The 71,314-nt window shown below is 48.9% G+C and overlaps 2 protein-coding genes and 1 long non-coding RNA gene across 12 annotated transcripts in view; all 3 read right to left on the bottom strand.

The window, feature by feature from the left end:
* The window catches only part of LOC110508072 (syntaxin-1A), a 198,949-nt gene extending 188,359 nt beyond the window's left edge, over nt 1-10,590 (bottom strand). For both annotated transcript variants that reach the window (XM_090224092.1, XM_090224093.1), the window contains exon 1: nt 10,095-10,590. In XM_090224092.1, the coding sequence (XP_090080218.1) occupies nt 10,095-10,127 (33 nt within the window). In that variant the 5' untranslated portion in view covers nt 10,128-10,590. The remainder of the gene's footprint in view (nt 1-10,094) is intronic.
* Nucleotides 10,591-10,884: 294 nt separating this feature from the next.
* On the bottom strand, nt 10,885-21,514 carry LOC149971324 (uncharacterized). 6 transcript variants are annotated; one of them, XR_016492547.1, is made up of 7 exons: nt 20,935-21,514; nt 20,598-20,635; nt 19,860-20,235; nt 14,651-14,696; nt 14,508-14,569; nt 13,839-14,372; nt 10,885-13,527 (listed from the first exon to the last, which is right to left on the bottom strand). It is a non-coding gene; the product is annotated as an uncharacterized LOC149971324 (long non-coding RNA). The 6 variants fall into 6 exon arrangements; XR_016492546.1 differs by having other exon boundaries at nt 13,839-13,919; XR_016492548.1 differs by having other exon boundaries at nt 12,631-13,527; nt 13,793-13,919.
* Nucleotides 21,515-27,667: 6,153 nt separating this feature from the next.
* LOC110508074 (SH2B adapter protein 2) lies at nt 27,668-63,942 on the bottom strand. 4 transcript variants are annotated; one of them, XM_036965650.2, is made up of 9 exons: nt 63,657-63,942; nt 51,330-52,275; nt 43,777-43,884; nt 41,759-41,850; nt 41,433-41,533; nt 41,088-41,249; nt 38,157-38,362; nt 35,075-35,246; nt 27,668-31,110 (listed from the first exon to the last, which is right to left on the bottom strand). In XM_036965650.2, exons 2-9 carry the CDS (start codon nt 52,242-52,244, stop codon nt 30,749-30,751), a joined length of 2,118 nt encoding a protein of 705 aa, XP_036821545.1. In that variant the 5' UTR covers nt 52,245-52,275; nt 63,657-63,942; the 3' UTR covers nt 27,668-30,748. The 4 variants fall into 4 exon arrangements, with proteins under 4 accessions (XP_036821545.1, XP_090080215.1, XP_090080214.1 ...); XM_090224089.1 differs by having other exon boundaries at nt 27,668-31,074; XM_090224088.1 differs by having other exon boundaries at nt 43,783-43,884.
* Between the last annotated feature and the right edge of the window lie 7,372 nt (nt 63,943-71,314).

Raw genomic sequence — 71,314 nt, 5'->3', positions numbered from 1 at the left:
GCCGCCTGCTACAAGCCTCCTCTGCCGCCTGCTACAAGCCTCCCCTGCCGCCTGCTACAAGGCTCCCCTGCCGCCTGCTACAAGCCTCCCCTGCCGCCTGCTACAAGCCTCCCCTGCCGCCTGCTACAAGCCTCCTCTGCCGCCTGCTACAAGCCTCCTCTGCCGCCTGCTACAAGCCTCCCCTGCCGCCTGCTACAAGCCTCCCCTGCCGCCTGCTACAAGCCTCCCCTGCCGCCTGCTACAAGCCTCCCCTGCCGCCTGCTACAAGCCTCCTCTGCCGCCTGCTACAAGCCTCCTCTTCCGCCTGCTACAAGCCTCCTCTTCCGCCTGCTACAAGCCTCCTCTGCCGCCTGCTACAAGCCTCCTCTGCCGCCAGCTACAAGCCTCCTCTGCCGCCTGCTACAAGCCTCCTCTGCCGTCTGCTTACCAGCCTCCCCTTCCGTCTGCTTACAAGCCTCCCCTGCCGCCTGCTACAAGCCTCCCCTGCCGCCTGCTACAAGCCTCCTCTGCCGCCTGCTACAAGCCTCCTCTGCCGCCTGCTACAAGCCTCCCCTGCCGCCTGCTACAAGCCTCCCCTTCCGCCTGCTACAAGCCTCCTCTGCCGCCTGCTACAAGCCTCCCCTTCCGCCTGCTACAAGCCTCCTCTGCAGCCTCCCCTTCCGCCTCCCCTGCCGCCTGCTACAAGCCTCCTCTTCCGTCTCCCCTGCCGCCTGCTACAAGCCTCCTCTGCCGCCTGCTACAAGCCTCCCCTGCCGCCTGCTACAAGCCTCCTCTGCCGCCTGCTACAAGCCTCCTCTTCCGTCTCCCCTGCCGCCTGCTACAAGCCTCCTCTGCCGCCTGCTACAAGCCTCCTCTGCCGCCTGCTACAAGCCTCCCCTTCCGTCTGCTACAAGCCTCCTCTGCCGCCTGCTACAAGCCTCCTCTTCCGCCTGCTACAAGCCTCCCCTTCCGCCTGCTACAAGCCTCCCCTGCCGCCTGCTACAAGCCTCCCCTTCCGCCTGCTACAAGCCTCCCCTTCCGCCTGCTACAAGCCTCCCCTTCCGCCTGCTACAAGCCTCCCCTTCCGCCTGCTACAAGCCTCCCCTTCCGCCTGCTACAAGCCTCCCCTTCCGCCTGCTACAAGCCTCCCCTGCCGCCTGCTACAAGCCTCCTCTGCCGCCTGCTACAAGCCTCCCCTGCCGCCTGCTACAAGCCTCCCCTGCCGCCTGCTACAAGCCTCCCCTGCCGCCTGCTACAAGCCTCCCCTGCCGCCTGCTACAAGCCTCCCCTGCCGCCTGCTACAAGCCTCCCCTGCCGCCTGCTACAAGCCTCCTCTTCCGCCTGCTACAAGCCTCCTCTTCCGCCTGCTACAAGCCTCCTCTTCCGCCTGCTTACAAGCCTCCCCTGCCGCCTGCTACAAGCCTCCCCTGCCGCCTGCTACAAGCCTCCCCTTCCGTCTGCTACAATCCTCCCCTGCCGTCTGCTACAAGCCTCCCCTGCCGCCTGCTACAAGCCTCCCCTGCCGCCTGCTACAAGCCTCCCCTGCCGCCTGCTACAAGCCTCCCCTGCCGCCTGCTACAAGCCTCCTCTTCCGCCTGCTACAAGCCTCCTCTTCCGCCTGCTACAAGCCTCCTCTTCCGCCTGCTTACAAGCCTCCCCTGCCGCCTGCTACAAGCCTCCCCTGCCGCCTGCTACAAGCCTCCCCTTCCGCCTGCTACAAGCCTCCTCTGCCGCCTGCTACAAGCCTCCTCTGCCGCCTGCTACAAGCCTCCTCTGCCGCCTGCTTACCAGCCTCCTCTGCCGCCTGCTTACCAGCCTCCCCTTCCGTCTGCTTACCAGCCTCCCCTTCCGTCTGCTTACCAGCCTCCCCTTCCGCCTGCTTACCAGCCTCCCCTTCCGCCTGCTTACCAGCCTCCCCTGCCGCCTGCTTACAAGCCTCCCCTGCCGCCTGCTTACAAGCCTCCCCTGCCGCCTGCTACAAGCCTCCTCTGCCGCCTGCTTACCAGCCTCCTCTGCCGCCTGCTTACCAGCCTCCTCTGCCGCCTGCTTACCAGCCTCCCCTTCCGTCTGCTTACCAGCCTCCCCTTCCGCCTGCTTACCAGCCTCCCCTTCCGCCTGCTTACCAGCCTCCCCTGCCGCCTGCTTACAAGCCTCCCCTGCCGCCTGCTTACAAGCCTCCCCTGCCGCCTGCTACAAGCCTCCTCTGCCGCCTGCTACAAGCCTCCTCTGCCGCCTGGTACAAGCCTCCTCTGCCATCTGCTTACAAGCCTCCTCTTCCGCCTGCTACAAGCCTCCTCTGCCGCCTGCTACAAGCCTCCTCTGCCGTCTGCTTACAAGCCTCCTCTGCCGTCTGCTTACAAGCCTCCTCTGCCGCCTGCTACAAGCCTCCTCTGCCGCCTGCTTACCAGCCTCCTCTGCCGCCTGCTTACCAGCCTCCCCTTCCGCCTGCTTACCAGCCTCCCCTGCCGCCTGCTTACCAGCCTCCCCTTCCGTCTGCTTACCAGCCTCCCCTGCCGCCTGCTTACAAGCCTCCTCTGCCGCCTGCTACAAGCCTCCTCTGCCGCCTGCTACAAGCCTCCTCTGCCGCCTGCTACAAGCCTCCTCTGCCGCCTGCTACAAGCCTCCTCTGCCGCCTGCTACAAGCCTCCTCTGCCGCCTGCTACAAGCCTCCTCTGCCGCCTGCTACAAGCCTCCTCTGCCGCCTGCTACAAGCCTCCTCTGCCGCCTGCTACAAGCCTCCTCTGCCGCCTGCTACAAGCCTCCTCTGCCGCCTGCTACAAGCCTCCTCTGCCGCCTGCTACAAGCCTCCTCTGCCGCCTGCTACAAGCCTCCTCTGCCGCCTGCTACAAGCCTCCTCTGCCGCCTGCTACAAGCCTCCTCTGCCGCCTGCTACAAGCCTCCTCTGCCGCCTGCTACAAGCCTCCTCTGCCGCCTGCTACAAGCCTCCTCTGCCGCCTGCTACAAGCCTCCTCTGCCGCCTGCTACAAGCCTCCTCTGCCGCCTGCTACAAGCCTCCTCTGCCGCCTGCTACAAGCCTCCTCTGCCGCCTGCTACAAGCCTCCTCTGCCGCCTGCTACAAGCCTCCTCTGCCGCCTGCTACAAGCCTCCTCTGCCGCCTGCTACAAGCCTCCTCTGCCGCCTGCTACAAGCCTCCTCTGCCGCCTGCTACATCGCTACACGAACCCAAATCGGCCCTCGACTACACAAACACAATACAAAGCCACAGCCAATCAGCCATAGACAGAACCATCTGCCTGGTTCAAACATCCCCCTGTATGTCAACGACTAACCTCTGACCCCTCTTAGGCTGTGTTCAACACAAGCACATATCTCTAACCACTTATCTTTCCCCTGGCTGACACACAGCCAGTCTGTCATTACTGAGACTAGAAAACCATGGTCACTAGAGACACAACCTGTCATTACTGAGACTGTAAAACCATGGTCACTAGAGACACAACCTGTCATTACTGAGACTGTAAAACCATGGTCACTAGAGACACAACCTGTCATTACTGAGACTGTAAAACCATGGTCACTAGAGACACAACCTGTCATTACTGAGACTGTAAAACCATGGTCACTAGAGACACAACCTGTCACTACTGAGACTGTAAAACCATGTTACATAGAGACACAACCTGTCATTACTGAGACTGTAAAACCATGTTACATAGAGACACAACCTGTCATTACTGAGACTGTAAAACCATGTTACATAGACACAACCTGTCACTACTGAGACTGTAAAACCATGGTCACTAGAGACACAACCTGTCATTACTGAGACTGTAAAACCATGGTCACTAGAGACACAACCTGTCATTACTGAGACTGTAAAACCATGGTCACTAGAGACACAACCTGTCATTACTGAGACTGTAAAACCATGGTCACTAGAGACACAACCTGTCACTACTGAGACTGTAAAACCATGTTACATAGAGACACAACCTGTCATTACTGAGACTGTAAAACCATGTTACATAGAGACACAACCTGTCATTACTGAGACTGTAAAACCATGTTACATAGAGACACAACCTGTCATTACTGAGACTGTAAAACCATGTTACATAGAGACACAACCTGTCATTACTGAGACTGTAAAACCATGGTCACTAGAGACACAACCTGTCATTACTGAGACTAGAAAACCATGGTCACTAGAGACAACCTGTCATTACTGAGACTGGAAAACCATGGTCACTAGAGACACAACCTGTCATTACTGAGACTGTAAAACCATGGTCACTAGAGACACAACCTGTCATTACTGAGACTGTAAAACCATGTTACATAGAGACACAACCTGTCATTACTGAGACTGTAAAACCATGTTACATAGAGACACAACCTGTCACTACTGAGACTGTAAAACCATGGTCACTAGAGACACAACCTGTCATTACTGAGACTGTAAAACCATGGTCACTAGAGACACAACCTGTCACTACTGAGACTAGGAAACCATGGTCATGAGAAGCTCAGGAAAGGACATTGGGAACAGAGAGACAGACAAAATTCACAGAAATAATGAATGAAACCTCCAGAACAACATCAGGAGTCAAGGCTTTCCCCTCAAATTGAATCAATAGTTGTTTTTTTCAACTGGCACACAAACACACTTGGTCGCTAGGTCACTGTTCCACATCTATCCTATTAGTTAATGTGTCACTCTAACCCCACAGAGACATGTCACTGGCCCTGTCTGCTAGTAACACTGACTAACAGGGTTACACTATGAGGAGAGGAGAGGAGGCTCTTAATGATTCATCATGACTCACCAGTAGGGAAAAGCGTGAGAGCGAGAGAGAGAGAGATCAATCACGAAAGAGGGAAGGACATTCAAAGGAGGAGAGGAATAGGCTAAAGACTAGGCTATAAACTTAACTCTCGCTACCTCTAGGGTAGAGGTAGTGAGGTGGTTCAGATCCCCCTCTACCCTAGAGGTAGTGAGGTGGTTCAGATCCCCCTCTACCCTAGAGGTAGTGAGGTGGTTCAGATCCCCCTCTACCCTAGAGGTAGTGAGGTGGTTCAGATCCCCCTCTACCCTAGAGGTAGTTTTACCTACTGTAGACTTACATTCAGTCAGAAAGTATTCTGTGGAGATGGGAGAATGTTCCAGAAGGACAACCATCTCTGCAGCACTCCACCAATCAGGCCTTCATGGTAGAGTGGCTAGGCGGAAGCCACTCCTCAGTAAAAGACACATGACAGCCCGCTTGGAGTTTGCCAAAGGGCATCTAAGGACTCTCAGACCGTGAGAAACAAGATTCTCTGGTCTGAGGAAACCAAGATTGAACACTTTGGCCTGAATGCCAAGCGTCACGTCTGGAGGAAACCTGGCACCATGCCTACGGTGAAGCATGGTGGGGGCAGCATCATGCTGTGGGGATGTTTCTCAGCAACAGGGACAGGGAGATTAGTCAGGATCGAGGGAATGACAAACAGAGCAAAGTACAGAGAGATTCTTGATGAAAACCTGCTTCAGAGTGCTCAGGACCTCAGACTGGGGTGGAGGTTCACCTTCCAAAAGGACAATGACCCAAAGTCTCTGAATGTCCTTGAGTGGCCCAGCCAGAGCCCGGACTTGAACCCGATCGAACATCTCTGTAGAGACGTGAAAAAAGCTGCGCAGCGACGCTCCCCATGCAACCTGACAGAGCTTGAGAGGATCTGCAGAGAAGACTGGGAGAAACTCCCCAAATTACAGGTGTGCCAAGCTTGTAGTGTCATACCCAAGAAGACTCGAGGCTGTAATCACTGCCAAAAGGGTGCTTCAACAAAGTACTGAGTAAAGGGTCTGAATACTTATGTAAATGTGATATTTCAATTTTCTTATTTTTAGAAAATGTGCAAGCAAAAAAAACAAGGAGAGGAGAGGCAGTGTGTCTGGGGGGGAGGAGAGGCAGTGTGTCTGGGGGGGAGGAGAGGCAGTGTGTCTGGGGGGGGGGGGAGAGGCAGTGTGTCTGGGGGGGAGGAGAGGCAGTGTGTCTGGGGGGGGAGGAGAGGCAGTGTGTCTGGGGGGGGAGGAGAGGCAGTGTGTCTGGGGGGGGAGGAGAGGCAGTGTGTCTGGGGGGGGAGGAGAAGCAGTGTGTCTGGGGGGAGGCGAGGCAGTGTGTCTGGGGGGGAGGAGAGGCAGTGTGTCTGGGGGGGAGGAGAGGCAGTGTGTCTGGGGGGGGGGAGAGGCAGTGTGTCTGGGGGGGGGAGAGGCAGTGTGTCTGGGGGGAGGAGAGGCAGTGTGTCTGGGGGGAGGAGAGGCAGTGTGTCGGGGGGGGAGGAGAGGCAGTGTGTCTGGGGGGGGAGGAGAGGCAGTGTGTCTGGGGGGGGAGGAGAGGCAGTGTGTCTGGGGGGGAGGAGAGGCAGTATGTCGGGGGGGGAGGAGAGGCAGTGCGTCGGGGGGGAGGAGAGGCAGTGCGTCGGGGGGGAGGAGAGGCAGTGTGTCTGGGGGGGGAGGAGAGGCAGTGTGTCTGGGGGGGAGGGGGAGAGGCAGTGTGTCTGGGGGGGAGGGGGAGAGGCAGTGTGTCTGGGGGGGAGGGGGAGAGGCAGTGTGTCTGGGGGGGAGGGGGAGCGGCAGTGTGTCTGGGGGGGAGGGGGGAGGCAGTGTGTCTGGGGGGGGGGGAGGCAGTGTGTCTGGGGGGGGGGGGAGGCAGTGTGTCTGGGGGGGAGGGGGAGAGGCAGTGTGTCTGGGGGGGAGGGGGAGAGGCAGTGTGTCTGGGGGGGAGGGGGAGAGGCAGTGTGTCTGGGGGGGAGGGGGAGAGGCAGTGTGTCTGGGGGGGAGGGGGAGAGGCAGTGTGTCTGGGGGGAGAGGCAGTGTGTCTGGGGGGAGAGGCAGTGTGTCTGGGGGGGCGGGGAGAGGCAGTGTGTCTGGGGGGGAGGAGAGGCAGTGTGTCTGGGGGGGAGGAGAGGCAGTGTGTCTGGGGGGGGAGGAGAGGCAGTGTGTCTGGGGGGGGAGGAGAGGCAGTGTGTCTGGGGGGGAGGAGAGGCAGTGTGTCTGGGGGGGGGGAGAGGCAGTGTGTCTGGGGGGGGAGAGGCAGTGTGTCTGGGGGGGGATGAGGGGCAGTGTGTCTGGGGGGGAGGAGAGGCAGTGTGTCTGGGGGGGGGGAGGAGAGGCAGTGTGTCTGGGGGGGAGGAGAGGCAGTGTGTCGGGGGGGGAGGAGAGGCAGTGTGTCGGGGGGGGAGGAGAGGCAGTGTGTCGGGGGGGGAGGAGAGGCAGTGTGTCGGGGGGGGAGGAGAGGCAGTGTGTCGGGGGGGGAGGAGAGGCAGTGTGTCGGGGGGGGAGGGGGAGAGGCAGTGTGTCGGGGGGGGAGGGGGAGAGGCAGTGTGTCTGGGGGGGGAGAGGCAGTGTGTCTGGGGGGGGAGAGGCAGTGTGTCTGGGGGGGGAGAGGCAGTGTGTCTGGGGGGGGAGAGGCAGTGTGTCTGGGGGGGGAGAGGCAGTGTGTCTGGGGGGGAGAGGCAGTGTGTCGGGGGGGGAGGGGGAGAGGCAGTGTGTCGGGGGGGGAGGGGGAGAGGCAGTGTGTCTGGGGGGGAGGGGGAGAGGCAGTGTGTCTGGGGGGGGAGTGGGAGAGGCAGTGTGTCTGGGGGGGGAGGGGGAGAGGCAGTGTGTCTGGGGGGGAGGGGGAGAGGCAGTGTGTCTGGGGCGAGAGGCAGTGTGTCTGGGGGGAGAGGCAGTGTGTCTGGGGGGAGAGGCAGTGTGTCTGGGGGGAGAGGCAGTGTGTCTGGGGGGGCGGGGAGAGGCAGTGTGTCTGGGGGGGCGGGGAGAGGCAGTGTGTCTGGGGGGGGGGGGGGGGGGCAGTGTGTCTGGGGGGGGGCAGTGTGTCTGGGGGGGAGGGGGCAGTGTGTCTGGGGGGAGAGGCAGTGTCTCTGGGAGGGGGAGAGGCAGTGTGTCTGGGAGGGGGAGAGGCAGTGTCTCTGGGAGGGGGAGAGGCAGTGTCTCTGGGAGGGGGAGAGGCAGTGTCTCTGGGAGGGGGAGAGGCAGTGTCTCTGGGAGGGGGAGAGGCAGTGTCTCTGGGAGGGGGAGAGGCAGTGTCTCTGGGAGGGGGAGAGGCAGTGTCTCTGGGAGGGGGAGAGGCAGTGTCTCTGGGAGGGGGAGAGGCAGTGTCTCTGGGAGGGGGAGAGGCAGTGTCTCTGGGAGGGGGAGAGGCAGTGTCTCTGGGAGGGGGAGAGGCAGTGTCTCTGGGAGGGGGAGAGGCAGTGTCTCTGGGAGGGGGAGAGGCAGTGTCTCTGGGAGGGGAAGAGGCAGTGTCTCTGGGAGGGGGAGAGGCAGTGTCTCTGGGAGGGGGAGAGGCAGTGTCTCTGGGAGGGGGAGAGGCAGTGTCTCTGGGAGGGGGAGAGGCAGTGTCTCTGGGAGGGGGAGAGGCAGTGTCTCTGGGAGGGGGAGAGGCAGTGTCTCTGGGAGGGGGAGAGGCAGTGTGTCTGGGGGAAGCGAAGTGAATTCCCCTCTGGGGCCAATTCATACAGTGATCTCTGGTGAAACAGAGTCGTAAATTGTTTCCAGTGTTTTCTCCTCTCTCCTCCCCACTATTCTCCTCAGCTTAATTGGCACTTACACAGGTCTGACAATAGCCTCACTCTCGTGAGATCCAAGGCCCCTCAGACAGAGTCTGATGGTGCGTACACACACACACAAACACCCACCCACCCCACTCCTCTTCTCACATGAGATAACGAACACCGACAGCAAATCTGCTCCAACACCTTAAAGGAAAAAACACAATCAAAATGTAGGTGTGGTAAGGTTCTTCATTCATTCACCATTGGTCAGTTCCATCCTATCAACAGTCTCTCCTGCACCGCCACCCCTCCCTCCACCATCAGGGACAGCGGCTCAGTGATTAGCAGGTGTGCAGAAAGAGTGAGGTAGAGGTGATATTCAGACAGGGAAAGTCAACGACACCCCTAGCAGGCTATATAAATAACTAGAACCCCTCTCCTGGTTGCTGTTTTTACTTGGTGAAAAATAGTTTGTAAAAAACAACAGCCATTAAATCAAATGGGCTTGATTGATTATTTTACCGTCAAGGACCAATCTGGAAATTAGTGTTTTAATTAATACTTCTTAGTGTTATCATCCGGGAACACATTATTATTGTGTAGGTTTTTACCCAAATCAAATCAATTGTCATACACACACAGATGTATTAATCAGGGGACTGGGATTTTCTCAGTGCTTAACAACACAGAGTCTATACATGACACTGCAATGAAATGCCTCGTCTCTCTCTCGAACACCATCCCACAAATCCTTGGAGAACCCAGGACACACCATGGTCCTACCATGTGTCCTCTCTTTCGGGTCCCACCAAAAGTATCACCTACACCAGCTATTGGAGAGTGGCTTTACAATGGAATTTGGAATTTGTTACCAGGTCGTTACCAGGTTGAAATTCAACATCATTCTTTCGACGGAGATTCATATCAGAGAGAATCCTCATGGATAAGTCAACCGTCCTGTATACATTTGCGCGTAATAGCGTTACGCGCAGTGAGGTGTCCAGTGCCCACATGCCAGCTGCTCGCCCATATGGTGATGAAAGCGCAATGGAAATGTGCAATTCCAGGAAAAACAAATGTGGAGTCTGGAGTGGCCATCTCGAACCTCTCTTCGCGGTGGACTGTGAAAATATAGCCCAGTTTCTCTCATTCATTGTCTATTGACAAAAATGCAGGCAACGCCTCGATAATCGGCGCTGGAGCTGTTATTTATGATAACATGTCTGTAATATGGGATAACATGGTCACACTGTATATATGTACCACCCCAGACCCCACCTCAAAAACTCATTTATAGGACCTTTTTCATTATAACCAGAAGCAATTGTGTCACCATAGGTTAATAATACAGTAAATAAGTTGTCATATCCAAAGTAAGCTAGATTGTTTTAAAAAATATATACTTTTTCCTCATCTAGTCCAATTTGACAACTGTTGCTTGGCACAATGTTTCCCACTAAGACATTCCCGCTAATTTATAATGTCCAGTTATTCCATCAAACGTTTGAATAGTCTACAATAGCCTACAGTCAGATGCAATTGCCACTGTGACCATTCCTTCTTCGATAACTATAAACGGACTATTTATAGATCGACCAAAAAAATAAGTGTCAACTCGCCTGTCGAAGTTCTTGCGTGCGGTCTTTCATCATCACTTATGTTACACTTTGTCCGACTCTCTCCGTAACGCCCCTTTATGAATGTGGTGGTGGTGATGGTTTCCCCGCTTATTCTTGATATTTTCTCAAATCTTCAAAAGAGCGGTGGCAAAAGAGCAGAAGGGTGTCCAAACGTCGAGTGCGCGCTTCAATCGGCTGCTGGATGGCAAGCTAGTAGCGTGATTTCCTCGTCCGTGTTTTTGGAAGGTGGGACTCCCTCGGGGTTGACGCGCTTGAAAGGTGAGGCTAGGCCACCCGTTTTTTCACACATGAATCCCCAGTGTTCATCGCAACAGATTATATCCCCATATCAAAATACATTCTGATGCAACATCTTTTTTTTACCCCTCCACTCAATCATTCAAATTGGCCTAAAAGACCACAGGCGATAACAAGGAATGGACACGGTTTAACACGTCGCCTAGACGACGATAACGCCCAAGTGAGCCTTGATAGTGGGGATGTCATTTCTGGAGGAAGCTATTTGTTGTGCACGAGCGGCCTCTATCGGTATAAAAGACAGCAGGGTTGAAATTATTGTCGAGCTGTCGCCTACTTTATTAATCGATTCCTAATGATTGCTACCCGATTACGTACGAACTAATCTATACATGCATTATGCATGTATCTTGTGCGAAATTATAAAATACATTACGCCATTAATACATCGTTTGGACTCATTACCAATGTCATGTGTCTGTGCAGTAGTGATCTCGTTCAGACACTTCCAACAGCATGGAGAAGAGCTGAGTCACGTGTAGAGAACATGTTTATTATTACAGAGATAAGACACGTGTTGTTCAGTTAATAACTGCATTCAGATGAACGAGACTATCGACAATGTAATACGGCATATCTCAAAATAATTACATGTAGCCCACATGCCTGGGATGACTAGTGGCCTCTAAATTACATGACTATTGATCTCTAAATTACATGACTATTCACTGGGATGACTGTTGGCCTCTAAATTAACTGACTATTGATCTCTAAATTACATGACTATTGGCCTCTAAATTGCATGACTATTCACTGGGATGACTATTGGCCTCTAAATTGCATGACTATTGATCTCTAAATTACATGACTATTCACTGGGATGACTGTTGGCCTCTAAATTACATGACTATTGATCTCTAAATTACATGACTATTGGCCTCTAAATTGCATGACTATTCACTGGGATGACTATTGGCCTCTAAATTGCATGACTATTGATCTCTAAATTACATGACTATTCACTGGGATGACTAGTGGCCTCTAAATTATATAACTAACCACTGGGATGACTATTGGCCTCTAAATTACATGACTATTCACTGGGATGACTGTTGGCCTCTAAATTACATGACTATTGATCTCTAAATTACATGACTATTCACTGGGATGACTATTGACCTCTAAATTGCATGACTATTCACTGGGATGACTGTTGGCCTCTAAATTACATGAATATTCACTGGGATGACTACTGCTACTGATTACATGACTACTGGCCTCTAAATTACATGACTACTGGCCTCTAAATTACATGACTAACCACTTGGATTGATATGGGCCTATGAAACAAATCTATCAAATCAAGTTTTATTTGTCACATGCCCTGAAATGGCTTCCTCTCAAGGCCTTTACCAACAGGTGTTGGTTGACCTTACCGTGAAATGTCTTCCTCACAAGGCCTTTACCAACAGGTGTTGGTTGACCTTACCGTGAAATGGCTTCCTCACAAGGCCTTTACCAACAGGTGTTGGTTGACCTTACCGTGAAATGGCTTCCTCTCAAGGCCTTTACCAACAGGTGTTGGTTGACCTTACCGTGAAATGGCTTCCTCACAAGGCCTTTACCAACAGGTGTTGGTTGATCTTACCGTGAAATGGCTTCCTCTCAAGGCCTTTACCAACAGGTGCAGTTAAAGACATGTTAGAGAACATGTTTAATTCAAGCTTTCAAACAAAAGGTCCACATCAAACATTTAAAATAGAATATGCAGCTCGAGGGGAAATGATCTAGTCCAGAAGAATGGGTCAAAGATCAGAGAGGGGAAATGATCTAGTCCAGAAGAATGGTTCAAAGATCAGAGAGGGGAAATGATCTAGTCCAGAAGAATGGGTCAAAGATCAGAGAGGGGAAATGATCTAGTCCAGAAGAATGGGTCAAAGATCAGAGAGGGGAAATGATCTAGTCCAGAAGAATGGGTCAAAGATCAGAGAGGGGAAATGATCTAGTCCAGAAGAATGGGTCAAAGATCAGAGAGGGGAAATGATCTAGTCCAGAAGAATGGGTCAAAGATCAGAGAGGGGAAATTATCTAGTCCAGAAGAATGGGTCAAAGATCAGAGAGGGGAAATTATCTAGTCCAGAAGAATGGGTCAAAGATCAGAGAGGGGAAATGATCTAGTCCAGAAGAATGGGTCAAAGATCAGAGAGGGGAAATGATCTAGTCCAGAAGAATGGGTCAAAGATCAGAGAGGGGAAATGATCTAGTCCAGAAGAATGGGTCAAAGATCAGAGAGGGGAATTTATTTTCTTTGCTGTCCATTTGCTGTTGATGTCCATCATGTCCTAGAGAGGGGCAAGTTTATGTCCAGAGGATTGGGACCATGTCCTAGAGAGGGGTCAGTTTATGTCCAGAGGATTGGGACCATGTCCTAGTGAGGGGCAAGTTTATGTCCAGAGGATTGGGACCATGTCCTAGAGAGGGCCCAGTTTCTGTCCAGAGGATTGGGACCATGTCCAAGAGGGGCCAGTTTATGTCCAGAGGATTGGGACCATGTCCTAGAGAGGGCCCAGTTTCTGTCCAGAGGATTGGGACCATGTCCAAGAGGGGCAAGTTTCTGTCCAGAGGATTGGGACCATGTCCTAGAGAGGGCCCAGTTTCTGTCCAGAGGATTGGGACCATGTCCTAGAGAGGGGTCAGTTTATGTCCAGAGGATTGGGACCATGTCCTAGTGAGGGGCAAGTTTATGTCCAGAGGATTGGGACCATGTCCTAGAGAGGGCCCAGTTTCTGTCCAGAGGATTGGGACCATGTCCAAGAGGGGCCAGTTTATGTCCAGAGGATTGGGACCATGTCCTAGAGAGAGGCCAGTTTCTGTACAGAGGATAGGACCATGTCCTAGAGAGGGGCCAGTTTCTGTCCAGAGGATTGGGACCATGTCCTAGAGAGGGGACAGTTTCTGTCCAGAGGATTGGGACCATGTCCTAGAGAGGGGACAGTTTCTGTCCAGAGGATTGGGTCCATGTCCTAAAGATGGGCCAGTTTCTGTCCAGATTCTGTCCACAGGACAGTAGTATTCCATAAGGGTGAATCTCCAGGCCCGGAACACACAGGACTGACGGGTTCAGAAGTGAGTCCTTCTCTGCCGGGCAGTATACGCTGTGTCAGCTCGGACCTCCCTGAGAGACAGAACACACCACAGACAGTAAGAGACCAGTCTTTCTGTTACAGAGCCTACTGGCTTCATCCAAATGGGGTTGTAAGCTATATGAATGTAATAAGTTGATGGTACTAATGTTGAACTGTACAGGATCACCACCCAATGAGACAGTGTAGACAGAGGGGTACATACCTGCCCTGTCTTCTCAACGAGACAGTGTAGACAGAGGGGTACATACCTGCCCTGTCTTCTCAATGAGACAGTGTAGACAGAGGGGTACATACCTGCCCTGTCTTCTCAATGAGACAGTGTAGTCAGAGGGGTACATACCTGCCCTGTCTTCTCCTCCCCTCCAGGATCCAGTCTTTTCCCTTCTTTGCAGACTTGCCCTTCATGTTCTTAAAGCGAGATCTTCACGAAGACAAACAGGAAATGACCACCAGCAGACACAGGAAGGGATCGAGACACCTCAGCTCTAATCAACCTGTAGTTGTTTTTACTCAACTTGAACTTCAATCTGCTCTATGTCTCATGACAGATTGTACAGGACGTCACGCTGCTTGCTAAACGAGTACCACTTCCTCCTGATTCGGCTCATACCAAGGCTGGAACCCAGCAAACACTGCAAACCCAACAGAAGCGGCTGACCCAATTGCGCCACCTTAAAGCTAGCTATTCAGCAGGCGCAAGTGGAGACCCTACAGGCTGAGCAGTGAGTTTCCCAAATCCCCATCTGCTTGATCATGTGATGTCAGAAGGAGGAAAAGCTGCCGGGCAGTAACTGTAGTCAGGCAGGACGACAGCCCTCTATGTCCATCTGGGTCCTTCAACCTCATCAGGGCAGGGAAATGTGCCTGGCCTGACCTGAGGAAAAGACCTGTCCAATGTCATCCACCCAACTATCCTAGTACTTTCATTAATAGGTATTTTCTTTAACATAAGCAGTGTTTTAAGCATTAAAACATGTTTAAAGTTGACAATCTTATTAAATCACTTTACCTCCGTCCTGTGAATTGGACTTGATTTGGGACACTCCTGTCCATCGTCTCTGACCCCAACCCCTGAAAACACAAACCATCAGCGTTCAGCACTCAAGACTGCATAGTCTAATCGAAATAAAACCGCCCTGTTCTTTTCCTCACCTTGGGTAGGCTTCCTGAAAACCCAACCAACAGACACAGGAAGAACCTGAGGAGAAGGATGTCAGTTTGACATTCAAGCACCAACAACATTTTACACTTGAGTAATTTAGCAGACACTCTTATCCAGAGAGACTTGCAGTTAGCGCATTCATCTCAAGGTAACTAGGTGAGACAACCACATATGAGTCATACTAAAGTCAAACATTTCCTCATTAAAGCAGCTGTCAGCGGTCAGTGCAAAACGGATTTGTTTTATTTCTAGTGTGACCACCATAGAAGCTATCATTATGCACTTTAACTGGGGAGCGATGCTTACTGTTAGTATGACCACCATAGAAGCTATCATTATGCACTTTAACTGGGGAGCGATGCTTACTACTAGTATGACCACCATAGAAGCTATCATTATGCACTTTAACTGGGGAGCGATGCTTACTGTTAGTATGACCACCATAGAAGCTATCATTATGCACTTTAACTGGGGAGCGATGCTTACTACTAGTATGACCACCATAGAAGCTATCATTATGCACTTTAACTGGGGAGCGATGCTTACTACTAGTATGACCACCATAGAAGCTATCATTATGCACTTTAACTGGGGAGCGATGCTTACTGCTAGTATGACCACCATAGAAGCTATCATTATGCACTTTAACTGGGGAGCGATGCTTACTGCTAGTATGACCACCATAGAAGCTATCATTATGCACTTTAACTGGGGAGCGATGCTTACTGTTAGTATGACCACCATAGAAGCTATCATTATGCACTTTAACTGGGGAGCGATGCTTACTGCTAGTATGACCACCATAGAAGCTATCATTATGCACTTTAACTGGGGAGCGATGCTTACTGCTAGTATGACCACCATAGAAGCTATCATTATGCACTTTAACTGGGGAGCGATGCTTACTGCTAGTATGACCACCATAGAAGCTATCATTATGCACTTTAACTGGGGAGCGATGCTTACTGCTAGTATGACCACCATAGAAGCTATCATTATGCACTTTAACTGGGGAGCGATGCTTACTGTTAGTATGACCACCATAGAAGCTATCATTATGCACTTTAACTGGGGAGCGATGCTTACTGCTAGTATGACCACCATAGAAGCTATCATTATGCACTTTAACTGGGGAGCGATGCTTACTACTAGTATGACCACCATAGAAGCTATCATTATGCACTTTAACTGGGGAGCGATGCTTACTACTAGTATGACCACCATAGAAGCTATCATTATGCACTTTAACTGGGGAGCGATGCTTACTGCTAGTATGACCACCATAGAAGCTATCATTATGCACTTTAACTGGGGAGCGATGCTTACTACTAGTATGACCACCATAGAAGCTATCATTATGCACTTTAACTGGGGAGCGATGCTTACTGCTAGTATGACCACCATAGAAGCTATCATTATGCACTTTAACTGGGGAGCGATGCTTACTGCTAGTATGACCACCATAGAAGCTATCATTATGCACTTTAACTGGGGAGCGATGCTTACTGCTAGTATGACCACCATAGAAGCTATCATTATGCACTTTAACTGGGGAGCGATGCTTACTGCTAGTATGACCACCATAGAAGCTATCATTATGCACTTTAACTGGGGAGCGATGCTTACTACTAGTATGACCACCATAGAAGCTATCATTATGCACTTTAATTGGGGAGCGATGCTTACTGCTAGTATGACCACCATAGAAGCTATCATTATGCACTTTAACTGGGGAGCGATGCTTACTACTAGTGTGCATTTGTATTTGCCAAAGGGTCAAATCATTACATCTCTAACAAGCTCTGTACACAAAATGTTACATCTCACATCTCATTCTAGATACATTAACAATCTAATCACATCTCATTCTAGATACATTAACAATCTAATCACATCTCATTCTAGATACGTTAACAATCTAATCACATCTCATTCTAGATACATTAACAATCTAATCACATCTCATTCTAGATACGTTAACAATCTAATCACATCTCATTCTAGATACGTTAACAATCTAATCACATCTCATTCTAGATACGTTAACAATCTAATCACATCTAATCACATCTCATTCTAGATACATTAACAATCTAATCACATCTCATTCTAGATACATTAACAATCTAATCACATCTCATTCTAGATACATTAACAATCTAATCACATCTCATTCTAGATACATTAACAATCTAATCACATCTCATTCTAGATACGTTAACAATCTAATCACATCTAATCACATCTCATTCTAGATACATTAACAATCTAATCACATCTCATTCTAGATACATTAACAATCTAATCACATCTCATTCTAGATACATTAACAATCTAATCACATCTCATTCTAGATACGTTAACAATCTAATCACATCTCATTCTAGATACGTTAACAATCTAATCACATCTCATTCTAGATACATTAACAATCTAATCACATCTCATTCTAGATACATTAACAATCTAATCACATCTCATTCTAGATACGTTAACAATCTAATCACATCTCATTCTAGATACGTTAACAATCTAATCACATCTAATCACATCTCATTCTAGATACGTTAACAATCTAATCACATCTCATTCTAGGTACGTTAACAATCTAGTCACATCTCATTCTAGATACGTTAACAATCTAGTCACATCTCATTCTAGATACGTTAACAATCTAGTCACATCTCATTCTAGATACGTTAACAATCTAGTCACATCTCATTCTAGATACGTTAACAATCTAGTCACATCTCATTCTAGATACGTTAACAATCTAACCACATCTCATTCTAGATACGTTAACAATCTAATCACATCTCATTCTAGATACATTAACAATCTAATCACATCTCATTCTAGATACATTAACAATCTAATCACATCTCATTCTAGATACGTTAACAATCTAATCACATCTCATTCTAGATACGTTAACAATCTAATCACATCTAATCACATCTCATTCTAGATACGTTAACAATCTAATCACATCTCATTCTAGGTACGTTAACAATCTAGTCACATCTCATTCTAGATACGTTAACAATCTAGTCACATCTCATTCTAGATACGTTAACAATCTAGTCACATCTCATTCTAGATACGTTAACAATCTAGTCACATCTCATTCTAGATACGTTAACAATCTAGTCACATCTCATTCTAGATACATTAACAATCTAATCACATCTCATTCTAGATACGTTAACAATCTAGTCACATCTCATTCTAGATACGTTAACAATCTAGTCACATCTCATTCTAGATACGTTAACAATCTAGTCACATCTCATTCTAGATACGTTAACAATCTAATCACATCTCATTCTAGATACATTAACAATCTAACCACATCTAATCACATCTCATTCTAGATACGTTAACAATCTAATCACATCTCATTCTAGATACGTTAACAATCTAATCACATCTCATTCTAGATACATTAACAATCTAATCACATCTCATTCTAGATACGTTAACAATCTAATCACATCTCATACATTAACAATCTAATCACATCTCATTCTAGATACGTTAACAATCTAATCACATCTCATTCTAGATACGTTAACAATCTAATCACATCTCATTCTAGATACATTAACAATCTAATCACATCTCATTCTAGATACGTTAACAATCTAATCACATCTCATTCTAGATACATTAACAATCTAATCACATCTCATTCTAGATACGTTAACAATCTAATCACATCTCATTCTAGATACATTAACAATCTAATCACATCTCATTCTAGATACGTTAACAATCTAATCACATCTCATTCTAGATACGTTAACAATCTAATCACATCTCATTCTAGATACGTTAACAATCTAGTCACATCTCATTCTAGATACATTAACAATCTAATCACATCTCATTCTAGATACATTAACAATCTAACCACATCTCATTCTAGATACGTTAACAATCTAATCACATCTAATCACATCTCATTCTAGATACGTTAACAATCTAATCACATCTCATTCTAGATACGTTAACAATCTAATCACATCTCATTCTAGATACGTTAACAATCTAGTCACATCTCATTCTAGATACATTAACAATCTAATCACATCTCATTCTAGATACATTAACAATCTAACCACATCTCATTCTAGATACGTTAACAATCTAATCACATCTCATTCTAGATATGTTAACAATCTAATCACATCTCATTCTAGATACGTTAACAATCTAACCACATCTCATTCTTTTTTTTTCTTCTTTTGCGAGACAGATCGGTAACCAAGTGAAGAATCTTGTAGTGTGCGACGGTCGTTTAAATGTGATGGGCTCAGCGATGTTAGGATTTTAAAAGTCGTGTCCACCTGGCAGACCCCACTTAGCCCCGAGTCACACGCGGATGGGACAAGTTATATACACACACTCAGTCTGAAGTAGCTTTAATGTCTTGTTCTCCTACCCAGACCTATTACATTAATGAGAGCCCTCAGACGTCCCCTGGCCGGTACACCTACCCCACATCTAGCAGGATACAGGGCTGGTCCTAATGAGAGCCCTCAGACGTCCCCTGGCCGGTACACCTAACCCACATCTAGCAGGATACAGGGCTGGTCCTAATGAGAGCCCTCAGACGTCCCCTGGCCGGTACACCTACCCCACATCTAGCAGGATACAGGGCTGGTCCTAATGAGAGCCCTCAGACGTCCCCTGGCTCGTACACCTACCCCACATCTAGCAGGATACAGGGCTGGTCCTAATGAGAGCCCTCAGACGTCCCCTGGCCGGTACACCTACCCCACATCTAGCAGGATACAGGGCTGGTCCTAATGAGAGCCCTCAGACGTCCCCTGGCCAGTACACCTACCCCACATCTAGCAGGATACAGGGCTGGTCCTAATGAGAGCCCTCAGACGTCCCCTGGCCGGTACACCTACCCCACATCTAGCAGGATACAGGGCTGGTCCTAATGAGAGCCCTCAGACGTCCCCTGGCCGGTACACCTACCCCACATCTAGCAGGATACAGGGCTGGTCCTAATGAGAGCCCTCAGACGTCCCCTGGCCAGTACACCTACCCCACATCTAGCAGGATACAGGGCTGGTCCTAATGAGAGCCCTCAGACGTCCCCTGGCCGGTACACCTACCCCACATCTAGCAGGATACAGGGCTGGTCCTAATGAGAGCCCTCAGACGTCCCCTGGCCAGTACACCTACCCCACATCTAGCAGGATACAGGGCTGGTCTTAAGGCAGGTTCAGCGGCTCCACAGCCCTCTAGGACATCATGCCCATTTAGCAGGATACAGGGCTGGTCCTCAGGCAGGTTCAGCAGCTCCACAGCCCTCTAGGACATCATGCCCATCTAGCAGGATACAGGGCTGTTCCTCAGGCAGGTTCAGCAGCTCCACAGCCCTCTAGGACATCTGGCCCATCTAGCAGGATACAGGGCTGGTCCTCAGGCAGGTTCAGCAGCTCCACAGCCCTCTAGGACACCTGGCCCATCTAGCAGGATACAGGGCTGGTCCTCAGGCAGGTTCAGCAGCTCCACAGCCCTCTAGGACATCTGGCCCTGGATCTCAATCACCCAAGAACTGGAAATCAATGAGGAAATTCTTGAACTGTTGATTAACTGTTGGTTACCTTTAATCATATTACATTCTACTATGTCTCAAACAGATTCTGATAGCTTCTATGGGGCGATAGGGTAGCCTAGTGGTTAGAGCGTTGGACTAGTAACCGGAAGGTTGCAAGGCAGTTAACCCACTGTTCCTAGGCCGTCATTGAAAATAAGAATTTGTTCTCAACTGACTTGCCTAGTTAAATAAAGGTTAAAAACAATTATATCAAGGACAGCCTCTGATCAGTATGTAAATGTTAAATGCAACGACTTGTATTCAAAACACAGTGATTCACATGCAGCCCATAAGAGGTCATTGTCAAACTCTGGACTCACTTTTGAAAATATTTCTTGTCCTCCTCTTCGTTGTAGAACTGCATAATGAGTAGAAATCAAAACAGAAGAAGTTAAGTGCTGTATCAATCAAATGTATAAAGTCCATTGTACATCAGTAGAGTGTTTAGCTAGCTATACATAAACCCAGCCTAAAACCCCAAATGTAGTACACACAATGCACTAAATTAATGACCAGTCACTTGGTATGTAGGTATTTGAGAGCAGATCACTAGAGAACAAACTTAGCAAACGTTAAGTCTTCCTACAGTTAGCGGCTAACAGGGCGCTAGCTAGCTCTCATTACTGTCTTTAAAACCAGTGAACATGTCATACTAACCGTTTTTAAGCGGGGCATTATGCTCTGGTTTTCGACAACTTGAGGCCATGTTTTTTCTTCTTCTTTGGTTTAATACAAGTTATCCAACAGCGATCCATTGAAACCAAAATAAGTTGTTCTGATGTCTGGATGGAGCTGGGGCTCGACATGTCCGTATGACGTAGAATGTCTGCGCCAAACAGTGATTTAAGGAGGCAGCCACAGTTTAAAATTTAAAAATACTTTCAGAAACGACTTCAACAACTAAAACTTGAATTAAATGCATATATAAACCCAATTTTAAATCATACGAAAAATTCAGTTGCACAGACTATCGCAAACTCTTTACATAATACCCGAGAGGAAGAGGTGACATTTGATAACGTTCAAGCCTCAATTCCTCTTATATAATTGGATGTCAGAATACGTTTTTGTGACCACTTAACATTTCCATCGACTCTCATGTGTCTGCTATACATTTTACCGGATACCACCCCTGTATTTTCTCCATGGTCGCTGTACCTGCTGCTACCGGAGAATGGAGGTCAGCCGGAGATTGGGGAGCGAAGCGTACAGATTTTCAACTATCAGAAACGCACGGACTCATTCCCTCCGCTGCGCCAAAGGTCAAGAAAACAGAACGATGTCAGTAGCAGCAGGTTCTATAATTGGAGCCAGAACCTGTAGAGGCAAGGTAACCCCACAGCGGATTTACAAATGTCAGCAGGTGTCAACAATGGACATTCGGGCAAGTTCCTGGGAACCGGAAAATGAAAACCTCAAAGATATAATGCCCTTGAATGAATGGAGTTAAGAGCACAGAGCTCAAATACTTTTTAGCCTAAAACATGAGAACAGACTGGGTAATGGGACATTACCTCAAGTTTGTTCAATTTGTGATTTACTTTTATTAGACATTGATGCTCAACCCTCCATCAAATGAGCAACTGTTCTGCCCAGTGTATAGCCTATGTCCCAGGGTAAACTAGTAATAACAGTACACAGGATGACTTGTTGGAATAACAGAGGTGTTGTCATGGCCACCTTTCACCCTGAAACCTTTGGTTCACCTCAGCTCACTATGGAGAGCAGCTGCAGAGGGAGAAGGACCTGAGGGCCAGAAGGGCCCAGTACCAGCAGATACAGCAGCACGATTATAAGCAGTGGAAGCTGGGGAAGATGTTGGAGATTACTGTAGGGGTGCTGCTGGCCATGAGTGGTCAGGGGTCTTCTTCAGTATCACCAGGTCCTGATTGTAGGGGTGCTGCTGGCCATGAGGGGTCAGGGGTCATCTTCACTATCACCGGGTCCTGATTGTATGGGTGCTGCTGGCCATGAGGGGTCAGGGGTCATCTTCACTATCGCCGGGTCCTGATTGTATGGGTGCTGCTGGCTATGAGTGGTCAGGGGTCATCTTCACTATCACCGGGTCCTGATTGTATGGGTGCTGCTGGCCATGAGGGGTCAGGGGTCATCTTCATTATCGCCGGGTCCTGATTGAATGGGTGCTGCTGGCCATGAGTGGTCAATGGTCTTCTTCACTATCACCGGGTCCTGATTGAATGGGTGCTGCTGGCCATGAGTGGTCAGGGGTCATCTTCACTATCACCGGGTCCTGATTGTATGGGTGCTGCTGGCCATGAGTGGTCAGGGGTCTTCTTCACTATCACCAGGTCCTGAAATAGATCTTAACCAACCTGTCCCTGCCTGCCTGTTGAGGTTGTGTTTTTGGACTGGTGGTTTCCCTCTCCACGGGTCCTTCTCACAGCAAACCACTGACATTTAAGAAGAACACCAGATACTGATGTCGTCAATGGGCCCTTCTCTCCATAGTGTCATTATCAGAATTGATACCAGGCGTTTAACCTTCTTCGTTCCTACACAATTGATTATAGCCACACATACATGGTCAAGGTATTCTTAAAAACTCAATCAAACCACAATGAATTGTTTATACAGAGATGTTTTCATTTATTAGGATCCCTATTAGCTACAGCAAATGTAGCAGCTACTGTTCCTGGGGTCCACACAAAACATGACAAGAGTACAGAACAGTTATAGACAACATAAGATAATATATTAAGTAAAAGAAAGCATAAGAGTAAATTATGACGACAAAACTGAATTGTGGTTACTTTTAGAGTTCTCAGATGACGACCTCATAACTGGTTCTATGGGTTCAGTCAGAGTTTGATAATGGGGTTGTTTAACATTGCAGACAATTTTAAGGTCTAGACTGACTGATCTACAAATCACCTTGCATTATAAATAACTACTTGATATTATTTGTAGATCAGTCAGTCACAATATACCCATGATGCACTACATGACCAAAAGTATGTGGACACCTACTCGTTGAACATCTCATTCCAAAGTCATGGGCATTAATATGGAGTTGGTCCCCACTTGCTGCTGTAACAGCCTCCACTCTTCTGGGAAGGCTTTCCACTAGATGTTGGAACATTGCTGCTATAACAGCCTCCACTCTTCTGGGAAGGCTTTCCACTAGATGTTGAAACATTGCTGCTATAACAGCCTCCACTCTTCTGGGAAGGCTTTCCACTAGATGTTGGAACATTGCTGCTATAACAGCCTCCACTCTTCTGGGAAGGCTTTCCACTAGATGTTGGAACATTGCTGCTATAACAGCCTCCACTCTTCTGGGAAGGCTTTCCACTAGATGTTGTGATTTTGCCCGAGCTAAAGAAATACAGTGTAGACATTGTTAATGTTGTAAATTACTATTGTAGCTGGAAACTGCTGATCTTTCAATGGAATATGTACATAGGTGTACAGAGGCCCATTATCAGCAACCATCACTCCTGTGTTCCAATGGCACGTTGTGTTAACTAATCCAAGTTTATCATTTTAAAAGGCTAATTGATAATTAGAAAACAATGTTGCAATGATGTTAGCACAGCTGAAAACTGTTGTGCTAATTAAAGAAGCAATAAAACGGGTCTTCTTTAGACTAGTTGAGTATCTGGAGCATCAGCATTTGTGGGTTTGATTACAGGCTCAAAATGGCCAGAAACAAAGACTTTCTACTGAAACTCAGTCTATTCTTGTTTTGAGAAATGAAGGCTATTCCATTTGAGAAATTGCCAAGAAACTGAAGATCTCGTACAACGCTGTGTACTACTCCCTTCACAGAACAGAGCAAATTGGCTCTAACCAGAATAGAAAGAGTGGGAGGCCCCGGTGCACAACTGAGCAAGAGGACAAGTACATTAGTGTCTAAGTTTGAGAAACAGACGCCTCACAGGTCTTCAACTGGCAGCTTCATTAAATAGTACCCGCAAAACACCAGTCTCAACGTCAACAGTGAAGAGGCGACTCCGGGATGCTGGCCTTCTAGGCAGAGTTCCTCTGTCCAGTGTCTGTGTTCTTAATCTTTCATTTTTTATTGGCCAGTCTGAAATATGTATTTTTCTTTGCGACTCTGCCTGTTAATTCTTCAGAGCTGCTACTTAATTATGCTTCCTGCTTTACTGCCTGAGACAACTATATTGTAGTCTATGGGCCCGTATCCACAAAGCATTCAATGTCATATGGATGTTGTTCATTTATGATGTTAAAAGCTAAACTGATTTTAAATCAGCAGTCCTACAGTGAGATGTTTTTATGGCTAACAGGCCCTTGCCCCTAATTTACCAACGTGACACTATTTAAGTAGACCTATTTGTTAAAAATTCATGCATATTAACACACAATTATACAAGCATATGCCTAATACATGACACTGGTGGTCTCTTTGTAGGATATACAGCACCTTTGCAAAGTATTCAGACCCCTTGAATTTTTTCCACATTTTGTAACGTTACAGCCTTATTCTAAAATGGATGACTTTTTCCACTCATCAATCTACACACAATACCCCATAATGACATCACAATACCCCATAAAGCAAACACAGGTTTTTAGAAAAAACCTGGTTGCAAAAAAAACAGAAATATCACATTTACATAAGTATTAGACCCTTTACTCAATACTTTGTTGAAATATGTTTGGCAGCGATTACAGCGATTACTTGACTTTTCTTTTTTCTCGTGGTCAGAAGAGTCGTTAGGTGCCTTTTAGCAAACTCCAAGTGGGCTGTCGTGCTTTTTACTGAGCAGTGGCTTCCATCGGCGGCAGGGTAGCCTAGTGGTTAGAGCGTTGGACTAGTAACCGGAAGGTTGCAAGTTCAAACCCCCGAGCTGACAAGGTCGTTCTGCCCCCTGAACAAGGCAGTTAACCCACTGTTCCCCCGGTAGGCCGTCATTGAAAATAAGAATTTGTTCTTAACTGACTTGCCTAGTTAAATAAAGGTACAAAAAAAAATAATCTGACCCCTCTACCCCTCTGCTGCAGAGATGGTTATCCTTCTGGAAGGTTCTCTCATCTCCACAGAGGAACTCTGGAGCTTTGTTAGAATGACCATCAGATTCTTGGTCACCTCCCTGACCAAGGCCCTTCTCCCCCGATTGCTCAGTTTGGCCATGCAGCCATCTCTAGGAAGAGTCTTGGTGGTTCCAAATGTCTTCTATTTAAGAATGATGCTGTGTTCTTGGGGACCTGCATACATGTTTTGGTACCCTTCCCCAGATCTATGGCTTGACACAGTCCCGTCTTTGTTTTTGCTCTGACATGCACTGTCAACTGTGGGACCTTATATAGACAGCTGTGTGCCTTTCCCAATCATGTCCAATCAATTGAATTTACCACATGTTGACTCCGATCAACTTGTAGAAACATCAAGGATGATCAATGGTAACAGGATGCACCTGAGCTTAATTGAGTCTCATAGTAAAGGGTCTGAATACTTATGTAAATAAGGTGTTTTTTATATATATATATATATATATATATATATATATATATATGCTTTCGCTTTTGTACAGCCGTGGCCAAAAGTTGAGAATGACACAAATATTAATTTTCACAAAATCTGCTGTCTCAGTTTGTATGATCGCAATTTGCATATACTCCAGAATGTTATAAAGATTGATCAGATGAATTGCAATTAATTGCAAAGTCCCTCTTTGCCATGCAAATGAACTGAATCCCCCAAAAACATTTCCACTGCATTTCAGCCCTGCCACAAAAGGATCAGCTGACATGTCAGTGATTCTCTCGTCAACACAGGTGTGAGTGTTGACGAGGACAAGGCTGGAGGTCACTGTGTCATGCCGATTGAGTTTGAATAACAGACTGGAAGCTTCAAAGGGAGGGTGGTGCTTGGAATCATTGTTCTTCCTCTGTCAACCATGGTTACCTGCAAGGAAACACGTGTCGTCATCATTGCTTTGCACTAAAAGGGCTTCACAGGCAAGGATATTGCTGCCAGTAAGATTGCACCTAAATCAACCATTTATTGGATCGTCAAGAACTTCAAGGAGAGCGGTTCAATTGTTGTGAAGAAGGCTTCAGGGCGCCCAAGAAAGTCCAGTAAGCGCCAGGACCGTCTCCTAAAGTTGATTCAGCTGCAGGATCGGGGCACCACCAGTACAGAGTTTGCTCGGGAATGGCAGCAGGCAGGTGTGAGTGCATCTGCACGCACAGTGAGGCAAATACTTTTGGAGGATGGCCTGGTGTCAAGAAGGGCAGCAAAGAAGCCACTTCTCTCCAGGAAAAACATCAGGGACAAACTGATATTCTGCAAAAGGTACAGGGGACTGGGGTAAAGTCATTTTCTCTGATGAATCCCCTTTCCGATTGTTTGGGGCATCCAGAAAAAAGCTTGTCCAGAGAAGACAAAGTGAGCGCCACCATCAGTCCTGTGTCATGCCAACAGTAAAGCATCCTGAGACTATTCATGTGTGGGGTTGATTCTCAGCTAAGGGAGTGGGCTCACTCACAATTTTGCCTAAGAACACAGCTATGAATAAAGAATGGTACCAACACATCCTCTGAGAGCAACTTCTCCCAACCATCCAGGAACAGTTTGGTGAACAATGCCTTTTCCAGCATGATGGAGCACCTTGCCATAAGGCAAAAGTGATAACTAAGTGCCTCGGGAAAAAAAACATCGATATTTTGGGTCCATGGCCAGGAAACTCCCCCGACCTTAATTCCATTGAGAACTTGTGGTCAATCCTCAAGGAGGTGGGTGGACAAACAAAAACCCACAAATTCTGGCAAACTCCAAGCATTGATTATGCAAGAATGGGCTGCCATCAGTCAGGATGTGGCCCAGAAGTTAATTGACTGCATGCCAGGGCGGATTGCAGAGGTCTTGAAAAAGAAGGGTCAACACTGCAAATATTGACCTCTTTGCATCAACTTCATGTAATTGTCAATAAAAGCCTTGGACACTTATGAAATGCTTGTAATTATACTTCAGTATTCCATAGTAACATCTGACAAAATATCTAAAGACACTGAAGCAGCAGACTTAGAAAATTAATATTTGTCATTCTCAAAACTTTTGGCCACGACTAGATTGAGGGATAAAAATAATAATAACTTAAGAAAATGTTTTTAAAAAATCAATGGGTCTGAATACTTTCCAAATGCAGGAATCTCTGTCTCTGCAGTGGTGCAGGAGTCTCTGCCTCTGCAGTAGTGCAGGAGTCTCTGCAACCTGTCTACCTAGGAGACTAGTCAGCAAGAACAGCTTTTGTCCACTAGAGATCTCTGTTGTCCATCAGTAAAACCAAACCTATTCTCATGAAGTGCTGAGCAGTGTTCAATTCAATATGTTGTGATCGGGGTTGGTGCTTGATCAAATGTCTTGTGGGTGGCTTAGAAACAGAAGACATGATGTTCATAATAACAGTTTGCTCAAGTTTTATTCACAGAAATATAAAGTTATGTCAAGTACATCACTCAGTACAAAATTGCACAGACTCTTAAACTCAGCCAGACAACATAAATCAACACTACATGTTAAGTCAAATGAAGAGGACACCGGTCCGGCACTAGCCTCTGATATGTGACCAAGTCTGCTGTGACTCACTGGTTGCACTGAGAACAATGAAGAATGCCATCAATAAGACTCGGTAGGAAAATGTAATTTACAACAGCTGAGGAATAAATACTCTTAAAAAAAAAAATACTATTTTAATTGGCACATTTACCATGAACTGCCCTTCCCCTCCCCTCATCCCTCCTCCTGTCAGTCTGATATGGCCATTATGGTGACAACGAACGTTGCCCTATGCTAGACAGGACTAATTACAAAATGCTGTTTTAATACAAACCTGTTGCCGATTCTGTCCTAGCATGACCATCTAGGAACTACTGTACAGTCCTAGGTCCTTCCCGTAGGCCCCTGCCCCTAGACTTCACCATGCAGCAGTGCCAGGATGTGGCACTAAGTCCCCCAAACTACGGTCGCCAAGTCCCCCAAACTACAGTCGCCAAGTCCCCCAAACTACGGTCGCCAAGTCCCCCAAACTACGGTCGCCAAGTCCCCCAAACTACGGTCGCCAAGTCCCCCAAACTACGGTCGCCAAGTCCCCCAATCTACGGTCGCCAAGTCCCCCAATCTACGGTCGCCAAGTCCCCCAATCTACGGTCGCCAAGTCCCCCAATCTACGGTCGTCAAGTCCCCCAAACTACGGTCGTCAAGTCCCCCATACTACGGTCGTCAAGTCCCCCAATCTACGGTCGTCAAGTCCCCCAAACTACGGTCGCCAAAACCCCCAAACTACGGTCGCCAAGTCCCCCAATCTACGGTCGCCAAGTCCCCCAATCTACGGTCGCCAAGTCCCCCAATCTACGGTCGCCAAGTCCCCCAATCTAAATTCGCCAAATCCCCCAATCTACGGTCGCCAAGTCCCCTAAACTACGGTCGTCAAGTCCCCCAAACTACGGTCGCCAAGTCCCCTAAACTACGGTCGACAAGTCCCCTAAACTACGGTCGCCAAGTCCCCTAAACCCAAACTACGGTCGCCAAGTCCCTAAACTATGGTCGCCAAGTCCCCCAATCTACGGTCGCCAAGTCCCCTAAACTACGGTCGTCAAGTCCCCCAAACTACGGTCACCAAGTCCCCTAAACTACGGTCGACAAGTCCCCTAAACTACGGTCGCCAAGTCCCCTAAACCCAAACTACGGTCGCCAAGTCCCTAAACTATGGTCGCCAAGTCCCCCAATCTACGGTCGCCAAGTCCCCCAAACTACGGTCGCCAAGTCCCCTAAACTACGGTCGCCAAGTCCCCTAAACTATGGTCACCAAGTCCCCCTGTTTCAGCTGGTTTTCCTGTATTCTAATTCCATAATCAACCAGTTCTTTAGATTGTTCCAAACCAATGTTTAAAATGAGTCAAGTCTTCAGGTGTCTGGAAATTATATGATACCTCAGACAGAAAACCATCACATAAAGGGGCGGTATAAGACCAGGTTAAGGAAACAACAAGAGGTTAGTCAAACCCATAGACGTCAGCCAGAACAATCCTCTGATATAGCTGATCATATCACTATTGCATGGCTTTCAAACAGTTGTCTTGGAGGTGCTTGCCATCGTACAGCACCTTTGTGTCTATATGGAAGATACCCCTTACAGTATATTCTGGATTGTCCCCATCAACAACCGTCCATAGATCCGTGGAAACTAAACATGTTGAATATTATGCATTGAATTTGACTGAATTACAGTAGCAGCCTTCAATGTGAAAATGGTACCGGCTGCACCATGTTGATATGTGAGCTGGAATGCTGAGCTGTGTTCGGGAAGGTGGAGATGTGGATCATGTTTTCAGGGTTGGGGTCAATTCCATTGAAATTCCAGTCAATTCAGGAAGTACACTGAGATTCCAATTCTCTTTATTGCTTTTCAAGAGGACAATGTGGAATTGGAATTTGGTTTACTTTCTGAATGGACTAGAATCAAAATGACCCCAACCCTGCATAATTTATCACCTTGACCTGAGGTCATCACTGCCAATAATCACATCATATGACTAAAGTGCTGTGTAACTGACAAGCACTAGGACCTTTTGCCGGTACACTGAGAACATCTCAAATAACACTAACACACCCATTACTATTACTGATGTTACCATTCATTTTGGCAAAGCTATAGGAAAAGAAAGCGGGTTGAACTTGTAACTCCCCTTGGGGACAGTGAGGATATCCGGGACAGACGAGAAGCAGCTTCACAAACATTAGCGATATGCTCAAGAGGGCCTGGGGAGGAAAACCATTTAGGTAGGGTAGCTTCAGCTCTGGTTACTTAGCAGGGCGGTGACAGAGGCTTTGTTCCTAGGGAATTGTGGGTAGGGCAGACAGGAAGTGGTCTGGTGAAGTGAATCAAAACCTCCACTGGGCCACTTCCTCTATCTCGCTCCACCATCCCTGTCTCTCTCCATCCATCCCTGTGTCTCCATCCCTGTCTCTCTCTCTCGCTCTCCTTCTTCATCCATCCATCCCATCTCTCCATCCATCCCTCCATCCCAACCCTCTCTTTCTCCCTCCATCCATCCATCCCTCTCTCCTCCATCCATCCGTCATCCCTCTCTCTCTCTCTCTCCTCCTCCATCCATCCATCACTCTCCCCCTCTCTCCTCCTCCATCCATCCATCCCTCTCCTCATCCATCCCATCCCTCCCGCTGTCTTCATTCATCCCTCCCTCTCTTTCTCCTCACACTCAAGACTAAATCATCTGTTTTTTCATATCCTTAATGTCAGCTGATGAGTGTGGCCACAGAGCCAGCGGTGAACTGGACACAGACACACATTGGAGAAACAGGACATCTCTTAGAACACAAACAATCAAATAAACAAGATAATGAGTGATCCATGTCCATCCACACTCCCCAGCCATCCATGACATTTCACCTATTTAGTCCAAATCCCTGTACGTCCTGTGTCTCAGCCAATGACAGCTCCCGGTTTGGTTGCGCCCAGTCTCAGTAGAAGGAGTACTGGTTCTCCACAGCTCTGGCCCTGCGTGTTCCATCTGTCTCTTGGTAGTCGTCCGAGGCACCACTAGAGGGATCTAACAGACGTTCTGAGCTGTTGCTCCTGCTAACCAGCCCCTCGCCTCCTCCTCCTACGCTGCCTGGCTCACCACGGGAGTGGGAAGGAAAGGCGATGGGCGAGGATGAGGAGCTGGATGATATCGGGGTGTCGGAGGGGGGCCCTGCCGGCAGCGAGAACCCGGGGAGGTGAAGGGTTGGGTCAGTCCAGCAGCCTTGGTCCCTGGGTGGGGTTGGGAGCTGAGGCACGGTCACATCTGTGTGAGAGCAGTAGAGAGAGACGGGATATCTGTCTGTAAGAAAAGAGCAGTGTTAAGAGGCCTGATACAGTTTGTTTTATCAAAGTACCTTTCATCAAAAAGGCCAAACATAAAACACAAGTTAAAGTGTTGACGACCTTCTATACCGTCACCTCTCTTGGGACAACAACAGTGGTGCCACTGATGAAAACACGGCCGAGCAACGTCTATCAATTACGCTTTTTACACGCTCGACCAACAACCCACTCACTGTGTGTGTGTGCGCCCGGGGGAAACAGAGGGTCTCTTTGTGAGTGTTGGGTTGGGGCCTGAGGCTGGGCCTGTTGTATAAATCACCGCCCTCTCTCTCCCTATGCACAGGAGGGCATTCATCCCCTGCCAGGCGAGTGGGTGGGGTGCGGTGGGGGTTGGGGTGGGGGGGGGGGCTGGTCACTGGTTAAAACATCTAGTTAAAATCGTTAAGACTGAGGAAAACATCAGTCTGAGGTCATCCCACTGAAAGGTTGCTGACTTTTTCCCAAGCGATTCACTGGACCGAACGATGTGGTTGTTTCCAGCCAGACGTCAGACTGTCCTCTTTAATAACAAGGGTCAGACAGAGCTACCCAGGGTCTGTCCAAACTGATCATAAATGACAAACTGTTTCTAGAAGGACGTTCTCAACATTGGACCAGTTAAGAGAGCTTTAGAGTATATATATTGTAATGAAACAGCAGGGAGCAGGTCGAGATGTCAGACAGGGAGCAGGTCGAGACGTCAGACAGGGAGCAGGTCGAGACGTCAGACAGGGAGCAGGTCGAGGCAGGGAGCAGGTCGAGACGTCAGGCAGGGAGCAGGTCGAGACGTCAGGCAGGGAGCAGGTCGAGACGTCAGACAGGGAGCAGGTCGAGACGTCAGACAGGGAGCAGGTCGAGACGTCAGACAGGGAGCAGGTCGAGACGTCAGACAGGGAGCAGGTCGAGGCAGGGAGCAGGTCGAGACGTCAGACAGGGAGCAGGTCGAGACGTCAGACAGGGAGCAGGTCGAGGCAGGGAGCAGGTCGCGACGTCAGACAGGGAGCAGGTCGAGAGGTCAGACAGGGAGCAGGTCGAGACGTCAGACAGGGAGCAGGTCGAGGCAGGGAGCAGGTCGAGACGTCAGACAGGGAGCAGGTCGAGACGTCAGACAGGGAGCAGGTCGAGGCAGGGAGCAGGTCGAGACGTCAGACAGGGAGCAGGTCGAGAGGTCAGACAGGGAGCAGGTCGAGAGGTCAGACAGGGAGCAGGTCGAGACGTCAGACAGGGAGCAGGTCGAGACGTCAGACAGGGAGCAGGTCGAGACGTCAGACAGGGAGCAGGTCGAGACGTCAGACAGGGAGCAGGTCGAGGCAGGGAGCAGGTCGAGACGTCAGACAGGGTGCAGGTCGAGACGTCAGACAGGGAGCAGGTCGAGACGTCAGACAGGGAGCAGGTCGAGACGTCAGACAGGGAGCAGGTCGAGGCAGGGAGCAGGTCGAGAGGTCAGACAGGGAGCAGGTCGAGACGTCAGGCAGGGAGCAGGTCGAGCTGTCAGACAGGGAGCAGGTCGAGACGTCAGACAGGGAGCAGGTCGAGACGTCAGACAGGGAGCAGGTCGAGACGTCAGACAGGGAGCAGGTCGAGGCAGGGAGCAGGTCGAGAGGTCAGACAGGGAGCAGGTCGAGACGTCAGACAGGGAGCAGGTCGAGACGTCAGACAGGGAGCAGGTCGAGCTGTCAGACAGGGAGCAGGTCGAGCTGTCAGACAGGGAGCAGGTCGAGACGCCAGACAGGGAGCAGGTCGAGACGTCAGACAGGGAGCAGGTCGAGACGTCAGACAGGGAGCAGGTCGAGACGTCAGACAGGGAGCAGGTCGAGGCAGGGAGCAGGTCGAGAGGTCGAGGCAGGGAGCAGGTCAGGCAGGGAGCAGGTCGAGACGTCAGACAGGGAGCAGGTCGAGGCAGGGAGCAGGTCGAGAGGTCAGACAGGGAGCAGGTCGAGACGTCAGACAGGGAGCAGGTCGAGACGTCAGACAGGGAGCAGGTCGAGCTGTCAGACAGGGAGCAGGTCGAGACGTCAGACAGGGAGCAGGTCGAGGCAGGGAGCAGGTCGAGAGGTCGAGGCAGGGAGCAGGTCAGGCAGGGAGCAGGTCGAGACGTCAGACAGGGAGCAGGTCGAGACGTCAGGCAGGGAGCAGGTCGAGACGTCAGGCAGGGAGCAGGTCGAGACGTCAGGCAGGGAGCAGGTCGAGACGTCAGGCAGGGAGCAGGTCGAGAGGTCAGACAGGGAGCAGGTCGAGACGTCAGGCAGGGAGCAGGTCGAGACGTCAGGCAGGGAGCAGGTCGAGACGTCAGGCAGGGAGCAGGTCGAGACGTCAGGCAGGGAGCAGGTCGAGACGTCAGGCAGGGAGCAGGTCGAGACGTCAGACAGGGAGCAGGTCGAGACGTCAGGCAGGGAGCAGGTCGAGACGTCAGGCAGGGAGCAGGTCGAGACGTCAGGCAGGGAGCAGGTCGAGACGTCAGGCAGGGAGCAGGTCGAGAGGTCAGACAGGGAGCAGGTCGAGACGTCAGGCAGGGAGCAGGTCGAGACGTCAGGCAGGGAGCAGGTCGAGACGTCAGGCAGGGAGCAGGTCGAGACGTCAGGCAGGGAGCAGGTCGAGACGTCAGGCAGGGAGCAGGTCGAGACGTCAGGCAGGGAGCAGGTCGAGACGTCAGGCAGGGAGCAGGTCGAGACGTCAGACAGGGAGCAGGTCGAGACGTCAGGCAGGGAGCAGGTCTCGAACCCTCGACCCCGAGGTCTGACGCGGTATCCACTGTGCCGTAAAAGCTCAAACTGCAGAGTCGATTTCCGCGCTTATAAACCCAGGGTCGTTACAATATACTCTGCTCAAAAAAATAAAGGGAACACATCCTAGATCTGAATTAATGAAATATTCTTATTAAATACTTTTTTCTTTACATAGTTGAATGTGCTGACAACAAAATCACACAAAAATTATCAATGGAAATCAAATGTATCAACCCATGGAGGTCTGGATTTGGAGTCACACAAAATTAAAGTGGAAAAACACACTACAGGCTGATCCAACTTTGATGTAATGTCCTTAAAACAAGTCAAAATGAGGCTCAGTAGTGTGTGTGGCCTCCACGTGCCTGTATGACCTCCCTACAACGCCTGGTCATGCTCCTGATGAGGTGGCGGATGGTCTCCTGAGGGATCTCCTCCCAGACCTGGACTAAAGCATCCGCCAACTCCTGGACAGTCTGTGGTGCAACGTGGCGTTGGTGGATGGAGCAAGACATGATGTCCCAGGTGTGCTCAATTGGATTCAGGTCTGTGGAACGGGCGGGCCAGTCCATAGCATCAATGCCTTCCTCTTGCAGGAACTGCTGACACACTCCAGCCACATGAGGTCTAGCATTGTCTTGCATTAGGAGGAACCCAGGGCCAACCGCACAGTTTGATTTCACAGAAGTGTGATTGACTTGGAGTCACATTGTGTTGTTTAAGTGTTCCCTTTATTTTTTTGAGCAGTGTATATAAACCTGTTGTTCATGTTTAGAGGTGTGTGTGTGTGTGTGGTGTACCTGTGTGCGTGTGTGCGTGTGTGTGTGTGTGTGTGTGTTGGCCGTACCTGTGGGGGTGTGTGTGTGTGTTGGCCGTACCTGTGGGGGTGTGTGTGTGGTTTGGCCGTACCTGTGGGGGTGTGTGTGTGTGTTGGCCGTACCTGTGGGGGTTGTGTGTGTGTTGGCCGTACCTTTGGGGGTTGTGTGTGTGTTGGCCGTACCTTTGGGGGTTGTGTGTGTGTTGGCCGTACCTTTGGGGGTTGTGTGTGTGTTGGCCGTACCTTTGGGGGTTGTGTGTGTGGTTTGGCCGTACCTGTGGGGGAGTGTGTGTGTGTTGGTCGTACCTGTGGGGTGGTGTGTGTGTGTTGGCCGTACCTGTGGGGGGGGTGTGTGTGTGTTGGGTGTACCTGTGGGGGGGTGTGTGTGTTGGGCGTACCTGTGGGGGTACCCTGTACTTGTACGTAGGAACGCAGTGTGATGTCAGCGGAGCCCCCTGACTCCAGAGGAATGGGGTGGGCATGGAAGTGCCTGAGCATATCTGACACGGTGTGGAACCACAGATGATGAACATGACACTGACCGTTACCATTCACCGACAGACGCAGGTGCTGGGGGGAAGAGGAGAGAGAGGGGGGAGAGGGGGGAAGAGGAGAGAGAGGGGGGAGAGGGGGGAAGAGGAGAGAGGGGGGGAAGAGAGAGGAGGAGAGAGAGGGGGGAAGAGAGAGGAGGAGAGAGAGGGGGGAAGAGAGAGGAGGAGAGAGAGGAGGAGAAGGGGAGCGGGGGGGAATCGTGAGTAATATAAAGTTCCACTTATAACACTCCTGTACATTAATGTAAGAGAGAGAGGGAAAATAAGAGGTTAAAAATAAGTAGAAGGGGAAGAATAGAGAGAGGAGTAGAGAGGTGAGAGAGGGGAAGAGAGAGGTGAGTGAGGAGTAGAGAGGGGAAGGGAGAGGTGAGTGAGGAGTAGAGAAGAGTAGAGAGGTGAGAGAGGGGAAGAGAGAGGTGAGTGAGGAGTAGAGAGGGGAAGGGAGAGGTGAGTGAGGAGTAGAGAGGAGTAGAGAGGTGAGAGAGGGGAAGAGAGAGGTGAGTGAGGAGTAGAGAGGGGAAGGGAGAGGTGAGTGAGGAGTAGAGAGGAGTAGAGAGGTGAGAGAGGGGAAGGGAGAGGTGAGTGAGGAGTAGAGAGGAGTAGAGGTGAGAGGGGAAGGGAGAGGTGAGTGAGGAGTAGAGAGGTGAGAGAGGGGAAGGGAGAGGTGAGTGAGGAGTAGAGAGGAGTAGAGAGGTGAGAGAGGAGTAGAGAGGTGAGAGAGGAGTAGAGAGGTGAGTAGAGAGGAGTAGAGAGGAGTAGATGTGTAGAGAGGTGAGTAGAGAGGAGGAGAGGTGAGTAGAGAGGAGGAGAGGTGAGTAGAGAGGAGGAGAGGTGAGTAGAGAGGAGGAGAGGTGAGTAGATGTGTAGAGAGGAGTAGAGAGGTGAGTAGAGAGGTGAGTAGAGAGGTGTAGAGAGGAGTAGAGAGGAGTAGAGAGGTGAGTAGAGAGGTGAGTAGAGAGGTGAGTAGAGAGGAGTAGTGAGGAGTAGAGAGGTGAGTAGAGAGGTGAGTAGAGAGGTGAGTAGAGAGGAGTACAGAGGTGAGTGAGGAGTAGTGAGGAGTAGAGAGTAGAGAGGTGAGTAGAGAGGAGTAGAGGTGTAGAGAGGAGTAGAGAGGTGAGTAGAGAGGTGAGTAGAGAGGAGTAGAGGTGAGTAGAGAGGTGAGTAGAGAGGTGAGTAGAGAGGAGTACAGAGGTGAGTGAGGAGTAGTGAGGAGTAGAGAGGAGTAGAGAGGTGAGTAGAGAGGTGAGTAGAGAGGTGAGTAGAGAGGTGAGTAGAGAGGAGTAGAGGTGAGTAGAGAGGTGAGTAGAGAGGTGAGTAGAGAGGAGTACAGAGGTGAGTGAGGAGTAGAGAGGAGTAGAGGTGAGTAGAGAGGTGAGTAGAGAGGTGAGTAGAGAGGAGTACAGAGGTGAGTGAGGAGTAGTGAGGAGTAGAGAGGAGTAGAGAGGTGAGTAGAGAGGAGTAGAGGTGTAGAGAGGAGTAGAGAGGTGAGTAGAGAGGTGAGTAGAGAGGTGAGTAGAGAGGAGTAGAGAGGAGTAGAGGTGAGTAGAGAGGTGAGTAGAGAGGAGAGTAGAGAGGTGAGTAGAGAGGTGAGTAGAGAGGTGAGTAGAGAGGAGTAGTGAGGAGTAGAGAGGTGAGTAGAGAGGTGAGTAGAGAGGTGAGTAGAGAGGAGTACAGAGGTGAGTGAGGAGTAGTGAGGAGTAGAGAGGAGTAGAGAGGTGAGTAGAGAGGAGTAGAGGGGTGAGTAGTGAGGAGTAGAGAGGTGAGTAGAGAGGAGTAGAGGTGAGTAGAGAGGAGTAGAGAGGTGAGTAGAGAGGAGTAGAGAGGAGTAGAGAGGTGAGTGAGGAGTAGTGAGGAGTAGAGAGGAGTAGAGAGGTGAGTAGAGAGGAGTAGAGGTGAGTAGAGAGGAGTAGAGAGGAGTAGAGGTGCGTAGAGAGGAGTAGAGGTGAGTGAGGAGTAGTGAGGTGAGTGAGGAGTAGAGAGGTGAGTGAGGAGTAGAGAGGTGAGTAGAGAGGAGTAGAGAGGTGAGTGAGGAGTAGTGAGGAGTAGAGAGGAGTAGAGAGGTGAGTAGAGAGGAGTAGAGGTGAGTAGAGAGGAGTAGAGAGGTGAGTAGAGAGGAGTACAGAGGTGAGTGAGGAGTAGTGAGGAGTAGAGAGGAGTAGAGAGGTGAGTAGAGAGGAGTAGAGGTGAGTAGAGAGGAGTAGAGAGGAGTAGAGGTGAGTAGAGAGGAGTAGAGGTGAGTGAGGAGTAGTGAGGTGAGTGAGGAGTAGAGAGGTGAGTGAGGAGTAGAGAGGTGAGTAGAGAGGAGTAGAGAGGTGAGTGAGGAGTAGAGAGGTGAGTAGAGAGGAGTAGAGAGGTGAGTGAGGAGTAGAGAGGTGAGTAGAGAGGAGTAGAGAGGTGAGTGAGGAGTAGAGAGGTGAGTAGTGAGGAGTAGAGAGGAGTAGAGAGGTGAGTGAGGAGTAGAGAGGAGTAGAGAGGTGAGTGAGGAATAGAGAGGAGTAGTGAGGAGTAGAGAGGTGAGTGAGGAGTAGAGAGGTGAGTAGAGAGGAGTAGAGAGGTGAGTGAGGAATAGAGAGGAGTAGTGAGGAGGGAAGCAGGTAGAAGTTACACCATATTGCTTATACCAATCAAATCCTCTCAGATCTCCACAAGTGCGTAGGGGTCCATTTGGGATTTGGCCTAGCCCACTATACAGTGTGCATGCCCATAATATCCACACCAGTACTTAAGTCTGGGCTAAACAGGGACATTCTCAATAGTCTGTCAGCAACCTGTCCTGTTTCCTGAAAGCAAATCCTTCAGTTGGCATCTTATGTTTGAAGATCAGTGCATGTGAAGGGGAGAAGGTATAGGTAAACCGCCTGCGATTGGCTGACCTTGCCCTGTCTGCAAATGGCTGACCTTGGTGTTTCCCTTTCTGTGATTGGCTCACCTTAGCTTTGCCCTGGAAGTTAAAGGTGAGGACGTACTCTCCCGGGCGCGTCTCGCTTTGGCGAATCACAAACAGCCCGTGGCTCCTAGCTCCACCCGCCAGCACCAGTTGGGCAGCACGCACGCGTGACAATGTCCCGTGGAACCATGGGTACTCCGCCAGGCTGGGTTCTGCCTCCGCCTCAGTCGCCCCGTCACCTAGAACCCCTGAAGGGAGGAGACAAAGATGAGAGATCACATGATAAAAAGGTAGACCTTATTGATATTGAGTTGCGGCCCCTTTTTGCCCTCAGAACAGCCTCCATTTGTCGGGGCGTGGACAAGGTGTGGAAAGAGTTCCACAGGGATGCTGGCCCATGTTGACTCTACAAGGTATCGAAAGAGTTCCGCAGGGATGCTGGCCCAAGTTGACTCTACAAGGTGTCGAAAGAGTTCCACAGGGATGCTGGCACATGTTGACTCTACAAGGTGTCTAAAGAGTTCCACAGGGATGCTGGCCCATGTTGACTCTACAAGGTATCGAAAGAGTTCCACAGGGATGCTGGCCCATGTTGACTCTACAAGGTATCGAAAGAGTTCCGCAGGGATGCTGGCCCATGTTGACTCTACAAGGTATCGAAAGAGTTCCACAGGGATGCTGGCCCATGTTGACTCTACAAGGTACCGAAAGAGTTCCGCAGGGATGCTGGCCCATGTTGACTCTACAAGGTATCGAAAGAGTTCCACAGGGATGCTGGCCCATGTTGACTCTACAAGGTATCGAAAGAGTTCCACAGGGATGCTGGCCCATGTTGACTCTACAAGGTATCGAAAGAGTTCCACAGGGATGCTGGCCCATGTTGACTCTACAAGGTATCGAAAGAGTTCCACAGGGATGCTGGCCCATGTTGACTCTACAAGGTATCGAAAGAGTTCCACAGGGATGCTGGCCCATGTTGACTCTACAAGGTGTCTAAAGAGTTCCACAGGGATGCTGGCCCATGTTGACTCTACAAGGTATCGAAAGAGTTCCACAGGGATGCTGGCCCATGTTGACTCTACAAGGTATCGAAAGAGTTCCACAGGGATGCTGGCCCATGTTGACTCTACAAGGTGTGGAAAGAGTTCCACAGGGATGCTGGCCCATGTTGACTCTACAAGGTGTGGAAAGAGTTCCACAGGGATGCTGGCCCATGTTGACTCTACAAGGTGTGGAAAGAGTTCCACAGGGATGCTGGCCTATGTTGACTCCAATGCTTCCCACATTTGTGTCAAGTTGGTTGGATGTCCTTTGGGTGGTGGACCATTCTTGACATGCAGAGGAAACAGAACAGGGAGAAAAACCCAGCAGTTGCAGTTCTTGACACACTCAAACCAGTGTGCCTGGCACCTACTATCATACCCCAATCAAAAACACACTTCAATATTTTGTCTTGTCCATTCACCCTCTGAATGGCACACATACACAATCAATGTCTCAATTGTCTCAAAGCTTAAAAATCATTCTTTAACCCGTCTCCTCCCGTTCATCTACACTGATTGAAGTGGATTTAACAAGTGACATCAATAAGGGATCACAGCTTTCACCTGGATTCACCTGGTCAGTCTGTCATGGAATGTTTTGTACACTCGGGGTATAATAAGGATATGTCATTTAGCAGACACGTATCCAGGGTTACCTGCTATATGTGCACGCACTTACGGGCCATGAGTGTTACGGGCCTAATCATAGAATCCCTATCAATAGGATCTCTATGGAGCTAGTTGTAATTTAACTTTTCAAACATTTAAAACCTTTTATTGTGGCATAAACACAACCCGTCATGATGTTTTAATCTGATTGTCAAACTACCACTTCAAAAAGGACTCATTCACTAGGCCGCTCACGTTCATCCACTAACAACACATCTCCAGCCTCCAAACACTGGTGAATGGAACGAGACATCTGGTACACAAAACATCACAAAGTGTCATGACATTTGACGAATGTCATTAGGCCAGAATTTATGCGTCCACAGCTGTCCGCACGCCTCTCAGTGTCGGCCGCTCATCTCTGCCTTGGATAAATGTCCGTGTTCTCGTCGAACCACAACACATTTTGGAGCGAAGACTACACCACCTGTTAAAGTCCATTCACCCGTGTGTCATTCCTCTGACATGTGGTAATGATAAAAAGTGGCGATAGCCTACAGTTCTGGACATTTTGTTGTAATTATTGTGATTGGCTAATGTTTTACCGGTACGGAGTACCCTCACTATTTATTTTGTACCGAACCACCAAACATATTTATGACCAACCCAAGATAGTTCATCTGTGTCATTTACAGTGGGAGCAAATTAATCATAGCAAGCAGGCGGGCAGAGCCAAGCATGAGCCAGCGGGGTCCTACTGGAGCGAGCTAGCGGGGTCCTACTGGAACGAGCTAGCGAGATCCTACTGGAACAAGCTAGCGAGATCCTACTGGAACGAGCTAGCGAGATCCTACTGGAACGAGCTAGCGAGATCCTACTGGAACGAGCTAGCGGGGTCCTACTGGAACGAGCTAGCGAGATCCTACTGGAACGAGCTAGCGGGGTCCTACTGGAGCGAGCTAGCGAGATCCTACTGGAGCGAGCTAGCGGGGTCCTACTGGCACGAGCTCGCGGGGTCCTACTGGCACGAGCTCGCGGGGTCCTACTGGCACGAGCTCGCGGGGTCCTACTGGCGCGGGATATCATATTTGGTGGTGAGTGAACTTCCTCTCACTACCATATTTGGTGGTGAGGAAACTTTCTAAAAATGGATGCTTCAGCTTTACAGCCCCCCTGTGACATGTCTGGGTTTCCCCTTCTGTCTGTGCTGCTGTCTTACCTTCACCCCTGATTTCATCCAAAGAGACAGTTTACCTAAGGGTGACCAACGGGAACTGAACCCACCAGCCTCGCGTTGCAAGCACCATTCTGTTCCCTTTACCTGTGGCGGGGCTTTTCCCCTGGGCCTCTGGGGACTGGAGGAAGCGCTCCAGGGGGACATGGGAAGGGTGCTGGGTGAAGGGTAGTTCTCTACAGCGGACAGAGGGGGCGCTATACAGTTCTGCTAAGGAGCCACAGGACCTCTCAGGGGTGCGATGAACACCTTGGACACAAAAACACAACATTATAAGATACTGTACATACATGACAACCTTACACAGCAGCCAGATTGACAGCACATCCATTTCCCTCAAAAGGCAATGTGTGAGGTTAGGTTATATGTGTGTATGTGTGTGTGTGTGTGTGTGTGTATGTCCGTCCGTGCGCGTGTGTGTGTTTGTCTCACCCTCTGACAGAAGCTCACAGCTGCAGGAGGCCACCATGGAGAACTCTTTAGACGCCTGGCCGTGGGGACATGACGCCAGCTCAATGTCATCTCCACTGTCCCTGTGCCACACACACACACACACACACAGGTAAATGTACAGGGACACACACAAAATGTATCTCTGTTTATGGCTGTCTAAATACATGCCTGGACTGAACAGACAAACTCACTGTACCAGAAAAACTCAGAGTGTGAGAGAGGGATCTGTCAAACTCTTACAGGGTGATTAATGGCTGTGTGCTGTTCCCCCCTCGTGAACAGTAAATATTTATCCCTCCATTTACCCAGGGTCCATGCAGTCCTGGATGTCAGACACCCAGGAGTTTTTCTGCAGCGAGTCGATGGTCTCCAGGATATATTCACCTCCATTTTCCACCTGTGGAGAGAAAACACACCAAACCACAGAACAGTTACTGTGGGAGTCCAGAGGGGAGACAGAGAGACTTCTGCACAGACTGCAAGAAAGAGAAGTAAGCTGTTAGTTTGGTTTGTCAGGTATTCATGTCTAGAAGGTAGTGTGGTGAGAGGTAGAACAGAGAGAAGACAGGGTAGTGTGAGAAAGAACAGAACAGAGAGAAGACAGGGTAGTGTGAGAAAGAACAGAACAGAGAGAAGACAGGGTAGTGTGAAAGAGAACAGAACAGAGAGAAGACAGGGTAGTGTGAAAGAGAGCAGAACAGAGAGAAGAAAGGGTAGTGTGAGAGAACAGGGAGAAGACAGGGTAGTGTGAGAAAGAACAGAACAGAGAGAAGACAGGGTAGTGTGAGAGAACAGAAGAGAGAGAAGACAGGGTAGTGTGAGAGAACAGAAGAGAGAGAAGACAGGGTAGTGTGAGAGAACAGAACAGAGAGAAGACAGGGTAGTGTGAGAGAACAGAACAGAGAGAAGACAGGGTAGTGTGAAAGAGAACAGGGAGAAGACAGGGTAGTGTGAGAGAACAGAAAAGAAAGAAGACAGGGTAGTGTGAGAGAACAGAACAGAGAGAAGACAGGGTAGTGTGAAAGAGAACAGGGAGAAGACAGGGTAGTGTAAGAGAACAGAACAGAGAGAAGACAGGGTAGTGTGAAAGAACAGAACAGGGAGAAGACAGGGTAGTGTGAGAGAACAGAACAAAGAGAAGACAGGGTAGTGTGAGAGAACAGGGAGAAGACAGGGTAGTGTGAGAGAACAGGGAGAAGACAGGGTAGTGTAAGAGAACAGAACAGAGAGAAGACAGGGTAGTGTGAGAGAACAGAACAGAGAGAAGACAGGGTAGTGTTGTGAGTGGTAGAACAGGGAGAAGACAGGGTAGTGTGAGAAAGAACAGAACAGAGAGAAGACAGGGTAGTGTGAGAGAACAGAACAGAGAGAAGACAGGGTAGTGTGAGAGAGAACAGAACAGAGAGAAGACAGGGTAGTGTGAGAGAGAACAGAACAGAGAGAAGACAGGGTAGTGTGAGAGAACAGGGAGAATACAGGGTAGTGTGAGAGAACAGAACAGAGAGAAGACAGGGTAGTGTGAAAGAGAACAGGGAGAAGACAGGGTAGTGTGAGAAAGAACAGAACAGAGAGAAGACAGGGTAGTGTGAGAGAACAGGGAGAAGACAGGGTAGTGTGAGAGAACAGAACAGAGAGAAGACAGGGTAGTGTGAGAGAACAGGGAGAAGACAGGGTAGTGTGAGAGAACAGAACAGAGAGAAGACAGGGTAGTGTGAAAGAGAACAGGGAGAAGACAGGGTAGTGTGAGAAAGAACAGAACAGAGAGAAGACAGGGTAGTGTGAGAGAACAGAACAGAGAGAAGACAGGGTAGTGTGAGAGAACAGAACAGAGAGAAGACAGGGTAGTGTGAGAGAACAGGGAGAAGACAGGGTAGTGTAAGAGAACAGAACAGAGAGAAGACAGGGTAGTGTGAGAGAACAGAACAGAGAGAAGACAGGGTAGTGTTGTGAGTGGTAGAACAGGGAGAAGACAGGGTAGTGTTGTGAGTGGTAGAACAGGGAGAAGACAGGGTAGTGTTGTGAGTGGTAGAACAGGGAGAAGACAGGGTAGTGTTGTGAGTGGTAGAACAGGGAGAAGACAGGGTAGTGTTGTGAGTGGTAGAACAGGGAGAAGACAGGGTAATGTTGTGAGTGGTAGAACAGAGAGAAGACAGGGTAATGTTGTGAGTGGTAGAACAGGGAGAAGACAGGGTAGTGTTGTGAGTGGTAGAACAGGGAGAAGACAGGGTAGTGTTGTGAGTGGTAGAACAGAGAGAAGACAGGGTAGTGTTGTGAGTGGTAGAACAGGGAGAAGACAGGGTAGTGTTGTGTGATGGTTTCTTACCCTTACCTTCAGGACGAAGGTGTTGTCTCTGTCAGGCATCTCCAGGGGCATGGTGGTCCTCACCTCCACGATGGCAGACAGAGGGATGCTCACCTTGGGCTTTGATGACTGTTGGACACACACACACACACACAGGCATACACACACACACACACACAGGCATACATCACATTCCTTTTCGATTTCAATTCAAATGTACTCTCTCTGTGTGTGTGTGTGTGTGTGTGTGTGTGTGTGTGTGTGTGTGTGTGTGTGTGTGTGTGTGTGTGTGTGTGTGTGTGTGTGTGTGTGTTGTCGTACAGGCTTGTCAGTTGATCTGACTGGATCATCAGTCTGTTCTTCATCTCCCTGTAGAACTGACTAGCTGTCCTGAGTCCTCCACTCAGCTCATCTCCCTGTATGACTGACTAGCTGTCCTGAGTCCTCCACTCAGCTCATCTCCCTGTAGGACTGACTAGCTGTCCTGAGTCCTCCACTCAGCTCATCTCCCTGTACTGACTAGCTGTCCTGAGTCCTCCACTCAGCTCATCTCCCTGTACTGTCTCAGCCTCCAGTATTTATGCTGCAGTAGTTTATGTGTCGGGGGGCTAGGGTCAGTTTGTTATATCTGGAGTACTTCTCCTGTCCTATTCGGTGTCCTGTGTGAATCTAAGTGTGTGTTCTCTAATTCTCTCCTTCTCTCTTTCTCTCTCTCGGAGGACCTGAGCCCTAGGACCATGCCCCAGGACTACCTGACATGATGACTCCTTGCTGTCCCCAGTCCACCTGGCTGTGCTGCTGCTCCAGTTTCAACTGTTCTGCCTTATTATTATTCGACCATGCTGATCATTTATGAACATTTGAACATCTTGGCCATGTTCTGTTATAATCTCCACCCGGCACAGCCAGAAGAGGACTGGCCATCCCACATATGCTCTCTCTAATTCTCTCTTTCTTTCTCTCTCTCTCGGAGGACCTGAGCCCTAGGACCATGCCCCAGGAATACCTGACATGATGACTCTTTGCTGTCCCCAGTCCACCTGACTGTGCTGCTGCTCCAGTTTCAACTATTCTGCCTTATTATTATTCGACCATGCTGGTCATTTATGAACATTTGAACATCTTGACCATGTTTTGTTATAATCTCCACCCGGCACAGCCAGAAGAGGACTGGCCACCCCACATAGCCTGGTTCCTCTCTAGGTTTCTTCCTAGGTTTTGGCCTTTCTAGGGAGTTTTTCCTAGCCACCGTGCTTCTTCACCTGCATTGCTCACTGTTTGGGGTTTTAGGCTGGGTTTCTGTACAGCACTTTGAGATATCAGCTGATGTACGAAGGGCTATATAAATAAATTTGATTTGATTTACTGACTAGCTATCCTGAGTCCTCCACTCAGCTCATCTCCCTGTACGACTGACTAGCTATCCTGAGTCCTCCACTCAGCTCATCTCCCTGTAGGACTGACTAGCTGTCCTGAGTCCTCCACTCAGCTCATCTCCCTGTAGGACTGACTAGCTATCCTGAGTCCTCCACTCAGCTCATCTCCCTGTACTGACTAGCTATCCTGAGTCCTCCACTCAGCTCATCTCCCTGTAGGACTGACTAGCTGTCCTGAGTCCTCCACTCAGCTCATCTCCCTGTACTGACTAGCTATCCTGAGTCCTCCACTCAGCTCATCTCCCTGTACTGACTAGCTATCCTGAGTCCTCCACTCAGCTCATCTCCCTGTACTGACTAGCTGTCCTGAGTCCTCCACTCAGCTCATCTCCCTGTACTGACTAGCTATCCTGAGTCCTCCACTCAGCTCATCTCCCTGTAGGACTGACTAGCTGTCCTGAGTCCTCCACTCAGCTCATCTCCCTGTACTGACTAGCTATCCTGAGTCCTCCACTCAGCTCATCTCCCTGTAGGACTGACTAGCTATCCTGAGTCCTCCACTCAGCTCATCTCCCTGTACTGACTAGCTGTCCTGAGACCTCCACTCAGCTCATCTCCCTGTACTGACTAGCTGTCCTGAGTCCTCCACTCAGCTCATCTCCCTGTAGGACTGACTAGCTGTCCTGAGTCCTCCACTCAGCTCATCTCCCTGTACTGACTAGCTGTCCTGAGTCCTCCACTCAGCTCATCTCCCTGTACTGACTAGCTGTCCTGAGTCCTCCACTCAGCTCATCTCCCTGTAGGACTGACTAGCTGTCCTGAGTCCTCCACTCAGCTCATCTCCCTGTAGGACTGACTAGCTGTCCTGAGTCCTCCACTCAGCTCATCTCCCTGTAGGACTGACTAGCTGTCCTGAGTCCTCCACTCAGCTCATCTCCCTGTACTGACTAGCTATCCTGAGTCCTCCACTCAGCTCATCTCCCTGTACTGACTAGCTGTCCTGAGTCCTCCACTCAGCTCATCTCCCTGTACTGACTAGCTATCCTGAGTCCTCCACTCAGCTCATCTCCCTGTACTGACTAGCTATCCTGAGTCCTCCACTCAGCTCATCTCCCTGTACTGACTAGCTGTCCTGAGTCCTCCACTCAGCTCATCTCCCTGTACTGACTAGCTATCCTGAGTCCTCCACTCAGCTCATCTCCCTGTATGACTGACTAGCTATCCTGAGTCCTCCACTCAGCTCATCTCCCTGTAGGACTGACTAGCTGTCCTGAGTCCTCCACTCAGCTCATCTCCCTGTACTGACTAGCTATCCTGAGTCCTCCACTCAGCTCATCTCCCTGTACTGACTAGCTATCCTGAGTCCTCCACTCAGCTCATCTCCCTGTAGGACTGACTAGCTATCCTGAGTCCTCCACTCAGCTCATCTCCCTGTACTGACTAGCTATCCTGAGTCCTCCACTCAGCTCATCTCCCTGTACTGACTAGCTGTCCTGAGTCCTCCACTCAGCTCATCTCCCTGTACTGACTAGCTATCCTGAGTCCTCCACTCAGCTCATCTCCCTGTAGGACTGACTAGCTGTCCTGAGTCCTCCACTCAGCTCATCTCCCTGTACTGACTAGCTGTCCTGAGTCCTCCACTCAGCTCATCTCCCTGTATGACTGACTAGCTATCCTGAGTCCTCCACTCAGCTCATCTCCCTGTACTGACTAGCTATCCTGAGTCCTCCACTCAGCTCATCTCCCTGTAGGACTGACTAGCTGTCCTGAGTCCTCCACTCAGCTCATCTCCCTGTACTGACTAGCTGTCCTGAGTCCTCCACTCAGCTCATCTCCCTGTACTGACTAGCTATCCTGAGTCCTCCACTCAGCTCATCTCCCTGTACTGACTAGCTATCCTGAGTCCTCCACTCAGCTCATCTCCCTGTACTGACTAGCTGTCCTGAGTCCTCCACTCAGCTCATCTCCCTGTACTGACTAGCTATCCTGAGTCCTCCACTCAGCTCATCTCCCTGTATGACTGACTAGCTATCCTGAGTCCTCCACTCAGCTCATCTCCCTGTAGGACTGACTAGCTGTCCTGAGTCCTCCACTCAGCTCATCTCCCTGTACTGACTAGCTATCCTGAGTCCTCCACTCAGCTCATCTCCCTGTACTGACTAGCTATCCTGAGTCCTCCACTCAGCTCATCTCCCTGTAGGACTGACTAGCTATCCTGAGTCCTCCACTCAGCTCATCTCCCTGTACTGACTAGCTATCCTGAGTCCTCCACTCAGCTCATCTCCCTGTACTGACTAGCTGTCCTGAGTCCTCCACTCAGCTCATCTCCCTGTACTGACTAGCTATCCTGAGTCCTCCACTCAGCTCATCTCCCTGTAGGACTGACTAGCTGTCCTGAGTCCTCCACTCAGCTCATCTCCCTGTACTGACTAGCTGTCCTGAGTCCTCCACTCAGCTCATCTCCCTGTATGACTGACTAGCTATCCTGAGTCCTCCACTCAGCTCATCTCCCTGTACTGACTAGCTATCCTGAGTCCTCCACTCAGCTCATCTCCCTGTAGGACTGACTAGCTGTCCTGAGTCCTCCACTCAGCTCATCTCCCTGTACTGACTAGCTATCCTGAGTCCTCCACTCAGCTCATCTCCCTGTAGGACTGACTAGCTATCCTGAGTCCTCCACTCAGCCCATCTCCCTGTACTGACTAGCTGTCCTGAGTCCTCCACTCAGCTCATCTCCCTGTACTGACTAGCTGTCCTGAGTCCTCCACTCAGCTCATCTCCCTGTAGGACTGACTAGCTGTCCTGAGTCCTCCACTCAGCTCATCTCCCTGTACTGACTAGCTGTCCTGAGTCCTCCACTCAGCTCATCTCCCTGTACTGACTAGCTGTCCTGAGTCCTCCACTCAGCTCATCTCCCTGTACTGACTAGCTGTCCTGAGTCCTCCACTCAGCTCATCTCCCTGTACTGACTAGCTGTCCTGAGTCCTCCACTCAGCTCATCTCCCTGTACTGACTAGCTATCCTGAGTCCTCCACTCAGCTCATCTCCCTGTAGGACTGACTAGCTGTCCTGAGTCCTCCACTCAGCTCATCTCCCTGTACTGACTAGCTGTCCTGAGTCCTCCACTCAGCTCATCTCCCTGTATGACTGACTAGCTATCCTGAGTCCTCCACTCAGCTCATCTCCCTGTAGGACTGACTAGCTGTCCTGAGTCCTCCACTCAGCTCATCTCCCTGTACTGACTAGCTATCCTGAGTCCTCCACTCAGCTCATCTCCCTGTACTGACTAGCTATCCTGAGTCCTCCACTCAGCTCATCTCCCTGTAGGACTGACTAGCTATCCTGAGTCCTCCACTCAGCTCATCTCCCTGTACTGACTAGCTATCCTGAGTCCTCCACTCAGCTCATCTCCCTGTACTGACTAGCTGTCCTGAGTCCTCCACTCAGCTCATCTCCCTGTACTGACTAGCTATCCTGAGTCCTCCACTCAGCTCATCTCCCTGTAGGACTGACTAGCTGTCCTGAGTCCTCCACTCAGCTCATCTCCCTGTACTGACTAGCTGTCCTGAGTCCTCCACTCAGCTCATCTCCCTGTATGACTGACTAGCTATCCTGAGTCCTCCACTCAGCTCATCTCCCTGTAGGACTGACTAGCTGTCCTGAGTCCTCCACTCAGCTCATCTCCCTGTACTGACTAGCTGTCCTGAGTCCTCCACTCAGCTCATCTCCCTGTACTGACTAGCTGTCCTGAGTCCTCCACTCAGCTCATCTCCGGGGGAAGAATATAAAAAGGGTACTTCCTGTATCTTAAAGGGATACTTCCTGTTCCTCTTGCCCCACTGAGATCACATCACATCCTTGGCAATAGTCAACAATACCGTGACTCCATTCAAAAACTGTACCTGAAAAACAGTTTGTAACTAATCTCATCTGACATGACTAGATTGATTAAAAGCACCGTGGAGGAGACGTACCTACTTCTATAGGAAGTCAAATCTTCATGGAGTTAAGGAGAACAGGAAGCATTTTGGTACTGGCCCTCTGTCTGTTCTGCCTATGCCTCCCTCGTCTTGTTATAAGGCAGGGTGCTGCCTGAAGTGTACCGTCAGTCAGTCAGTCAGTCTGCCCGCCCGCCCGCCCGCCCTGAAGCAAAGGCAGAGCATCCGGACCAGACCGGGGCCAGGCAAGTGAGACTTCATGCCTCAGATACTAAGTCTCACAGACACCGTCGACTCCACAGAGCTTTGGCTTGTGAGAACCTGGACCCATAGCCACTTAGTATCACATCCGGCCGTGATTGGGAGTCCCATAGGATGGTGCACAATTGGCCCAGCGTCGTCCGGGTTTGGCCGTCATTGTAAATAAGAATTTGTTCTTAACGGACTTGCCTAGTTAAATTAAAAGGTTAAATAAATTATTTTGAAGTGTCTCAGAGTACGAGTGCTGATCTAGAATCTGTCCATACAATATTATTAGTATGATCTCTATCAGGCCAATGTTCTCTGTCCTGTTCTCCATCCTGATCACTGTTCTCCATCCTGACCACTGTTCTCCATCCTGATCACTGTTCTCCATCCTGACCACTGTTCTCCATCCTGACCACTGTTCTCCATCCTGACCACTGTTCTCCATCCTGACCACTGTTCTCCATCCTGACCACTGTTCTCCATCCTGACCACTGTTCTCCATCCTGACCACTGTTCTCCGTCCTGACCACTGTTCTCCATCCTGACCACTGTTCTCCATCCTGACCACTGTTCTCCATCCTGACCACTGTTCTCCATCCTGACCACTGTTCTCCATCCTGACCACTGTTCTCCATCCTGACCACTGTTCTCCATCCTGATCACTGTTCTCCATCCTGATCACTGTTCTCCATCCTGATCACTGTTCTCCATCCTGATCACTGTTCTCCATCCTGATCACTGTTCTCCATCCTGATCACTGTTCTCCATCCTGATCCTACTCTAAGAGGCATTGTGGATACGGGCCCTGATTAGACGACCGTAGTGAAGCAGTCACTGTTGAGCCGTGGACTTGTACGTCTCTTCAGGGAACAGTGTCTGTGGCCATTGGGCACCTGGATCACAACATCAAGTGGTCTCTTTTCCCACCTCAGTGACTGAATCAGTTTACAGAAACTCTCTCTATATATAATAACATTATTAATTCATGTAAAAATCATAAAATGACCAAACCCGTTCACAGGATAACAGTAGAGTTTCCTCCAGTCTCCACAGATTTGGGAAAATCCACATTTTGTTTTTATACCCCAACTTTGTGGAACATTCTGGAGAGTTCACTGCAGTTAGATGTGCCGGTGCCACTCACGAAGTTTAAATGATTGATCGAGGACCTCTATGTAGTTGAATGTGATTGTTTTAAAATGTTTATTTTATCTTGTTTTTACTGTGCTGAATGTGATTGTTTTAAAATGTTTATTTGATATTGTTTTTACTGTGTTGAATGTGATCGTTTTAAACACGTACATGTAGTATGTGTTAATATTCAGTTTATTATTGTCATGTGTACAGGGCTCTCTTATAAAACAGATTAGAATCTCAATGTGACTCCCTGTTTAAATAATGGTTCAATAAATCAAATCCTCATACTGTGTCTCTCTCCCCGTAAAGCCATGTGTTCCTGAGTGCGTTTCCCCTGAGTCTGCTGCTTAACAAGCTGCTTGATTTGAGGTCCTTCAGAAATCCCTCTATCCCCCTCCCTCCCCTTCTCCCTCCCCATCCATCTCACTCCATCCCCCTCCAGCTCTCCCACCATCCCTCTCACTCCAGCTCATCCCCTCCCTCCCTCCCTCCCCCCAGCTCTACCCCCTTCTCCCTCCCCATCCATCTCACTCCATCCCCCCCCCAGCTCTACCCCCTTCTCCCTCCCCATCCATCTCACTCCATCCCCCTCCAGCTCTCCCGCCATCCCTCTCACTCCAGCTCATCCCCTCCTTCCCTCCCTCGTATCCTTGGGCCCCCTGGTATGAAGGGAGAGCAGAGAGATTTAAACAGCTTCAGTCTTATTTTCTCACTTTAAGGTCAGAACCAGTGATCTGTGAAGCCCACATAGACAAATATGACAGTGTGTGTGTGTGTGTGTGTGTGTGTGTGTGTGTGTGTGTGTGTGTGTGTGTGTGTGTGTGTGTGTGTGTGTGTGTGTGTTTTTGTCCACGTCCATATACTGTAACTCTACCTTGGGTGGCACATAGAACTCCAACAGGAACTTGTCACCCCCTTCGTCCCTCCTGGTCTTCCTCAGCAGCAACCTACACTTCTGCCACTGAGGCACCCCTATACAGTTAGTATCATCAGCTACCATGTAACGCAGAGCACCCTCTCTCTGGATCTCCAGCAGCTCAGCCTTGTGCCCCTGAGACCCCCTGGGAAGACGCAGTCTCTGGGACCATCTGTCCCCACCTGGCTCCCCTCCTCCGTTGACCCGTCTGACCCCTCCGGACCCCACTACAGGGTCTGGTTCAGGGGAGGCGTGGCGGTGCCAGATCTCCTTCACCCCGTCCACCACACACAGACTCATGTTCCTCAGAGAGAATCCCTTCTTGAAGCGGGCCTTGGGGTGTCCCACTGACACGTCCTCTGAGCTGCGTGACTGGCCCAGAGCAGAGGGCTTGTGGGCAGGCTGAGGGGTGCGGGAGGTGGCCATAGAGGAGGAACTGCCTATCCCTTCTAGTCCTAAACCTCCACTGTCCATACTGTCCAGGGACTCGCTGGAGGCACCGGCGTCCTTGCGCCGCTGATAGAGGTCGTTGTGTCCGTAGGGCAAAGGGCAGCCCTGGATCCCCAGGAAGGGAACAATGCTGTATTTGGGGGGAGCGTTGGAGCCGTCGTCCCCTGGCAAGAGCGAGGCCTGGTGGTCCCTGGCCTGGGTGACAGCAGCAGAAAAACACTCCAGGAAGTGTCTGGCGAAGTGCTGCGAGAAGCTGCCGTCGGCGCCCGGGGAGTCGTAGCACGGGTTCTCCGTCAGGAAGCGGCGGAACTTGTGGGCAAAGTCGGCGGCGGAGGCACGGGCATGGAGCTCGCAGAACTCTCGCCAGTCGGGCAGCGGGCATGAGGAGAACTCCGGGCTGCCGGGCACTGCCGCACTGTTCATCACTGGGCCATGCCAACCCACCTGGGAGAGGCTGAGAGAGATGACAGAAGGAAAGGAAGAGGGAGAGAGAGAGAGAGGTGTGAGGTGAGAGAGCGAGGTGAGAGAGAGAGAGGTGTGAGATGTGAGAGAGAGCGAGGTGAGAGAGCGCGTTCCAACATACCGTGTGTCTGTCACCAATAGCAGGGAAAGACACATTACAGTGAGAATGTGTGCAGCCTAGCATATACAAATGACAGCGCCAACAGTCCCTGTCGTGTGAAAAACAGAAGATGTGGGAATGAAACAGACTGCTGAGGCTGGGAGATCGTGAGCGTGTCATTTCCCTAAATAGAGGCGACAGGCCACAGCCCTTCTCTCTCTGTGGAAGAACGATCTCCCCACACAGCCCTGCTACACCGACACACATCAATCACAAGGCTCATATACCAGCTGACATCATATGTTGTTAAGAGGTTATTGACATGGACGTGACTAGAGCCAGATGGAATCTGCAGGAAATCATTTCCTTTTAATAGTTTTTATCCGGCTGTGTTCATCTAATAAAATAAAAAATCTGTATCCTTGTTTTGTACCAGTGTTTGGTTTGGAATTCTACAGATAGCATGACTAAAGCGCAGATACAATATAATTAAATACAATCTAAATTCAAGAGAAACTTAATATATAGCTAAATGTCTAAACTCAAACTGATGAGTTCTCCCTACCTCTCTTCCCTTTGTCTATAGGCAGCCTGCATTAGTTGTTATCCCTGTAAATGAATGTGACAGAGACCACCTGGTTCCTCCTCTCCTACTGGAGATACTCATCCCTCTCATATCTCATCCCCCCCCCCCCCCCCATCTCTCACTCTCATCCCTCTCACCCCCCATCTATCTCATCCATCTCACCCCCCCATCTCTCTCCCTCTCATCCATCTCACCCCCCCCCATCTTTCTCCCTCTCACCCCCCATCTCTCTCTGCCTCTCTGGATGTATGACTCAACCATATCCCTTCACTCCCTGCATCGCCAGGCCCAGGCTGTGCCAAACCACATCAGATCACACACAAACGCTCTCGCTCTCTCCCCCTTCTCCATCCCTGCCCCCCCCCCCCCCCCCCCCTCTCTCCCTCTCATCCATCTCACCCCCCCCCATCTTTCTCCCTCTCACCCCCCATCTCTCTCTGCCTCTCTGGATGTATGACTCAACCATATCCCTTCACTCCCTGCATCGCCAGGCCCAGGCTGTGCCAAACCACATCAGATCACACACAAACGCTCTCGCTCTCTCCCCCTTCTCCATCCCTGCCCCCCCCCCCCCCCCCCGTTCTCTCCACTCTGAAGCCCTGCAGTAAAGAACCAACTGAGCTGGATTAAAATCAGGTCACATGAAGGACCCTGACTGAGCCCAGGGAAGGATAAGGAGAAACCCCACAGTACATAGAGCTGAGAGAGAAACCCCACAGTACATAGAGCTGAGAGAGAAACCCCCCAGTACATACAGCTGAGGGAGAAACCCCCCAGTACATACAGCTGAGGGAGAAACCCCCCAGTACATACAGCTGAGGGAGAAACCCCCCAGTACATACAGCTGAGGGAGAAACCCCCCAGTACATACAGCTGAGGGAGAAACCCCCCAGTACATACAGCTGAGGGAGGGAGCTTCCATCTACCACCTTCTTTCAACATGAAAATACTTGTTTGTGATGCACCGAGATAAAAGTACATCTAGAGTTTGTGGAGGGAAGGGTAAGATAGGGGGAGGAAGGAGGAGAGGATAGGAGGGAGGAACGAGGGAACAAAGGATAGGGCGAGGAAGGAGGGAACAAAGGATAGGAGGGAGGAAGGAGGGAACAAAGGATAGGGCGAGGAAGGAGGGAACAAAGGATAGGGGGAGGAAGGAGGAGAGGATAGGAGGGAGGAAGGAGGGAACAAATGATAGGGGGAGGAAGGAGGAGAGGATAGGAGGGAGGAAGGAGGGAACAAATGATAGGGGGAGGAATCAAATCAAATTTTATTTGTCACATACACATGGTTAGCAGATGTTAATGCGAGTGTAGCGAAATGCTTGTAGGAGGAGAGGATAGGAGGGAGGAAGGAGGGAACAAATGATAGGGGGAGGAAGGAGGAGAGGATAGGAGGGAGGAGGGAGGGAACAAAGGATAGGGGGAGGAAGGAGGAGAGGATAGGAGGGAGGAAGGAGGGAACAAAGGATAGGGGGAGGAAGGAGGAGAGGATAGGAGGGAGGAAGGAGGGAACAAATGATAGGGGGAGGAAGGAGGAGAGGATAGGAGGGAGGAAGAAGGGAACAAATGATAGGGGGAGGAAGGAGGAGAGGATAGGAGGGAGGAGGAAGGAGGAGAAAATCAGAAGACAGGTTCATGTTAAGTGAAATCCCTCGCCTCTCTCAACTCTGGATCCTGTCCCAGAGGAAATACAGCAGGAATGATCGGCATCAATGTCTCCAGTCTTCCCTCAGATGAATCCCAGCCAGAAATCAGCACAATGTAATTGAAGAATCCATAGTCTCGAACCCCTTCTGGGAAAATTGGATAACACTAAACAAACAGAGTTATTTATCCAAAATGGAGATGTACGGGTAAACCACTTCTTCAATCTTTTTGGCCCTATAACAAAGAACAAACAGCAAAAACATATACATGATCAAATACAAATCTTAGTTTCTATTTAAAGACTGCCCTAAAAGGCCTGTGGTGTTGATGGTATCCTCAATGAAATGATAAAATATACAGACCACAAATTCCAATTGGCTATACTAAAACTCTTTAACATCATCCTTAGCTCTGGCACCTTCCCCAATATTTGAAACCAAGGACTGATCACCCCAATCCACAAAAGTGGAGATAAATTTGACACCAATAACCACAGTACCGTGGGATGAGTCGACAGCGACCTGGAAAAATCCTCTGCATTATCATTAACAGCAGACTCTTACATTTCCTCAATGAAAATAATGTACTGAGGAAATGTCAAATTGGCTTTTTACCAAATTACCGTAGGACAGAATTTTTAAAGGGTCTGCTATGCAAATTGATGGAAAGTGGTGTTGGGGGAAAAACATACGACATTATAAAATCCATGTACACAAAATGGAAAAATATTTGGGACAAAAAAATAAACATTTTTCCACAGGGCCGTGAGGTGAGACAGGGATGCAGCTTAAGCACCACACTCTTCAACACATGTATGTAACCTTTCACTGGCTCAGCGACCAGGAGATAGTGTGCTAGGCTCAGCAACCAGGAGATAGTTGGCTAGGCTCAGCAACCAGGAGATAGTTGGCTAGGCTCAGCAACCAGGAGATAGTTGGCTAGGCTCAGCAACCAGGAGATAGTTGGCTAGGCTCAGCGACCAGGAGATAGTTGGCTAGGCTCAGCAACCAGGAGATAGTTGGCTAGGCTCAGCAACCAGGAGATAGTTGGCTAGGCTCAGCGACCAGGAGATAGTATGCTAGGCTCAGCGACCAGGAGATAGTATGCTAGGCTCAGCGACCAGGAGATAGTATGCTAGGCTCAGCGACCAGGGGATAGTATGCTAGGCTCAGCGACCAGGGGATAGTATGCTAGTCTTCTGTTCCCACATGCTTCAAGAGGGCCACCATTGTTCCTGTTCCCAAGAAAGCTAAGGTAACTGAGCGAAACGACTACCGCCCCGTAGCACTCACTTCTGTCATCATGAAGTGCTTTGAGAGACAAGTCAAGGACCATATCACCTCCATCCTACCTGACACCCTAGACCCACTCCAATTTGCTTACCGCCCCAATAGGTCCACATGACGCAATCACAACCACACTGCACGCGGCCCTAACCCATCTGGACAAGAGGAATACCTATATGAGAATGCTGTTCATCGACTACAGCTCGGCATTCAACACCATAGTACCCTCCAAGCTCGTCATCAAGCTCGAGACCCTGGGTCTCGACCCCGCCCTGTGCAACTGGGTACTGGACTTCCTGACGGGCCGCCCCCAGGTGGTGAGGGTAGGTAACAACATCTCCACCCCGCTGATCCTCAACACTGGGGCCCCACAAGGGTGCGTTCTGAGCCCTCTCCTGTACTCCCTGTTCACCCACAACTGAGTGGCCATGCACGCCTCCAACTCAATCATCAAGTTTGCGGACGACACTACAGTGGTAGGCTTGATTACCAACAACGACGAGACGGCCTACAGGGAGGAGGTGAGGGCCCTCAGAGTGTGGTGTCAGGAAAATAACCTCACACTCGATGTCAACAAAACAAAGGAGATGATTGTGGACTTCAGGAAACAGCAGAGGGAGCACCCCCCTATCCACATTGATGGTACAGTGGTGGAAAAGGTGTAAAGTGTTAAGTTCCTCGGCGTACACATTACAGACAAACTGAATTGGTCCACTCACACAGACAGTGTGGTGAAGAAGGCGCAGCAGGTCCTCTTCAACCTCAGGAGGCTGAAGAAATTTGGCTCGTCACCAAAAGCACTCACAAACTTCTACAGATGCACAATCCAGAGCATCCTGTATCACTGTATTGCCTGGTACGGCAACTGCTCCGCCCACAACCGTAAGGCTCTCCAGAGGGTAGTGAGGTCTGCACAACGGATCACCGGGGGCAAACTACCTGCCCTCCAGGGCACCTACACCACCAGATGTCACAGGAAGGCCATAAAGATCATCAAGGACAACAACCACCCGAGCCACTGCCTGTTCACCCCGCTATCATCCAGAAGGCGAGGTCAGTACAGGTGCATCAAAGCAGGGACCGAGAGACTGAAAAACAGCTTCTATCTCAAGGCCATCAGACTGTTAAACAGCCACCACTAACATTGAGTGGCTGCTGCCAACACACTGACTCAACTCCAGCCACTTTAATAATTAAAATGTATCACTAGCCACTTTAAAACTATGCCACTTTATGTTTATATACCCTACATTACTCATCTCATATGTATATACTGTACTTGATACCATCTACTGCATCTTGCCTATGCCGTTCTGTACCATCACTCATTCATATATCTTCATGTACATATCCTTTACCCCTTTACACTTGTGTGTATAAGGTAGTAGTTGTGGAATTGTTAGGTTAGATTACTCGTTGGTTATTACTGCATTGTCAGGAACTAGAAGCACAAGCATTTCGCTACACTCGCATTAACATCTGCTAACCATGTGTATGTGACAGATATTTGATTTGAGTTAGTACTACAGGATGCAAATTTCTGTTTGAAAAGGCTAGCCTTAGCTTTCTTACCTGCCTGTGTATATTTGTTCCTAACTTCCCTGAAAAGTTGCATATCACGGGGGCTATTCGATGCGAATGCAGAACACCACAGGATGTTTTTGTGCTGCTCAAGGGCAGACAGGTCTGGAGTGAACCAAGGGCTATATCTATTCCTAGTTCTACATTAAGACGGTGAGGAAGGCACTTTTAAAGAATAGCCAGGCATCATCTACTGACGGGATGAGGTCAATGTCATTCCAGGATACCCCGGCCAGGTCGATTAGAAAGGCCTGCTCGCAGAAGTGTTTTAGGGAGCGTTTGACAGTGATGAGGGGTGGTCGTTTGGTCGCAGATCCATTACGGATGCAGGCAATGATCGCTGAGATCTTGATTGAAAACAGCAGAGGTGTATTTGGAGGGCGAGTTAGTTAGGATGACATCTATGAGGGTGCACGTATTTACAGATTTGGGGTTGTACTTGGTAGGTTCATTGATAATTTGTGTGAGATTGAGGGCATCAAGCTTAGATTGTAGAATAGCCGGGGTGTTAAGCATGTCCCAGTTTAGGTCACCTAGTAGCACGATCTCAAAAGATAGATGGGGGGCAATCAATTCACATATGGTATCGAGGGCACAGCTGGGGGCAGAGGGAGGTCTATAGCAAGCGGCAACAGTGAGAGACTTGTTTCTGGAAAGGTGCATTTTTAGAAGTAGAAGCTCGAATTGTTTGGGTACAGACCTGACTAGTAGGACAGAACTTTGCAGTAGATTGCAACACCGCCCCCTTTGGCAGTTCTATCTTGGCGGAAAATTTTATAGTTAGCCATGGAGATTTCAGGGGTTTTGGTGGTTTTCCTAAGCCAGGATTCAGACACGGCTAAGACAAATGGGTTGGCAGATTGTGCTAAAGCAGGGAGTACAACAAACTTAGGGAATAGGCTTCTAATGTTAACATTCATGAATCCAAGGCTTTTACGGTTACAGAAGTCAACAAATGAGAGCACCTGGGGAGTGGAGCTAGGCACTCCAGGACCTGGATTAACCTCTACATCATCAGAGGAGGAGTAGGATAAGGGTACTGCTAAATACTATACGAACTGGCCGTCTGGCACGTTCGGAACAGAGGAAAAGGAGCAGGTTTCTGGGCATAGATACATAGTGTACAGACAAAGGTATGGTAGGATGTGAGTACATTGGAGGTAAACCTAGGCATTGAGTAATGATGAGAGCGATATAGTCTCTAGAGACATTTAAACCAGGTGATGTCATCGCATATGTAGAAGGAGGAACAACATGGTTGGTTTTTTATTTTACCTTTATTTAACTAGGCAAGTCAGTTAAGAATAAATTCTTATTTTCAATGGCAGCCTGGGAACAGTGGGTTAACTGCCTGTTGATGGGCAGAACGACAGAGTCGTACCTTTGAACTTGCAACCTTTCGGTTACTAGTCCAACACTCTAACCACTAGGCTACCCTGCCGCCCCAAGGCATATTGAGCAGGGCTAGAGTCTCTACAGTGAAATAAGTCAGTAATCACTAACCAGGACAGTAATGGACAAGGCATATTGATATTAGAGAGAGGCATGCGTAGCCAAGTGAACATATGGGTCCAGTGAGTGGTTGGGCTGACTGGGGGACACGGCGATTCAGACAGTTAGCAGGCCGATGCTAACAAGCTAACAGTTAGTAGGCTGGGGCTAAACAAGCTAGAAGTTAGCAGACCGGGGCAGGAAAGCAAGCAGTTAGCAGACTGGGGCTAGCAAGTTAGCCTTTGGGGGACATCGCGATGAGGGTAAGTCTGTTTTTGCCTCTTCGTGCAGTGACATCGATAGACCAGCTGTGGAATTAGTAGGGTTCCAGGTAGCTCTAGGTAGCTAGCTGGCATAATATACAAAAGTGTGCTAACATAATTGTAAAAGGGTTTTCTAATGATCAGTTAGCCTTTTAAAATGATAAACTTGGATTAGCTAACACAATGTGCCATTGGAACACAGGAGTGATGGTTGCTGATCATGGGCCTCTGTAGATATTCCATGTAAAAAAAAAAAAAAAAGCCGTTTCCAGCTACAATAGTCATTTAAAACATTAACAATGTCTACACTGTATTTCTGATCAATTTGATGTTATTTTAAATGGACAAAAAAAGAAGCTTTTCTTTCAAAAACAAGGACATTTCTAAGTGACCCCAAACTTTTGAACGGTAGTGTATATATGTTCATCAGATGGTTTTAGTACCCTAGCAGTAACTGTGTCTGTCTGTGTCTGTGTCTGTGTGTGTGTGTGTCAGATGGTTTCAGTACCGTTAACAGTAACTGTCCCAGGGGATATGGACAGGAAAGGGACATTACTTGGAGCAGAGGCAGAGAGGCAACTCCAGCCTGCTAAAACACATTGACCAGGAGACATGAGCAGGGCGATCGGATCCAGTCCTCCAAGGAGATGTTCTGTTCAGTACATCACGTTGATTAATACAACAACACTATTACAGCTGCACTCACACAGTCACACACTGCTCTGAGGACTTCCCTGCCAGCTCAGCAGGGCTGTGGGTTGGGGACTCTCTCCCTCCAATTGGTTGAAATTTGGTGGTGATCGCGATCTCCCACCCGAGGAACTCTGGGCCCTGTCATGCTTTCTAAGATTATCCTGGCCAGGACAAGTCATGTGTTCTCTTTACTACAGTAAACACATACACAGGAAGTCACTGCTGGGAAGAGCAGGAAATTGCACAGGCCAAATTCACAACCAGACACATAAGATAAAATGATAGGCAGACACAGAACACACACAGGCCTACAAGGGTAGAATGTAGTGTAAACACAGGGCCACAGCCACACAGAAGTCTATCCAGAAGTCATCTGTTTCCTCTGGGAATTATATCTCAAATTAACAAGATTTGTTCCTTTGGGATCCATAAGAGCAGATCAGACAGTGGAGGGTAGTCTAGTGTGACACTACTGGGACTGACTTACTCACCAAAGGAAGCCTGGCATCAGAGGCCAGAGAAACCAATGGCAGCCTAAATGCATTGCAGAATAAAGGATGCCAGAGAGACGGAGCAGCCGACATTCAGAATAAAGGATGCCAGAGAGAGGGAGCAGCAGACATTCAGAAGAAATGATGCCAGAGAGACGGAGCAGCAGACATTCAGAAGAAATGATGCCAGAGAGACGGAGCAGCAGACATTCAGAATAAAGGATGCCAGAGAGACGGAGCAGCAGACATTCAGAATAAAGGATGCCAGACATTCAGAAGAAATGATGCCAGAGAGAGGGAGCAGCAGACATTCAGAATAAAGGATGCCAGAGAGAGGGAGCAGCAGACATTCAGAATAAAGGATGCCAGAGAGAGGGAGCAGCAGACATTCAGAATAAAGGATGCCAGAGAGACGGAGCAGCAGACATTCAGAATAAAGGATGCCAGAGAGACGGAGCAGCAGACATTCAGAATAAAGGATGCCAGAGAGACGGAGCAGCAGACATTCAGAATAAAGGATGCCAGAGAGAGGGAGCAGCAGACATTCAGAATAAAGGATGCCAGAGAGAGGGAGCAGCAGACATTCAGAATAAAGGATGCCAGAGAGACGGAGCAGCAGACATTCAGAATAAAGGATGCCAGAGAGACGGAGCAGCAGACATTCAGAATAAAGGATGCCAGAGAGACGGAGCAGCAGACATTCAGAATAAAGGATGCCAGAGAGAGGGAGCAGCAGACATTCAGAATAAAGGATGCCAGAGAGACGGAGCAGCAGACATTCAGAATAAAGGATGCCAGAGAGAGGGAGCAGCAGACATTCAGAATAAAGGATGCCAGAGAGACGGAGCAGCAGACATTCAGAATAAAGGATGCCAGAGAGAGGGAGCAGCAGACATTCATAAGAAAGGATGCCAGAGAGAGGGAGCAGCAGACATTCAGAATAAAGGATGCCAGAGAGACGGAGCAGCAGACATTCAGAATAAAGGATGCCAGAGAGAGGGAGCAGCAGACATTCAGAATAAAGGATGCCAGAGAGACGGAGCAGCAGACATTCAGAATAAAGGATGCCAGAGAGACGGAGCAGCAGACATTCAGAAGAAATGATGCCAGAGAGACGGAGCAGCAGACATTCAGAAGAAAGGATGCCAGAGAGAGGGAGCAGCAGACATTCAGAAGAAAGGATGACAGCCCATAGATTAGACCTCATGAGGTAAGGGGTCAGAGGTCAACGTAATACAACCCTCCCATACCACACACTATGACCTTTGACCTGACCTCTTTCTTCCCTCATGAGGTCATATCAGCCCTGCCGGCTGCTTCCTGACTCTCAACCAACTGTCACAGAGAGGAATGTTCTCTTCTCCAGGTAGAAGTGAGACGTAGCCTAGCAACAGATCTAGAATCAGTTTTGCTCCCCCCTTCACAGATACAGCCTCTCCTATACATACGGGTGCCTTCACAGATACAGCCTCTCCTATACATACGGGTGGGTGCCTTCACAGATACAGCCTCTCCTATACAGACGGGTGCCTTCACAGATACAGCCTCTTCTATACAGACGGGTGCCTTCACAGATACAGCCTCTCCTATACAGACTGGTGCCTTCACAGATACAGCCTCTCCTATACAGACGGGTGCCTTCACAGATACAGCTTCTCCAATACAGACTGATAGCGCCAGACTGGGCTGACATGATGACAGCAGTCAGGGCAGGCATAACTTACTGCCCTATAGCCATACTATTTACAAGCATAATGTACTCAGAGTACACACAAACATGAAAACAATGCCTGAGGTGTGCTGTATCACAGAAATACTATCGACAGGAATCTATCGCTGTGTTCTGATTCTGGATGTGCCTACTGTTGGTCTACAGGCGCCTCCAGTGCTGTAAAAGAAACAAGGAGGCACTTATAAACAACCCACACGCCACTGTGCATGTTAAACACACTAATTAGCGTGTGAGCAGACCGGAGACAAACAGAGCGAATGTAAATATTGAGTGAGCAGCGTTCCTCCATTATGACCAAAGGTGATAAAGGATAGAGCGCGTGAGACGCTCATTCCGCGACTCGTTGCTTCTTCCGGTGTCTCTCACTCACTAAATTAATTTCACAGATGATCAAAACACCCTGAAATTCAAGATGTGGGAGTTTTCTTTTCATCTTGAAACTATAAAATATGACCGGTGCATACATATGCTGTAATCAGAGAATGAATTCTGTGAACAAATAGGTTACTGGATCATGTTTTTTAGTAGACTGGTAACAAAACCAATCAGTAGTAAACATTGCCTAGGTTAGCCTACATGTTAGCCTGCACTGCACTGATCATTTATTAAGTGGCATGATTGTTGTCTGATCTTCACTGTAGCCTCTGTTTGATCATAGTCTATCGAATGAAACAGTCCGCAATAACAACATTATGCCTATAAGAGCCATTACCAATTAGATAGAACTGTAAAATATATATCACTAGCCTATGCCTTTTAATAATCAATGGGAAAAATCAATATGCATGCTGTGGTACCATGTGCGCGCGGACGCGGTGCTCATGAATGAGAAATAACCGGCTATTGAACCGCTGAGCACCGAGTCTGCGACTGAAAGAACGGGTCCCGAAATCCGCGTTAATGAAGGACTGTTAACAGAGTAGACTTTATAGGCAAAGCCAGGACACAGACTCTGAGATTGCCAATGACTGCTGGATACATGTTATTGTGGTCTGTGTTAATGTCCCCTCGAGAGACCTACCCCTAGATCCGCTAAATGGATTAGGGGAAAAGTCCCTTACCGCATAGTCCCAATCCCGAGTAGCTTTGTCTTGAGGCCTCTCGGAGGAAGCCCATCAATCATTGAGGTGTAATAAGAACGGCATCAATCGAGTCTGTTATAGCCTAGGCTACCAGTGTGTCGCTACAATGTTTTTAAATGGATGCGTTTCAGCACCCGGCGCGTTGTCGGGGCGAATAGACAGACGGTTATCCTTCAGCACCTGGAGCGAACACAGTGAGGGCTGAGCCAAACTGCCGAGCCGAGAATTGCTACCCTCCTCACTAAAGCACGACGCAAACATTTTCATAGCCTTTAAATAAAATGATATGTGGAACGTAGCCTAAACTACAAGTTGGCGACCATAAAGGCAAATAGTAAACTAGAATGCGCGCCATAGCGCCCAGCAACATCCAAGCAGGTCGGAAGCCACAAAATGGATAACATGAACGCAGCAGCGCTCACCTCGATGTCCGACTCACTGCACGGCGCTACGATCCCCGCTGATGTCGGGGAGCCAATCCTTGCACTGTTGGTTGTTGTTATTTTGTTGTCCAATCAAGGCCAATACTATGCATTAATTCTCTTCATATCGGAGATTAGGAGGCTACCGCGGCAACGTTACATTTTCTCCATATCCGCTCGACGCACACTACACTTTAGGATCCACCGTCTCTCAGCCCAGGGATGGCTGTGTGTGCGTGTGTTGATCTCTCTCTCTGATCTATTTAACAGTCCTCGCAGTCTGCCCTTAAAGGGGCCGAGCGCGATTCCTGCTTTCTCTAGATCGGTTCACATGCCCAAGGTAGAAACTTTGCGTGTTTCTTTGTGATCTTGAATGGAAGTCTATTATGTGTGATCCCACCAGGCTCCCTCTTCACCCCCCCCCCCCCCCCCAACACGTTTGTTTTACTGTCCCCGTGGGGACAAAACAATTGATCAAAATCCTATCTTCCCTAACCTCTAACCTTAAAAGGCATGTTTCCCTATCCAAAACTGCTCGGAACAGTCTGTGTATATATTATGACAAAATGTTGTTAAGTTTTAGTTCGTTTTGGTCTGTGGTGTAAAGTATTTAAGTAAAAATACTACTTAAGTAGTTTTTGGGGGTATCTGTACTTTACTATTTATATTTTTGACAACCTTTACTTTATGACATACCTAAAGAAAATGATGTACTTTTTACTCCTTACATTTTCCCTGACACCCAAAACTACTCGTTACATTTTGAATGCTTAACAGGAGAGAGAACTGGTCTAATTCACACACTTATCAAGCAAGATAACATCCCTGGTCATCCCTACTGCCTCTGATCTGACTGTCTCACTAAACAGAGAACATCCCTGGTCATCCCTACTGCCTTTGATCTGACTGTCTCACTAAACAGAGAACATCCCTGGTCATCCCTGCTGCCTCTGATCTGACTCACTAAACACAAATACTGTATTTGTAAATGATGCCTAGGGGTTGGAGTGTGCCCCTGGCTTTCCGTACATTTAAAAAACAGGAAAATGGTGCTGTGTTTAACATAAGGAATTTGAAATGATTTGTACTTTTACTTTTGATATTTATTTTATTTTTCACATTTGTTTAACTAGGCAAGTCGGTTAAGAACAAATTCTTATTTTCAATGACGGCCTAGGAACAGTGGGTTAACTGCCTGTTCAGGGGCAGAACGACAGATTTGTACCTTGTCAGCTCAGGGTTTTGAACTTGCAACCTTCCGGTTAATAGTCCAACGCCCTAACCACTAGGCTACCCTGCCCTTACTATTGATACTTAAGTATATTTAAAACCAAATACTTTTAGACTTCTGCATATAACCACATAATACATATGAGCGGATTAACTTAAATTGAAAATTGGGTTAAGAATTGTGCTCGAATCAACGCAATATTATCCACCTTCAGTGTACCATACCGAAAAACAAAACGAACTATGCAAGATTTAGTATGCAAAACTAACTGTGCAATATATTTCCTTGTGGGTAGAGCGCATTGGAGAAGGATTATATTGTATTGACAGGCACAATTGATGCCGCGTTCAAGACACCTGGGAACTCTGAAAAATACGAGGTCAAATCATGACGTCAGCGATCTTCAGGTCGGAAAGTCGGAGCTCTGGAAAGAGGCCAGAGTTGATAAATTGATTTTTTTTCCCCAGTCGGAGCTCGTTTTTTTCTCCCAGAATTCCCAGTTGTTTTGACGCACTGAAGTCGAAAATCGGAGTTCTGAGTTCCCAGTTCTGAGTTCCCAGTTGTCTTGAACGCTACACAGACCGGTGCACCGTAACCAATCAGAGCTGCAGAAGGCCTGTAATGGCCTGTATTGAACATCACACATCTGCTGCAAACATCTGTAGGCTAAATGATAGAACAGCCATTTACATATACAAATGTAATGGGATGCATTTTTCTCCCTTGTTTTCGATGGTAGGCTTCTCTGCCTACATTGTGATCAAATAGCCACAGTAGCCTACTTGACCACTGGTAAAACTGTAACTGAAAGCGGATACAGCCTCAGTGTTCACAGTGAACACATGCCTGAAGTTACACACAATTTTCACAATGTTCATGTTTGCGCTCAGCAGACCTGAAATTTGCTCAGTGCCTAACATTTATACCTACTCCATTATATCAGAGTTTATAAACCTGGTCCTGGTCCTGCCCCTGGTCCTGGTTCTGCCCCTGGTCCTGGTTCTGCCCCTGGTCCTGCCCCTGGTATGCCACATGAACATGCAACCTACCCCAGCCATTTAGGCACAGCAAGATACATACATTCATTTGGTGGCAGACAGACAGACACAGTAACATCATTGAGTGCGTGCGGACGGACATATCTCTGCACACAGACAGACAGACAGACAGACAGACAGACAGACAGACAGACAGACAGACAGACAGACAGACAGACAGACAGATCTCTGCACACACAGACAGACAGACAGACAGATCTCTGCACACAGACAGACAGACAGACAGACAGACAGGACAGACCTCTGCACACACAGACAGACAGATCTCTGCACACACAGACAGACAGACAGACAGACAGACAGACAGATCTCTGCACACACAGACAGACAGACAGACAGATCTCTGCACACAGACAGACAGACAGACAGACAGACAGACAGGACAGACCTCTGCACACACAGACAGACAGATCTCTGCACACACAGACAGACAGACAGACAGACAGACAGACAGACAGACAGACAGACAGACAGACAGACAGACAGATCTCTGCACACACAGACAGACAGACAGACAGACAGATCTCTGCACAGACAGACAGACAGACAGACAGACAGAGACAGACAGACAGACATACAGACCTCTGCACACACAGACAGACAGACAGACAGACAGATCTCTTTACACACAGACAGACAGACAGACAGAGACAGACATACAGACAGACAGACAGATCTCTGCACACAGAGACAGACAGACAGACAGACAGACAGACAGACAGACAGAGACAGACATCCAGACAGATCTCTGCACACAGAGACAGACAGACAGACAGACAGACAGACCTCTGCACACACAGACAGACAGACAGACAGATCTCTGCACACACAGACAGACAGACAGACAGACAGACAGATCTCTGCACACACAGACAGACAGACAGACAGATCTCTGCACACACAGACAGACAGACAGACAGACAGACAGACAGAGACAGACATACAGACACAGTAACTCATTGAGTGCAGAGTGACCCAGCCTCCACCATACGATTTCTCACAGTATTGTTCTTTCAGACTGTCTCCTGAAAATCATTCACAGGGGCTTCCTGGGGGAGGGGCTCAGACCAGCTGGACACAGACACACACACACACACACACACACACACACACACAGAGCTGCTCTGAGTTCCAGAATGGGGTGAAAATGTCAGCCATAATGTTCAGGGAGAAATTCAAACCCGTCTGACTGGAACGAATGGCCCTAGAGGCATAATCCTGATTTAATGTTTACATTTTAGTAATTTAGCAGACGCTCTTATCCAGACCGACTTACAGGTTAAGTGCCTTACTCAAGGGCACATCGGCAGATTTCTCACCTCGAGGATTCAAACCAGCGACCTTTCGGGCTACTGGCCCAATGCTCTTAACCACTAAGGTTACTGGCCCAATGCTCTTAACCACTAAGGTAATTGGCCCAACTCTCTTAACCACTGAGGTTACTGGCCCAACATTCTTATCCACTAAGGTTACTGGCCCAACGCTCTTATCCACTAAGGTTATTGGCCCAACGCTCTTATCCACTAAGGTTATTGGCCCAACGCTCTTACCCACTAAGGTTATTGGCCCAACGCTCTTAACCACTAAGGTTATTGGCCCAACGCTCTTAACCACTAAGGTTATTGGCCCAACGCTCTTAACCACTAAGGTTACTGGCCCAACGCTCTTATCCACTAAGGTTACTGGCCCAACGCTCTTATCCACTAAGGTTACTGGCCCAACGCTCTTATCCACTAAGGTTATTGGCCCAACGCTCTTATTGGCCCAAAGCTCTTATCCACTAAGGTTACTGGCCCAACGCTCTTAACCACTAAGGTTACTGGCCCAAATCTCTTATCCACTAAGGTTACTGGCCCAAATCTCTTAACCACTAAGGTTACTGGCCCAAATCTCTTATCCACTAAGGTTACTGGCCCAACGCTCTTATCCACTAAGGTTACTGGCCCAAATCTCTTAACCACTAAGGTTACTGGCCCAACGCTCTTATCCACTAAGGTTATTGGCCCAACGCTCTTATCCACTAAGGTTACTGGCCCAACGCTCTTATCCACTAAGGTTACTGGCCCAACGCTCTTATCCACTAGCCTACTCGGCACGTTACACCGGAACATAAAACTAAGTCATGTGACATATCAGAAATTGTGTAATGGAATTATTGTCAAGCTAAAATATAGAAATCTAATTATAAACAGTTTACATGGGTTTTATACCAATTCTCTGTGTAAATATCCTCTAGAATGAATGTACACGTGAAGAGTGTAAATGTCTTCATTTTTGTTTTCTTGGAAAGCTGTTACAGAATCCGCCTGGCGAGGGCGCTACAGGACGCTGTATCAATACGTTGTGTGTGGATTTATTTAGTTATTATCTGGACCCATGCGGTCAGACTCTTACCAATCCTCACCTTTTCCCCCTCGTGACAAATCCATATCTCCTCCAGCTTGCGGCTTCAGCCAATCAGACAATAGCCATGTGTCTCACCCTTGTGCCCTGATTGGCTAGCCAGCCTGACCCATGATCTCCAAGGGAGTAAATATACCGTGCGTTGTAGGGAAATCATGCACGCTCTAGAATGCCCTTCAAGCCAATCAGAAACGAGTATTCAACAATGCCATGGTACAATTTGTTCTATTCCTTGCATTCCATAAACTGCAATTAAATGTCTGTACTACAGAACCATCCTCATGTTCATCTTCGTCAGTGTGTGTAAATAAAGTCCCCTGTGTGTGTTAAGTCTTGGGTTGCTTAACTCCACTTTAACCAGGGTGAGGTAGTCATTGGGTCACAGGTCAGCAAATACGTAGAGCCCGGTCACTCTCTTTCACCCTCCTTCGAGACGGATTGGTGACTTTGCTGACAACACTACAGTATGGTGGCCCGGCGAGACCACACAGGGAACGTTCCTCACTGCCCACCTGAGGTCCAGGACGACTGCTGTAATATCCGATAGTGCTTTTATATGATACAAAATCAGTATTTGTTTCATTTACAACTTGTCTAAGTCCTATAATCAACTGATTTCAGCCAGTGTTTGGCTGTGGATTGACTACATTGTTTACATGGAAACGTTGGCATATTGGCAGTAAATTTGAAATATGAATATTCCTCTAAATCTGGCTAGCTAGCTAACAAACATACAGTGCAGATAAATTCTTCAAGTTCAGCAATTTTACATAATTACTTATCACAGTACTGGCAAACCATAGTTGACCAACTCCCCTGACTGTCATCCCACCATTAGAAGGTTCATTACCATTCTAGCATTCTAATTCCTAATTCTATGGTCTAGCCATTGATGCTCCACGCTCCACTCCTCCTGGCGGTGTTCCCCTCCATGCTCCATTAGACAGAAACAAGGTGTGTTTCCCTCCATAGACAGAAACAAGGTGTGTTTCCCTCCATAGACAGAAACAAGGTGTGTTTCCCTCCATAGACAGAAACAAGGTGTGTTTCCCTCCATAGACAGAAACAAGGTGTGTTTCCCTCCATAGACAGAAACAAGGTGTGTTTCCCTCCATAGACAGAAACAAGGTGTGTTTCCCTCCATAGACAGAAACAAGGTGTGTTCCCCTCCATTAGACAGAAACAAGGTGTGTTTCCCTCCATTAGACAGAAACAAGGTGTTTCCCTCCATAGACAGAAACCAGGTGTGTTTCCCTCCATTAGACAGAAACAAGGTGTGTTTCCCTCCATAGACAGAAACAAGGAACAATTTACCAGACTACGCCATGGCTCGTCCTAATATTTCTAAATTTCATTCTTTAACTTTTTTTAACTTGGATGGAGAGGGAGAGGGAGTTGGGGAGTTGGATGGAGAGGGACGGGGAGGAGGAGTTGGATGGAGAGGGACAGGGAGGGGAGAGGGTGTTGGATGGAGAGGGAGAGGGAGTTGGATGGAGAGGGAGAGGGTGGGGGAGGGGGAGGGGGAGGGAGGGAATTGGGACTTCTGTTCTCCCTAGTGACTGAGAACAGAAAAGGCCCAATGAACAGAGCTTACTCAGGCTCCCAAAATCCCTCAGCACTCATGCGCCTCACTGGGGTTGACAACTACATATTTATTAAAGCAGTTAATGTGTGTGTGCGTATTTTAGTCAAATTACACCTGTTCTCTCACAGAGCCAGGGAGTCATTTGATGATGTCAGTATGTCTAGGGACAGGAGCAGAGACAACACATAGTAGACAACTAAATACTAAATCATCACAGACCAGGAGAGAAGGATGAATGTGCTGATCCAACTTCATCAACAGAGAGACATCAACAGCACTGACGTTCCCATTCACTCCCACAACGACGAAAAAGCCGACAGTATCAATCAATGACATTTCACTGTGCTTTGTAGAAAAATGAATTTGACACAATGTCCCTGACAGTTAATGTATTCATTTTGACGGTGATTGACACAGGGTGCTCTTCAATAAACACTGCAGGAGACTAAGAGTCTGACTGTAAATAAAATGTTTGTTTTTTGTTGTCATGATGCCATGATCAGTGGATTAGTGCAGCAGCCTCAGTCTGCTCTGAGACCCAGCCCCAGAGTCTCCTCCCGGGGGATAGGAGGAGAGGTGGGGAGTCTCTGCCTCACCAAGGGGTGTAAGGGGGTAGCAGGCTCAGAGCGGGAGGGGCGCCTCTAAACATCTGATTGGCTGGACAGGCGGTCACATGTGTGGGTGACTCAGGCCAGTTGCTGTCAGAGCGAATCAGAACGCATTGGGGAGTGTTCAGCAGGAGCAACCTGACGGAGGTCTGTTTCCATGGCAACGGCCGGGGGAACCAGGGGGCGAAGCGACTGCATGCTGGGTAAGAGAAATAGAGAGAGGCGGAGCTTGTGTGGGGGAGAGGAGTTCCCTAGGAGATGAAGGGAATGAGGGAGGAGAGGTGGAGGGGAGGAGAGGTGGAGATGTGGAGGGGTGTGGTGAATGATGCCATCGAAAAATGTATGACACCCCTCACACACACTCTGTATTAATAATGGGGGGTGGGGGGGGGGGGAACCTTGATTCTAATTTTTCTGAGCTGACGTAGTTAGCAACACAAAAGAGAACATCTTGAATGATGTTGAATCAGTGGATGAGATTTCCACAGCTACTAAGAAGTGAATGATGCTGCTTCTGAATGGTAAGCTGAGAACAGTTTCACCTATAGGACTTCTGGCCTGGGGAGCAGGTTTGGGGTCAATTCCATTTCAATTCAGAAAGTAAGCCAAATTCCAATTTCATATTTTCCTCATTGAAAAGCAATAAAGAGAATTGGAATTGGAATTTCAGTGTACTTCCTGAATTGCCTGGAATTGTAATTGAATGAACCCTGACCCCGCAGGGCAGTCTTAAAGCAGGGGTTGAAAGTAACTGTCCATTTGAAAATCTCACT

Source organism: Oncorhynchus mykiss, chromosome 27, assembly GCF_057628025.1.
Source record: "Oncorhynchus mykiss isolate SJ-2025 chromosome 27, ASM5762802v1, whole genome shotgun sequence".
In the NCBI taxonomy this organism is placed as follows: Eukaryota; Metazoa; Chordata; class Actinopteri; order Salmoniformes; family Salmonidae; genus Oncorhynchus; species Oncorhynchus mykiss.
This window is presented reverse-complemented; position numbering and strand designations above follow the sequence as displayed.

Excerpts from the sequence above, each read along its gene's own strand:
- LOC110508074 (XM_036965650.2), bottom strand. The coding sequence starts at position 52,244 with ATGAACAGTGCGGCAGTGCCCGGCAGCCCGGAGTTCTCCTCATGCCCG. Across the intron at positions 43,885-51,329 it reads AGTTCTATGTGCCACCCAAG|TCATCAAAGCCCAAGGTGAG; the intron begins GTAGAGTTACAG and ends TGTGTCCAACAG. Across the intron at positions 41,534-41,758 it reads CAGGACTGCATGGACCCTGG|GGACAGTGGAGATGACATTG; the intron begins GTAAATGGAGGG and ends TGTGTGGCACAG.